General features: G+C 40.5%; 1 protein-coding gene across 3 annotated transcripts; it reads left to right on the top strand.

Annotated features, from left to right (window-relative positions):
* The first annotated feature begins 18,732 nt into the window (after positions 1–18,732).
* On the top strand, positions 18,733–58,822 carry ADA2 (adenosine deaminase 2). Of its 3 annotated transcripts, none has more exons than XM_070756483.1 (12): positions 18,733–18,885; positions 28,382–28,461; positions 31,712–32,040; positions 36,416–36,635; positions 43,146–43,356; positions 44,151–44,278; positions 47,020–47,110; positions 49,798–49,906; positions 52,497–52,654; positions 53,359–53,561; positions 55,392–55,542; positions 58,073–58,822. In XM_070756483.1, the coding sequence occupies exons 3-11, from the start codon at positions 31,728–31,730 to the stop codon at positions 55,501–55,503; spliced, it is 1,545 nt and encodes a 514-aa protein (XP_070612584.1). In that variant the 5' UTR covers positions 18,733–18,885; positions 28,382–28,461; positions 31,712–31,727; the 3' UTR covers positions 55,504–55,542; positions 58,073–58,822. The 3 variants fall into 3 exon arrangements, with proteins under 3 accessions (XP_070612584.1, XP_070612582.1, XP_070612585.1); XM_070756481.1 differs by lacking the exon at positions 18,733–18,885 and adding an exon at positions 21,771–21,892; XM_070756484.1 differs by lacking the exons at positions 18,733–18,885; positions 28,382–28,461 and adding an exon at positions 21,822–21,892.
* Positions 58,823–60,948: the final 2,126 nt, after the last annotated feature.

The following is a 60,948-nucleotide window of genomic DNA, read 5'->3' as shown; positions in this document are numbered from 1 at the left end:
ATTCTGCCACTGTTTCTCACTGATTATGTACATGGCGTATGTTTGTGTGTGTGTTTGTGTGTCTGTTCTATCCCAGAACAATCCAGCCTGAGACGAGTGATTTGTTGGTCACATGCACACAAAATGACAGGCTGAAGTGATCATGTCCCTATTTCAGGAAACAGTGACTGGCATTCAACCATAGTCTGGAAGGCAGTTGCTCTCTTGAGTATTTGTATTTGCCTGTTCTGAATTAAGCCAGCTGTGACTATAGTAAGTAAAGTATACATACACACACTGTCCATTACAATATGGGGGGGAAACTACTGCCTAAGAAAAATAAGGTCTGCAAAAAACCTAAAAGAAGAAAATAAGATGGAGGCAAAGAAGAAATTCAGAGATCTCTCTTCTCTCTTACTAATTTGAATTTTCTTTATGTCTGCCTTTATTGTTTTTAGAAATAGATCAAGGTGGTGAATATATACAATATACCTTCCTCCTCCCATTTTAATATATTGTATGCATATATTCAATTCTGGACTTGTGACCATAATGGAACCCAACCAACATTCATTCATTCATTCATTCATTCATTCATTCATTCATTCATTCATTCATTCATTCTTTTCTTTATTTATATTATTACATATCTATTCTCTTCAATGTGTATTATGTATTGGACAAAATAAATAAATAAATAAATAAATAAAATTTCACTCTAGCTTAGATTCTTTGCAGTTTGGAGAACCCTCAAATCTCACTCCTGGCTGGCCCCATTCACCCCATCCCTTCCAGGAGTTTCCATATAAGCCATGTTGGATACAGGTAAGTGTGGTGCAGAGGCTCAGAAAGGGCGGGAAACAAGCCTACTGGAAGATTGGAAAAGGCCAGAAAAGGAGACACCATTTTCACCCTCCCGGAAGAAAGCCTCTGGAGCCCGGGGAGGGCAAAAAGCCCCCCCCCCCCTCACCATGGTGCAGAAGGCTGACTAGGTCATGGCCACTATGCCTCCACCCACCCAGCAACCAGGCAGAGAAACCTTGCTAAAATTTTTGAAGCCCACCCATGGTTACACTTACACTTAAAGACCAATAAGGCAGATTTCTACAGGTTGATTTTGGTTGTAACTTCATCTACCCTTTTATCTTTCATTAAAATGAATAGCTCATTTTTCCTCTGCAGAGGACATATAACTTTTTATATGGATGGCTCTTATAAGGATAAAGTTAAACCTGAAGACAAATGCATTAGCGAGGGAGAAACTAAAGACGTGCAATTTCGTAACTGCTTTATGCTGCAAGCAATTCTGAAGTTGCAAGTGTATTATCTCTGGGGAAAATAAGAGTATTAAACATAAGAGCTTCTGCCATTGAGGTTTTGTGTTGAGTAGCAAATACCAGATAGGAAATGTGTCCCACTGTAACTACTACAAATTGATCTCCAGAGTGAAAAATAGTTCATGTAAGCAATGGTAAAACTATAAATTAAGAGTGAGAAGCTTAGGGGGATTTGGGACTGACTCTGTTTGTCTGATTCTTGGTGAAAAGGGATTTAAGTCTAGTTCCACAGGGAAGGGTAGTGACTAATCTGTTTAATCATCTACAGATTCTTCCTGGAATGAACTATCTTGTAGAGATGGGACTACAGAACATGATGGCCTTGTTCCCCAACCAAATAATATACCAGGATTGATGTTTCTAGTTTGTGATTGGGATTTATGAGAAACTTTCCATGTTGCCAAAATTGAAGAATGCATTTGCCTTTCTAATATTCCCATAAAGCATTAGACTCATTCTATTAAAACAATTGCATAGGTTTTAAGCTTTAAGTAGTTTAAAGCCCTACATGGCATTGGACCAGAGTACCTCCGGAACCGCCTGCTACCGCACGAATCCCAGCGACCGATAAGGTCCCACAGGGTTGGCCTTCTCCGCATCCCGTTGACTAAACAATGTCGTTTGGCAGGCCCTAGGGGAAGAGCCTTCTCTGTGGCGGTCCCGGCCCTCTGGAACCAACTCCCCCCGGAGATTAGAACTTCCCCCACCCTCCCTGTCTTTCGTAAACTACTCAAGACTCACTTATACCGCCAGGCATGGGGGAGTTGAGACACCTTTCCCCCAGGCTTTTTTTTATACTTTGTTTTATGTTTGGTATGAATGTGCTGTTTGGTTTTTTTAAAATAATGATAGGATTTTATGTTTTTTAATATTAGATTTGTTCCACTACTATATTGTTTTTATTACTGTTGTGAGCCGCCCCAAGTCTTCGGAGAGGGGCGGCATACAAATCTAATTAATAATAATAATAATAATAATAATAATAATAATAATAATAGTTTGACGAGGTGTGTATTCTTTTCTGCTTCTGCTTTCTGTTACTGTGGATAACTGCTTTAAATTCAGTTATCCACAGTAACCGAATTTAAACATGCCTGGGATAAAGGTATATCCGTCCACTCCTGGGGAGGAAGGATACTGCAAAATCTCCATTCCCTCCCCACTCATGGGGGAAGGATATTGCAAAATCTCCATTCCCACCCCACTTTGAGGCCAGCCAGAGGTGGTATTTGCCAGCTGTCTAAACTCAAAATTTCCGCTACCAGTTCTCCAGAACCTGTTGAACTTTACCCCTAGTTAGAGTGTCCTGCTGGCTTAATCACCCTGAAATTGTGTTTCCCTGAAAATAAGCCCTAAGTGCTTACTTTGGGGCCCAAAAGAAAATAAGACCTGGAAACACAGTACATTTTCCTGTAGAGATTGGATCCCCCAACCTAAAATCCCCAGCCTTTATTGTTAGGCATCATGAGAACTATATGCCATCTCATCTATAGTATCAGATTGGGGAAGGTAGATGAAATTCTGATACAGTGGTACCTCTACTTAAGAATGCCACTACTTAAGAATTTTCTAGATAAGAACCGGACGTTCAATATTTTTTTGCTTTTTCTTAAGAACCATTTTCTACTTAACAACCTGAGCCTGGAAAAAGTTCCCAGGAAATTTGAGAGCGGCATGAAGGCTCGGCCAGTTTCCTGCCATTCCCCCTTTAATCTTGGCCATTTTAGGCTTTTCTGGGCTGCCAGAGGGGCCTTTCAGGGGCACTTAAGGAGGCTTTGGCAGTCCAGAGCAAACAAAGCATTTTCCTTTCTCTGGCGCTTGGAGAATTAAACCTCTGCCAGCGCCCAGAGAAAAGAAACGCTCCCTTTGCTCTGGGCAGTGACTGTCCTCCTCTTCTTCCTCCTCCTCCTCCCACCCAAATTCCAAGCTTTTATTTCTTTCCTAATGGGTTTGCACGCATTATTTGCTTTTACATTGATTCCTATGGGAAAAATTGCTTCTACTTACAAACTTTTCTACTTAAGAACCTGATGACGGAACAAATTAAGTTCTTAAGTAGAGGTACCACTGTATTTGATAATTATAAAGCAATGATGTTGATCTCACCTAGATCACCCTTCCTTAAAGCCGGTGACACCAGGTGTTTTGAATCTGAAGGGACATATTTTATATAAAAATCCATGCTCTTTGTTATTAGCCTTTCAATACACGAAGGTATGGTTTCTGTTATAGTTACCAGATGGAATAAGGCATGGGGATGTAAGCTGAAGTGTCTCAAGAATTACCCTTCTAATTTTAAAAAATAATAGCTACTAAATTATGGCCCATGTACTTCTTTCTGCTTTGTAGACTGGCCCTTTGAAGATGATACTGGCTTGTTACATGAAAAAGCAATATGTCATTATCCTTCCTCTGAAAAAAAAAACAAAGTTTGCCTAAAGGGAGACAATGGGGTGACACAGGATGGAACTTATAAAACATCAGAAGGAATTAATTTCCAAGCCTTTCATTCATTCCTTTTTGGTATTTATAGTTACAGAGTTACAGTTAGTTATACAGTGATACCTTGTCTTACGAACTTAATTGGTTCCGGGACGAGGTTCGTAAGGTGAAAAGTTTGTAAGACGAAACAATGTTTCCCATAGGAATCAATGGAAAAGCGATTAATGGGTGCAAGCCCAAAATTCACCCCTTTTGCCAGCTGAAGCGCCCGTTTTTGCACTGCTGGGATTCCCCTGGGGCTCCCCTCCATGGGAAATCCCACCTCCGAACTTTGGTGTTTTTGTGATGCTGCGATTTGGCTGAGGCTCCCCTTGCTGGGAAACCCCATCTCTGGACTTCCGTTGCCAGCAAAGCGCCCGTTTTTGCGATGCTGGGATTTCCCCTGCTCAGATTCCCCTGCAGCATCGCAAAAACACGGAAGTCCGGAGGTGGGGTTTCCCATAGAGGGGAACCTCAGGGGAATCCCAGCAGCGCAAAAACAGGCACTTCGCTGGCAATGGAAGTCCGGATGTGGGGTTTCCCAACAAGGGGAGCCTTCGCCTGGCAAGGGGTTCGTAAGACGAGGTATCACTGTATACTGCTTGTACCTGAAACACTAGGAAACAGTATACTGTATAAGCCTAAATCAGTGGTTCCCAACATGGGGGCCATGCCCCATAGGGAGGCAATTTTATTTTTATTTTTTTAAATAAGCTTTTATTCACAAATAGAAAAACAATACAATTCAAAAAGAATAGTAAACGACTGTTACAAACCTGTAATTAAGAGAAAGAAAAGAAAGGGTAGGGAGAAGAGGAAAAAAAGGAAAAACCTAGCAAAAGAGAAGAAAGAGAAACAAGAAAGATGGACAGAGAGAAAAAGAGAAAAGAAAATAGAAGAAAAAGAAAATAGAAAAAGAAAGGAAAATGGTTACATAGTACTGTACATCATTTACATTTTGTTTGCATTCTTGGTGAATCAAAAAGCAAACTCTATATCTCCTTATTGCTTTATCTAATCCATATATCAATTGTTTACATTTTATTGTGTTGTTTATAGTTATCAATTATATCCATATATTATTTACTTGTTTATTAGTTATTTCTTCTGGTTTCAAGTCATTCATAAAGATTTTCCCAAATTGTGTAAAAGTCTTTCTCTTGTTTATTTTGTAGTTCAAAAGTGAGCCTGGACATTTCAGCGCAATTCATAAGTTTCTATATTATCATATTATTTGTTGGGAGGTTATTATCTTTCCCCATTTGCACATAGGCTAATCTCGCTACAGTTATTATATGGATGATCAGGTAGTATTTTGATTTTACGTATTGCCCTCTAACAAGCCCTAGAAGATAGGTCTCTGGTTTTAATTCTAAATCGAATTGCAGCATATCTTTTATCCATCGTTTAATTTTCAGCCAATAATTACGTGCCTGGGGGCATAGCCACCACAAGTGATAGTAAGTTCCAAAATCTTTTTTACATTTCCAGCATAGGGGATCTATATTAGGATAGATCTTAGCCAACATGGGGGGCAATTAAAACCTTGTTTAAACCACGTTAATGGCCTTTTAGGCTTCCTCCTTGTGAGTAGGTGTGCACTTTTTGAATAGTAAGAATTATATGTCACGGGGGGGGGCATTATATGTCAGGATTTTAGAGAGGTGGCATGTGGCCTAAAAAAGGTTGGGAACTACTGGTCTAAATTATTTATTATTATTTATTATTATTTATTAGATTTGTATGCCGCCCTTCTCTGTAGACTCGGGGCGACTCACAACAGTGATAAAAACAATACATGGTAACAATCTAAAATAACAGTTTTACATTGTGGTCCCCTTATATAGAGCGCTGGTGAGACCACATTTGGAATCCTGTGTTCAGTTCTGGAGACCTCACCTACAAAAAGATATTGACAAAATTGAACGGGTCCAAAAACGGGCTACAAGAATGGTAGAAGGTCTTAAGCATAAAACTTTATCAGTAAAGACTTCATGAACTCAATCTGTATAGTCTGGAGGATAGAAGGGAAAGAGGGGACATGATTGAAACATTTAAATATGTTAAAGGTTTAAATAAGATTCAGGGGGGAAGTGTTTTTAATAGGAAAGTGAACACAAGAACAAGGGGACACAATCTGAGGTTAATTGGAGGAAAGATCAAAAGCAAAATGAGAAAATATTTTTTTTAATTTATTTATTTATTGGATTTGTATGCCGCCCCTCTCCGTGGAATCGGGGCGGCTAACAACAGTGATAAAAACAGCATGTAATAATCCAATACTAAAACAACTAAAAAACCCTTATTATAAAACCAAACATACATACAGACATACCATGCATAAATTGTAGAGGCCTAGGGGGAAAGAATATCTCAGTTCCCCCATGCCTGAAGGCAGAGGGGGGTTTTAAGGAGCTTACGAAAAGCAAGGAGGGTGGGGGTAATTCTAATCTCTGGGGGGAGTTGGTTCCAGAGGGCCGGGGCCGCCACAGAGAAGGCTCTTCCCCTGGGTCCCGCCAAACGATATTGTTTAGTTGACGGGACTCGGAGAAGGCCCACTCTGTGGGACCTAACTGGTCGCTGGGATTCGTGTGGCAGAAGGTGGTCCCGGAGATAATCTGGTCCGGTCAGTGTTCCCTCTAATTTTTTTTTGGGGGGGGGGCGGAAAAGTATAGTGTCTGAGCGGCAGTCCCTTCGGGACTGGGCGGCACAGAAATAATAAATAAACAAACAAACAAATAAAAACCCCACCCTGTTTTGCCTCAGAGAATTTCAAAATAAAATACTGTACTGTGTGTCTATAACAGTGAGCTCATAATAGGGCAACTCTATCAATATCAAAATGCCACTTAAGTAGTTGAGCTAGTTTCAAACTAGATTTTGATTTTCTTTCTCTCTTCCTTACTCCCATTCTTTTTCTTTCTCTTTTCCTTCCTCTCTTCTTTCTATCTGTTTCTCTCTCTTCCTCTCTTCCTCTCTCTCTCCTTCCCTCTCATTCTTTCCCTCTCGGCTTCTGGGCAGGTTTGAAAAACTCTGAGTTGATGATGATTTTTAAGTGAGCGATTGCTCACTGCTCAGCTTAGAGGGAACTATGGGTCCGGTGCCATATTATTTTACTGAAAGAGTAGTAGATCCTTGCAACAAACTTCCAGCAGACGTGGTTGGTAAATCCACAGTAACTGAATGTAAACATGCCTGGGATAAACATAGATCCATTCTGAAATACTGTACAGAAAATAGTATAAGGGCAGACTAGATGGACCATGAAGTCTTTTTCTGCCATCAATCGTCTGTGCTTCTATGTGCCATCGGGGCTTTCTAGCATTTGGCTGGCTGTACTTTTATGGCTGAAAGTTGCCAGCCTCCTTCTTGGAATACGATGCTGGCATAGCCGTCCGCGCTCTTATTCCCAAATGGCCTTCTGCATTCCGCCTACATGGGTACAATAATTGCTGGCCATAACTAGCCTCTGTAACAGGCTCCTGCTTAGCATATCTTTTATTCGGAAGCCTGGCCCCCAGAAAAGTTGGGGATTTAAGCCTCCCTTTTCTCCGGCTGCTTGTCCATCCCTTATTAATTAACTCTTCTGTCTGCAGGATTTCCCAGCATGCTGGACTAGCCTCCCCCTTAAGCCAGAGGGACAAAACCAGCTGCTGCCCCAAGGTGGTCCCTCTTACAATCTGTGCTTCTTTCTAGCAGTTATTTAGCGCCTCCCTTGGGTTTTGCCCACTCTCCACCACTTCCCCCCCACGGCCTTTTTTCTCCTTTGTCTCTTCTTTCTAAAAGGGGGGGGGGGAAGCCACAGAGTCCCTCCCCCTGTATGAGGATCTGCCCAGGATCCTTGTTGGTCCATCTTGAGATTCACCATGGGGGCAGGGAGAAGGGAGGAGCTAATCAATTCAAACCATCATTTGGATGGCAACTTGGCAACTCCAAATCTCAACTAGCAAATGCTCTGTCCTACACATTGGGAAAAAGGATCTGAACTCCAAATACGAACCGAATAATCAAATTATCACAGATAATCCCCACTCGGTTAAAGACCTCGGTATACTAATGACAAAAGATTTAAGTGCCAAAGCCCACTGCAACAACATAGCCAAGAAGCCTTCAAGAGTTGTAAACCTACGTAGCTTCTGCTCTGGCAATCTCACACTGCTTACAAGAGCTTACAAAACTTTTGCCAGACCCATCCTTGAACACAGCTCATCTGTTTGGAACCCATATCGCATCTCAGACATTAACACCCTTGAAAATGTCCAAAGATACAAAGAAACAGAGATAACCTTATTTTTACACTATTTTAAATATATTTTGTACATAGTAGTTATATTGTATTAGATAGTGATTATTAACAATATAAAGATAAACTCCTTCTCTCCTCTTCTACCATTTCTCTTTTTTTTTCTTCATAGTTCATTTCAAGTTATAATTTTAAAATTTCTATATATATTTTTTAATGTTTTAGATGTGTTTTTACTTATTATCTTACAATTGATATATCTAAGTATTTTATAAATAATGATAAAGTTAGTTTATTTATTTTTTTATTTTTTACTTATTATAAATATAAAGATGACTTCTACTTTGAGAGGAGCGATTGTTGCTCTACTAAATGTTACATGTAATGTATGTTTTGTCTGTCTTTGCAATTTAATAAAAAATATTTAAAAAGAAAATGTCCAAGGATACTTCACCAGAAGAGCCCTTCACTCCTCTACTCGAAACAAAATACCCTACGAAACTAGACTCACTATCTTGGGTCTAGAAAGCTTAGAACTATGTCGCCTAAAACACGATCTAAGTATTGCCCACAAGATCATATGCTGTAACGTTCTACCTGTCAATGATTACTTCAGCTTCAATCGTAACAACATAAAAGCGACGCAACAGATTCAAACTTAATATTAACCGCTCCAAACTTGACTGTAAAAAATATGACTTCAGCAATTGAGTTGTCGAAGCGTGGAACTCATTACCGGACTCAGTAGTGTCAACCCCTAACCCCCAACATTTTTCCCTTAGACTATCCACGATTGACCTCTCCAGGTTCCTAAAAGGTCAGTAAGGGGCGAGCATAAGTGCACTAGTGTGCCTTCCGTCCCCTGTCCAATTGTCTCTCCTTTATCTCATATATCTTTTCTTCCTTTCATATATCTTCTCTATTTTTATATCTTTTCTTCTATCCTTTTATTTATATATATTACCACTTGCCTATTCTCTTCAATGTATAATAATAAATAAATAAAAATAAATAAAATAAATTTGGATGGCAACTTCACACACAATCTATTTTCTTCTGTTCCACTGATATCCAACTGGCTGAGCAAAGCTCCGGGGAAGAGGGGCCAGCCGCTCTCCTGTAACCACAACTGGATCTTTCATCAGCTGGGCTTAGGGAATAACTGCTAGCTGGAGAGAGGAAGAGCTTTGAGAGGGGATTGGCTCCTGCTATTCCCTCTTTCACATCTGATTAATGCCTGCCTAGCACTAGGGAACGCTTTCCCCGAGATTCTTCTGTTGAGATGGAGAAACCTTGAAAGGCAAAGCAGACAAAAAACACAACCAGATGAGCTAATTCTACTTAATTATCAACGACATTTTTAGAAATCCTGCAAGTCCTTCCTGTCAACGACTATTTCAGCTTCAACCACAACAATATACTGAGCACACAACAGATACAAACTCAAAGTAAACTGCTCCAAACTCGACGGCTCATCTGTTTGGAACCCATATCACATCTCAGACATTAACACCCTTGAAAATGTCCAAAGATACTTCACCAGAAGAGCCCTTCACTCCTCCTCTCGAAATAGAATACCCTACGAGACTCGACTTTCAATCCTGGGCCTAGAAAGTTTAGAACTAAGACGCCTTAAACAAGATCTAAGTATTGCCCACAAGATCATATGCTGCAACGTCCTGCCTGTCGGCGACTACTTCAGCTTCAACCACAACAACACAAGAGCACACAACAGATTTAAACTTAATATTAACCACTCCAAACTTGACTTTAAAAAATATGACTTCAGTAACCGAGTTGTCGAAGCGTGGAACTCATTACCGGACTCCATAGTGTCATCCCCAAACCCACAGCACTTTGACCTATCCAGATTCCTAAGAGGTCAGTAAGAGGCGAGTACAAGTGCACTAGAGTGCCTTCCGTCCCCTGTCCTATTGCTCTCCTATATCTCCTATATCTCTTCTTCTATTCTTTCATTGATATGTTCTATTACTATATCTTCTTTTCTATTATTTCTTAGATATATTTTACTATGAGTATCTCCTCTATAACCTTCATCATGTATTTTACTATGTGTATATAGATATATACCCACTAAAACCCTCATTGTGTATTGGACAAAATAAATAAATAAATAAAATAAAAAATAAATAAACCGAGTAGTTAATGCATGGAACTCACTACCTGACTCTGTAATATCATCACCTAACCCCCAAAACTTTACCCTTAGACTATCCACCTTTGACCTCTCCCGATTCCTAAGAGGTCAGTAAGGGGCGTGCATAAGTGTACCAGAGTGCCTACTGTCCCTGTCTTAATGTATCTCTATTATTAGTACCAATATCATGTATATAAACATTGCTATATCTTTGTATACTACCAATATGTATTTGACAAAAGAAATAAATAAAAATAAATAAATAAGTCTCGCTGTGTCACTACACTCTGCACCTCTTTCTCTGCCTATTATCTAATTTTGGCTATTTCTTATCTGACTATTCCCTAGACCAGGGGTGTTAAACTCATGGCTCAAAGGCCAGATGTGTCATGCAATGGCCATGCCCAACCCTGTTTTAGCAAAGGGGGGAGGGAATTGTGATATGTCACGTGATGACAACATGTCATGAGTTTGACACCCCTGCCCTAGGCACTGTTTCTTTGTCCCAACTTTCCAGTTTTGGTCACCACAATATAAAAAAGATGTTTGTTTGTTTGTTCGTTTGTTTGTTTGTTCGTTTGTTCGTTCAATTTTTATGCCACCCTTCTCCTTAGACTCAGGGCGGCTTACAACATGTTAGCAATAGCACTTTTTAACAAAGCCAGCATATTGCCCCCACAATCCAGGTCCTCATTTTACCCACCTCGGAAGGATGGAAGGCTGAGTCAACCTTGAGCCGGTGATGAGATTTGAACCGCTGACCTTCAGATCTACAGTCAGCTTCAGTGGCCTGCAGTACAGCACTCTACCTGCTGCGCCACCCCGGCTCTTCTCTTTGGGTCTCTAGAAAAGGTGCAGAGAAAAGCTGCAAAGATATGTTGGGTTATGTCTACCGTTGGTTGGTTAGAAAGAAGGATAAAGTGATTAATGTACATCCAATTAATAATTAATTAATACAAATTACTCCTGGTGATAGATTATATAGTAGAAAATAGAGATATAAGATTATTTGTATGATTTAGGACTTTTGTTCTCTTTAACACTGGTTTATATGACTATTTGAAAATGAGCTGTAATAGAAAGTTGATGTCGTTAGAATTGTTAAGATTTGCTACACTTTCATCCAATTTTCTTTTTAAATGTCTTTGTGTTGTCTTGTATATTGTGTCTATATATGCATTTAAATAAAAGTTATTTAATGTTTTTTAAAAAGAGCTGCAAAGGAGATTAGGGGACTGGAGGCTAAAGCACATGAAGAATGGTTGCAGAAATTTATTTATTTATTCATTCATTCATTCATTTGTGTGTGTATGTATATATATATGTATGTAGATTGTTCTGAGTTTGGGTTTTGCCCTGTGTAAAATTTACGAATATATATATATATATATATATATATATATATATATATATATATATACTGTTTATTTATTAAAGTTTATTTTTAAAAATGTTTATTAAAGGCGGATGAAAGTTTGGCAATGACATATGACGTCATCAGGTGGGAAAAACCATGGCATAGGGAAAAAAAACTGCGAAGTATTTTTTAATTAATATTTTTGAAAAACCGTGGTATAGACTTTTTGTGAAGTTTGAACCTGCGAAAATCGAGGGAACACTGTACAAAGAACAGTAGTAAATCAATCCAATCCAATTAGTATACATAAAAAAACCCCAGTCCTTAAAAATTCTAATTTTAAAAACTTCCTTTCAGCAATCATACTAAACACATTTGCTGGTCAGGGGGAAGATCTAGCAACCTGAGATCTGGTGACCTGGTGACAAAGATGAGTTTTTAAACTCTTTCGGAAGGCAAAGAGGGTGAGGGCAGTGCGAATCTCCAGGGGGAGCTGATTCCAGAGGGCCGGGGCCGCCACAAAGAAGGCTCTTCTCCAGCCAACATTGTTTGGTGATTTCTTTTGGGTGATTTTTTGCAAAAACACGCTGGGATGTGCACACAGGAGATAAGAAGCTATATGCGCACTATGTTGGGCCTCTATGTTGGTTGAGGCAGGCAGGATTCCCTTGAGTACCATTGGTTGGGGATCGAGGGAAAGGGAGGGTTTTGCCTTCTCCTTCTGCTCAAGATCCCCATGGACAATTGGTGGGCCACTGTGTGATACAGAATGCTGGACTCGATGGGCTTTGGCCCGATTCAACATGGCTCTTCTTAGGTTCTTATGCACAGCGCACCAGTAGCAGCAGTAATGGGGATCGGCTCCTGTAACTCAAGGTAACCCAGGCAGCTTTCATGTCCAAAATTTCCTGCTTTGTAGGCCCCGAGTCTTCGGAGAGGGGCGGCATAAAAATCTAAATAATAAAATAAATAAATAAATAAACCCCCTCAACTGCCTTGCCAAATTCCATATGCCACATTTCCCTAGAAAACAATTAGGGACAGCTTATTACATATAGCCCAACTAAAAGTAATTTCATCCTTGTGATGTTGCCCCGAGGCCTTTGGTTCCAACCCACAGGAAAATCTGTCCCATTGCCAAGTTAGAAATTGTCTTTTCTTGATAAGCATGATTACTCGATAGGAGGGGGGAGCTTCATGCTTGAATTCCAAATGACAATTCTAAGCAGAAAACCAGCTCACATTAATGTGAATTTAGAAATTTTTTTCCCTGGGCCTAAATGCTCCATCAAGGGTGAATTGTAGGGCTCTTCTCTTATAGCTCCACCTACCCCCCCACCTCTGCCCATCACCATAATCCCTGTAGGCCAATTTGCCTGAATGGTAGGGCATGTGGTTTGAAGGATGGGAGAAGGTGACAGCTTGGAAAGGATTTCTTCTTACAAATTCCCTAAGGGCAAGAAAGAAATGCCCATTCAGCCTCTTTTAAGGTGACTTCCTCAGTGTGGACTCACAGTCAGAATATTCTCAAATAATTATCTGTTACCATCTTGTATTTGTTATCATTGAAACAAAGGGACGACTGAAAAATCCTGGATTTCTCTCTTTTTTTCTCTAGGTAAAGGATTAAAAAGAATAAAGACTGTAATGTTGAGCCCATGTATTGGAGAATAAGCTTCACAAAAGTCCGAGATAACAGCTATTATTTATCAATAATGGGCCAAATAAGAATAAAAATTTTTTTCACCAAGCCCAATAGGTAAATCAGCATGGTTTTTAATGCAACAAATTTTTGATGTACTGTACAACTCTGGATGACCTCTAAATAGTAGCACACATACCAAAATAAAAACTTTCCTAAGTCTTTGCTACCATCTGGTGATTGTTCTCAGTTTGCAGACCAGTTTTAACAAACCCTAGTTAGTAACAATGCAGGTGGCTTTGTTTCCTTTTAGAAATTGATCACTCATTTCATCCTGTGAAACCAAGTCATCTTGTGTTTATTTGCCTTTGGCATCCATGAACAACAACTAGCAGTCAGAAGATATGATGAAAACATCTTAATTTAAGAACATGAGAAGAGCCATGCTGAATCAGGCCAAGCCCATCGAGTCCAGCATTCTGTTTCACACAGTGGCCCACCAATTGTACACGGGGATCTTGAGCAGAAAAAGAAGGCAGAACCCTCCCTTTCCCTTGACCCCCCAACAAATGGCACCCAAGGGAATCCTGCCTGCCTCAACCAACATAGAGGCGGCACATGGACATCCATTTCAATAACCACCGATACACTTGGCATCCATGAATCTGTCTAATCCTGCCTTGAAGCTATCCAGGCTCACAGCTGTCACGACCTCTTCTGAAAGTGAATTCCATAAACCAAAGACCCTCTGGGTGAAGCAATATTTCCCTTGATTTGTCCTCACTTTCTTACCTATGAGCTTTAGGGAGTGCCCCCTCATCTTAGTATTGTTTGATAAAGAAACATAGAAACATAGAAGTCTGATGGCAGAAAAAGACCTCATGGTCCATCTAGTCTGCCCTTATACTATTTTCTGTATTTCTTAGGATGGATATATGTTTATCCCAGGCATGTTTAAATTCAGTTACTGTGGATTTATCTACCATGTCTGCTGGAAGTTTGTTCCAAGGATCTACTACACTTTCAGTAAAATAATATTTTCTCATGTTGGTTTTGATCTTTCCCCCAACTAACTTCAGATTGTGTCCCCTTGTTCTTGTGTTCACTTTCCTATTAAAAACACTTCCCTCCTGAACCTTATTTAACCCTTTAACATATTTAAATGTTTCAATCATGTCCCCCCTTTTCCTTCTGTCTTCCAGACTATACAGATTGAGTTCATGAAGTTTTTCCTGATACATTTTATGCTTAAGACCTTCCACCATTCTTGTAGCCCGTCTTTGGACCCGTTCAATTTTGTCAATATATTTTTGTACGTGAGGTCTCCAGAACTGAACACAGTATTCCAAATGTGGTCTCACTAGCACTCTGTATAGTGGGATCATAATCTCCCTCTTCCTGCTTGTTATACCTCTAGCTATGCAGCCAAGCATCCTACTTGCTTTCCCTACCGCTTGGATAGAGCAAAATCATGCATGAGATAGAAAAGGTGGATAGAGATCTCTATCCACCTTTCCTATCCCATGCATGATTTTATACACTTCGATCAAGTCACCCCTTAAACGCCGTCTTTCAAGGCTGAAGAGACCAAGGCATTGCAACCTGGTTTCATAAGGGAGGTGCTCCATTTCCTTGATCATACTGATTGCCCTTTTTTTTGCACCTTTTCCAGTTCCATTATATCCTTCTTCAGGTGCGTTGACCAGAATTGTACACAGTACTCCAAGTGTGATCTCGCCATCGATTTGTACAGAAGCAATGCAACACAGCAATTTCACAAAGCATGGACAGATTTGACTATTTTAATTGGGAAACTGAGCATCTTAGATCAAGCCAAGTCTCCAAAATCACCAAGGAATTCCTAGACGCCTGGCACTCAGACAAATCAGCCAACAACAGGCACATAGAGATAAATGATACTTACATACCACTCAAAAGAGACACTCAAAAAGTCAAAAGGCTAAAATGTCTTCCCAACTAGCAATCAACACCCATATGAAAAGAGATTAATACTAGACCAACAATCCAGAAGTAAACACTGCTCCAATTAAGGAACCACCAATATATGTAAACAAACTAACAAGAAACAATCTAATCAACTTAACCCCGTCACCCTGAACAGGCAAGCCATTAGTATATAACATAAGAACAAACACCACTTCTTCCTAGCACTAATGATGTTACCTACTGTTGTGGTTAGCTCTGGCCCAGCTCCTGCCCCAAGGACTGTGGATGTGGGGGAGACATCCACATGCCGCAGGCCTGTTTTGCTCCCGGTGGAATCTGCTGATGAAGGTTCCTCTGACCAAGGAGACATGAGTGACAGGGAGGAGGAGAGTGTGGCAGACAGCTCAGAAGGAGATCAATTATCTAGCTCCTCCTTGGATTCAGAACAAGAGTTAATAATACAGCCACGCATGCGGAGAGCGTTGCAAAGGCAGCAACAACTGAGAGATTATTATCAAAGAAAATGAGGCCACCTGTGGTTGGGTGGGGCTGTGGTAATTAGTGAGGCTGCTATAAATAGCAGCCTGTGGGTTTGGCCATTGTGGAGGATTATCTGATCCTTGTGTTTCCTGCCTGCTTTGCTGACTTTGACCTTTGTGTGCTGATTTTCCCCCGCTTTGAAACTAAACCAGAGCAAAGTGTGTTTCACTTTGTGAAAGAAGAAGGACTGTGAATTGCCTCACAGCTGCAAGCTAAGTATCACAGAACTGATAAGGGACTTGTACCAATTACCAGTTTGTTTGGAGACGAGTGCTCTTTGCTATACAAAAAGAGTGCTTCGTTTATTTGCATTTTCGGTATAAAGAACATTGTTTTGAATTTTCAAACGTGTGTGTGTCTGAAATTGTATCTGTGCATTTTTGGAAGGATTCTACCAGAGAGCTCGACAGAACACCTACTTGGCAATGAAACATCTGCAAGAAAGCCATCAGCCTGAGAGAGCACCAAAGACCCCAAAGAAGTGACTATGAAAATCCAATTCCTATTAGAGCAACTCAAAGCAATTGAATGTTTCACTGCTTGCAGCCCACGGGAACAAGCCGTCTTGTCACATTCGGAGAGGCTGGTGCATCACGCTAATTGCTCCCTTTGGAGGCCAGGAGCCCCTATCCATGCAAGGTCATCATTTGGCTGACTGACAGGGAAGTGTCAAGTTTATGTGGGCTAATCCCTTTTAGCCTGCTGCAGATGAGACGATGAAGGCGCCATTTCAAAGATGTTACCAAGTGCAAAAGCCATTTGCTTCCATGCAACCGCTACTCAAAAGATCTGCCCCACATGTAAAAAATAACCATGCGCTCTGAAATCGGGCCACGGGAAGAAAGGCTGTGCTGTGCACTTCCTCAATTAGCTTTATTTTTATTTTCAAACTTTCATTGGAATTTTAAGGCGCGCCAATCTGCAGATAGTCCCCAACTTACAACCACAGTTGAGGCCAAAATTTTGGTTGCTAAGTGAGGCATTCGTTCAGCAAGATTTGCCTCATTTGACAAGCTGGCTTGCCACAGTTGTTAAGTGAATTTTTGCAGTTGTTAGTAATTGTTCTGTCGGGCTCTCTGGTAGAATCCTCCCAAAAATTCACAGGTACAAATTTCAGACACACACACGTTTGAAAATTCAAAACAATGTTCTTTATAATGAAAATTCACTTAAACTAAGCCCTCTTTTGGTATAGCAAAGAGCACTTGTCTCCAAACGAACTGGTAATTTGTACAAGTCCCTTATCAGTTCTGAGATACTTAGCTTGCAGCTGTGAGGCAATTCACAGTCCTTCTTCTTTCACAAAGTGAAACACACTTTGCTCTGGTTTAGTTTCAAAGCGGGGGGAAATCAGCACACAAAATATCAAAGTCAGTAAAGCAGTCACGAAACACAATGATCAGATAATCCTCCACAATGGCCAAACCCACAGGCTGCTATTTATAGCAGCCTCACTAATTACCACAGCCCCACCCAACCACAGGTGGCCTCATTTTCTTTGATAATAATCTCTCAGTTGTTGTTGCCTATGCATCGCTCTCCCCATGCGTGGCTGTATCATTAACTCTTGTTCTGAATCCAAGGAGGAGCTAGATAATTGATCTCCTTCTCAGCTGTCTGCCACACTCTCCTCCTCCCTGTCACTCATGTCTTCTTGGCCAGAGGAGTCTTCATCAGCAGATTCCAGGGATGGGCAAAACAGGCCTGCAGCATGTGGATGTCTCCCCCACATCCACAGTCCTTGGGGCAGGAGCTGGGCCAGAGCTAACCACAACAGTAATGCAGTCTCAAAATGGGTGAACAGTGCAGTCAGGTGGTAGGGAAAGCAAATAGAATGCTTGGCTGCATAGCTAGATGTATAACAAACAGGAAGAGGGAGATTGTGATCCCGCTGTATAGAGCGCTGGTGAGGCCACATTTGGAATACTGTGTTCAGTTCTGGAGACCTCACCTACAAAAAGATATTGAGGAAATTGAACGGGTCCAAAGACGGGCTAAAAAAAATGGTGGAAGGTCTTAAGCATAAAACTTATCAGGAAAGACTTAAGGAACTCAATCTGTATAGTCTGGAGGACAGAAGGCAAAGGGGGGACATGATCGAAACATTTAAATATGTTAGAGGGTTAAATAAGGTTCAGGAGGGAAGTGTTTTTAATAGGAAAGTGAACACAAGAACAAGGGGGCAAAATCTGAAGTTAGTTGGAGGAAAGATCAAAAGCAACTTTTCTACTTTTCTAGATAAGAACCGGGTGTTCAAGATTTTTTTGCCTCTTCTCAAGAACCATTTTCCACTTACAAACCCAAGCCTACAAAACTGTAACCAGAAAAGGCAGGCTTCCTCCATGGGGTCTCTCTAGGAATCTCCTGGGAGGAAACAGGGCTGGAAAAGGCGGGGAGAAGCCTCTGTGGGGCCTCTGTAGGAATCTCTTGGAGGAAATAGAACCGGAAAAGGCAGGGAGAAGCCTCTGTGGGGCCTCTCTAGGAATCTCCTGGGAGGAAACAGGGCCGGAAAAGGCAGGAAGAAGCCTCTGTGGGGCCTCTCTAGGAATCTCTTGGAGGAAATAGAATCGGAAAAGGCAGGGAGAAGCTTCTGTGGGACCTCTCTAGGAATCTCCTGGGAGGAAACAGGGCCGGAAAAGGCAGGGAGAATCCTCTGTGGGGCCTCTCTAGGAATCACCTGGGAGGAAACAGGGCCTCCACTCTCCCTGTGGTTTCCCCAATCACACACATTATTTGCTTTTACATTGATTGCTATGGGAAAAATTGCTTCTTCTTACAAACCTTTCTACACAATAACCTGGTCATGGAACAAATTAAGTTCATAAGTAGAGGTATCACTTTATTTTGTTTTTGTGATGGCTTCTTTTCAAATAAGGCTGCGAAAATCAGTCAAGTGGACACTTGGTCCACTTGACAAAGAATAACTCCAAAGGCAAGCCCATAAAATACACATTACCTTTCTGTTTCAACACCAAAGTAACTATGCAAAGAAAAGGGCTCCTTTCCTAACAGTAACAACATTCTAAACAAGTGGACACCTAATGCGCCATTGCGTGTATGCAGTAAGAAAGAGAAGAGAGGGGGGAAGTGAAGACAACAAACTGAACTTAAATAAGGTAATCAAAGGTGAGAGGGATTAGCTAGAAAGGGCAACCATTCAAACAGACATAACACCTTTTCCCAAAGCCCAGACATAGAGAGGTGAGTATTTCCAAATTTCTCTTTTTTTTTTGAAAATTGATCTTTATTGAGTTTTACAAAAATAGAAATAGAAAAGTAAAGGGAGGGAGTATAGGAAATAGGCAAGAAGGACCAGCAACTTGGCTGGTGCTACGGCTCAATACGACATAAAATTTGAGAATGTAGTTGGTGTATTAAATCCCGTCTTACTACTTTGAGGGTATATACTAGTTTTGTTTGGGAGTACGTAATTTTGATCTTCCAATGCTGCATGTAAGGTATACAGTGTTCCCTCGATTTTCGCAGGTTCGAACTTCGCTGAAAGTCTATACCACGGTTTTTCAAATATATTAATTAAAAAATTCTTCGCGGGTATTTTCCCTATACCATGGTTTTTCCCGCCCGATGACGTCATATGTCATAGTCAAACTTTCGTCCGCCTTTAATAAATATTTTTTAAATAAACTTTGATAAATGATCATGGTGAGTAATGATCTAAATGGTTGCTAGGGGAATGGGAAATAGCAATTTAGGGGTTTAAAGTGTTACGGGAAAGCTTGGGATGCTGTTCATAGCCAAAAATGGTGTATTTACTTCCGCATCTCTACTGCGCGGAAATTCGACATTCGCGGGCGGTCTCGGAACGCATCCCCTGCGAAAATCGAGGGAACACTGTAGACGATATTTATGAAAAATAAAGTAATTGTTGAAATTTATCATTCATTAAAAAGTTAATTTGTTGTATTGTTTTCTTTTTGTAAAATTTGCAAGTATTTTCTTCTCCTTAACCAATTGTATCACTTGTCCAGGCTTGGTAGAAATCTGTATCTTCCCGATTTTGTAATTCCATGGTCAATTTGGACATTTTTGCATAGTCCATAACTTTAATTAAAAGATTTAACACGGTAGGCGTTCTTTCTTGTTTCCAATACTGCGCATACAAAACTCTTGCAGTGGTTAGAATGTGAACCATAATATAACTTATATTATATTATTATATATATAATATATATTATATATTATATATATACAGTATATATATATATATGTATCAAATGTTTTTAGCTGGAATTTTAAAATTAAGGGAGACTAGGATGGTCCCATTTCGGCCTTGTTCTGGCCTCATCAGCTAGCCACACCCTTCCTTATTGGGATTCGATCTGGCAGCCTCTGCCTTGTAAGGCAGAGAATTAGCAGTTGAGCCACCAGACCTGATCCCTCCAGCTCTGTACCAGGGAGGGGCTATATGTTTGGGGCTTTTTTATGTCGGATCACCCTGGTATATTGAAGGAATGTCACAGCTCCTTTTTGCCTCTAGGCCCAACCCAGGACCATTTCAAGGCAGTTAATTTATTCATAGCCGACAACTATATTCTGTATCTATCAAATGTTTTTAGCTGGAATTTTAAAATTAAGGGAGACTAGAATGGTCCCATTTCGGCCTTGTTCTGGCCTCATCAGCTAGCCACACCCTTCCTTACTGGGATTCGATCTGGCAGCCTCTGCCTTGTAATATATATATATTATATAGCTCATCTGTTTGGAACCCATATCGCATCTCAGACATTAACACCCTTGAAAATGTCCAAAGATACTTCACCAGAAGAGCCCTTCACTCCTCCACTTGAAATAGAATACCCTATGAGACTAGACTTTCAATCTTGGGCTTAGAAAGCTTAGAACTAAGACGCCTTAAACAAGATCTTAGTATTGCCCACAAGATCATATGCTGCAACGTCCTGCCTGTCGGCGACTACTTCACCTTCAACCACAACAACACAAGAGCACACAACAGATTTAAACTTAATATTAACCGTTCCAAACTTGACTGTAAAAAATATGACTTCAGTAACCAAGTTGTCGAAGCGTGGAACTCATTACCGGACTTCATAGTGTCATCCCCAAACCCCCAACACTTTACCCTTAGATTATCTATGGTTGACCTATCCAGATTCCTAAGAGGTCAGTAAGGGGCAAGTACAAGTGCACTAGAGTGCCTTCCGTCCCCTGTCCTATTGCTCTCCTATATCTCCTATACCTTTCTTCTATTCCTATATCTCTTCTATTCTTTCATTGATATGTTCTATTACTATACCTTCTTTTCTATTATTTCTTAGATATATTTTACTATGAGTATCTCCTCTATAATCTTCACCATGTATTTTACTATGTGTATGTATATGTGTGTGTATATATATATATATATCACATGTTTTTTGCTGAATTTGAAAATTAAGGGAGACTAGGATAGATCTATTTTGGCCTTATTTTGGCCTCATCAGCTAGCCATACCCACTGGGACTTGAACCTGCAACCTTTGCCTTATAAGGCAGAGAATTATCCTCTAGGCTACAGTATCCAATCCCTTCAGCTATGCACCAGGGAAGGGTTACATATTTTTGTGTCAAATCACCCTGGTGTATTGAAGGAACATCACAGCTCCTTATTTGCCTCTCGGCCCAACCCAGGGCCATTTCCAAGGCAGTTAATTTTATTGATAGCCGACAATTCTATCTGTATGTGTCACATGTTTTTTTGGCTGAATTTGAAAATTAAGGGAGACTAGGATAGATCTATTTTGGCTTTATTTTGGCCTCATCAGCTAGCCATACCCACTGGGACTATATATATATATACAGTACTCACTAAAACCCTCATTGTGTATTGGACAAAATAAATAAATACATAAAATAAATAAATAATAGTCTTCCTTGTTAATATTTTGTCTGGATAATTCCTAATAGGAATAGTTCTGGTTTTAGAGGGATAGTTAAAGAAGTAATTATTTCCAACATTCTCGTGGCTGTTCTTGCCAGTTTGAAATAAGGAAACTGCAGCAGGGGGAAATGACTGGCAGGGGCACCTTTGAAGAAATGCAGCTGATGCGTAGAGGAGGAGGCGGGGTTGTAAGTGGGAGCAGGTGGAAGTTGTTTACAGTAGCTGCTCTGCTGTTAAGGGTGGCCCAACAGATTGGAAAAAGCAGCTGGGGCAAGGAGGTCCAGAAGCTTTCTTAGGCCGTACCATTCAGGTTTGTAACCATAGAACAGCCAGGCAACTGGAGAATGCAGTCTTCACTTGGGGAATAATATTAGGGGGTGTTTGTGTGGGGGTGTGGGGGGCTTTTGACTCTGGTAGGGCTTACTAAGTATCTCTAGGTCAGTGTTTCCCAACCTTAGCAACTTGAAGATATTTGGAATTCAAGTTGCTAAGGTTGGAAAACACTGCTCTTGCTCTAGGTTGACCCAGCACATACACACACGTATTTTTCTGAGTTTAAGATGCACCTTTTTCCTCCCTAAAACAGGTTGAAAATTCAGGTGTGTCTTATACTCTGAGTGCAGCTTTTTATCCCGAAACGTTTTCCCCCAGCCCTAACTAGGTGCTAGCGATCTTCCCAGCTCTTATCTTGCAGGCTCTTTCATTGTTACTGTCTGCAAAGAATGTTTTCCAAGCTCTAAGCCTTTGCCTCCCTGCCTCTTGTGCATGTATGTGTGATTCCTCCGCCCCCCATGCCACCCTCCCCTCCAGAGGTTTTCTTAGCGCCTAAGAAGGTCTAAATTACAGATTACCTCCGGAACCGCCTGCTACCGCACAAATCCCAGCGACCGAGGCTCTCAATTTGTATCCCTATTCTTTCACCCCAAATGTTCATAAATTACAACTGCAAACAGACAAAAAAATCCCGTGTCTCTTTCCCTGAGTATCCATTTTCTTTTATGTGCTACTAGTGGGCAGTGGTGGGCAGGTAGGATATCTCTGGGACTGCCTTCTGCCGCACGAATCCCAGCAACCGATTAGGTCCCGCAGAGTTGACCTTCTCTGGGTCCCGTCGACGAAACAATGTCGTTTGGCGGGACCCAGGGGAAGAGCCTTCTCTGTGGCAGCCCCGACCCTCTGGAATCAACTCCCCCCGAATATCAGAATTGTCCCCACCCTCCTTGTCTTTCGCAAACTCCTTAAAACCCACCTCTGCCGTCAGGCATGGGGAAATTGATTCCCCTGGGCCGTTCCGTTTTATGCATGGTTTGTCTGGGATGTATGATTGTTTTGTATTAAGGGTTTTAAATTGTTTTTAACTACAGGTAGTCCTCGGGTTACATCGTCCTTGACGTATGACGTTTCGTCGTTATGGCGACCCAGGGACAGCTTCGAAGCCAGCGTTCCGCCACTGCCTCCATTCAGGTGAAGGGATCTCCGCGGTGGGCGGTGGCTTCGGAGACCCCGCAGAGACCCTCTCGTCCGAACGGAGGCGGTGACGGCTTCAAGGGACCAAGCAGCCTCTGAGGCCACCGCCTCTGAGGCCACCGCCGCCGCCTCTGTTCGGGCAAGGGGATCTCCATGGTGGGCGGCCTCGGAGCCACCACCACCACTCACCGTGAAGATCCCTTCACCCAAACGGATGCGGCAGTGGCAGCAGCAGCTTCAAGGGACCAACAGCCGGTCCTTCTCAGTGCTGCATTGCCACGTCCATTCGGGCGAGGGGATCTCCGCGGTGGACAGCCTCGGAGGCTGAAGCAATGCAGTGCCGAAAAGGACCGGCTGTTGGTCCCTTGAAGACGCTGACGCCACCTATGTTCGTGTAAATCGGCGGCGGCAGCAGCTTGAAGGGACCAACAGCCGGTCCTTCTCAGCGCTGCATTGCCGCCTCCGGGCGAGGAGATCTCCACGGTGAGCGACCTCAGAGGCTGCAGCAACGCAGCACCGAAAAGGACCGGCTGTTGGTCCCTTGAAAATGCCGACACTGCCGACGCCTCCGTTTGTGTAAATCGGAATACAGTATTCTGACTTACAAGGAAATTCAGCTTACGACGCCCCGTAGGAACGGATCGACGTCGTAAGTTGGGGACTACCTGTATTGGATTTGTACTGTGTTCTGTTGTTGTGAGCCACTCCCAGTCTCCGGAGAGGGGCGGCATAAAAATCTAATTAATAATAATAATAATAATAATAATAATAATAATAATAATCCCCACAATGCCAAGAGCAGCAGAGAATGAGGATTGCAAAGTGATTGCTGCCTTTGATTGAAATGCAAAGTGGTTGGGTAGAGTTGCTTGGAGGGAGGGAGGGGAGGAAAACTCAGCCTCCTCCAAGCCTGGATGCTTTAGGGTAAAGCCCTCAACTGAAAGGGGCCTTTGTGCCCAAACCCCTGGCCCTCTTGTGTTGCATGCCAGCAGGTAGCAATTGTTAAGATCAACAGAGCAGGGTCAGAGTAGGAGGAGGCCAAAAAATGACTTCTGTTGTCATACAGAAGAAGAATCTTCAGAGATCTCCTCTATGGCAACTGGGTAGAAATTTCCCAGCTTCAAAGGGGACTCCTTCTGCTCATTGTTCGTTCCTTTGGGTGGAGTTATGATGCCTGTATCAGCAGAGAAGGGGGAATGCAGAATAAGAAAAGGAAATAGGCTTATCTAGTCCTATTTGCTATCCTTCCTGCCGTGGCTTTGATCTTGCTGAGTTTTACTACATCTCTCTGGTCTATTTGGATACTTAGGTTAGAGCTTCTAAGTCTCTTTGGTACTCATAATCTCTGCATAGGTGAACATATTGTCAGTACTATACAGTATACTGCACCAGTTTGTCAATATATGAACTAACCAGCAATGAATGTTTGGAGGAAATAGTATAATGTTATTTTAAGAGCTAGGGCTGCAATTAGCCATAAAAGGGAGACAGATGTGTTGCACTCTGTTGGATTGTAATGTATTGTTGGTGGCTATTGCATTTATTGATTGATTGATTGATTGATTGATTGATTGATTGATTGTTAGAGTTGAAAGGGACCATGAAGGCCATCGAGTTCAACCCCCTGCCCAAGCAGGAACCCTATAGTACACCAGTCAAGTGGCAGTTCAATCTTCTCATAAAAATGTCCAGAGTGTTGGAGTTCACAATGTCCGCTGGTAGGTTGTTCCATTGGTTGATCGCTCTGACCATCAGGAAGTTCCTCCTTATCTCCATGTTGAATCTCTCCTTGGTCAGCTTCCAGCCGTTGTTCCTCATCCGGCCCTCTGGTGCCCTGAAGAATAAAGTGATCCCTTCCTCTCTGACATCCCCTCGTATACTTGTAGACTGCTATCATGTCCGCTCTGGCCCTCCTTTTCTCTAGGCTATCCATGCCCAGTTCCCTCAGTCTCTCTTCATAAGTCTTGGTTTCCAATCCCTTAATCATCTTGGTTGCTCTTTTTTGCACCTTCTCCAGAGTTTCAATGTCTCTTTTGAAGTGTGGTGACCAGAACTGAATACAGTACTCCAGGTGTGGTCGGACCAGGGCATAGTACAGTGGCATTAAGACTTCCCTGGTCTTGGAGTGTATTCCCTTGTTGATGCAGCTTAGGATTGTGTTGGCTTTTTTAGCTGCTGCTGCACATTGTTGGCTCATGTTTAGTTGATTGTCCACCAAGACTCCGAGGTCTCTTTCGCAGTCGCTACTGCTAAGAGGGGTTTCTCCCAGGTTGTATGTGTGTCCAGGGTTTTTTCTGCCTAGGTGAAGGACTTTGCTCTTGTCAATGTTAAACATCATTTTGTTGGTGTGGGCCCACTGTGTTAGTCTGGTTAGTCTTGCTAAAGCTTGCTATTGCTGTGTGCTAAGATATTACTGTGTGTTTAATACTGCTGTGTGCTAATATATTGGTCTATGTACTTGCTTTGTGCTTAATATTGCTCCATGTATTATATTATGGTATTCAATACCTTGATTACTATTTATTTAATTTGACTTGACTTGCATGGCTGGTTCATGCTTAAGTAGTGATCTGATAGAACACCCAGTTCTCTTTCTCATAGTTATTAATGTTGAGTCCAGTACAGTCCATTCTCTACTCTACATCCCCCCCCCCCCGAAACTGGCTTAAGTACAGGACCTTCCTTTCCTCACCACTGAACTGCATCTTTCTGAATAGGGCCAAATCTTATCAAGATCCTTCTGAATCTTGAGTCTATATTCCAAAGTCTTAATAGTTCCGCCCTCTGCTTGGTGTCACCTGCAAATTTGTTGAGTTCCCCTTGAAAATAGCTTTTTAATTCTACTAGATTTTTTGCCTCTGAGACTAGATTAGATTAGATGATTAGAGTTGGAAGGGACCTTGTAGGTCATCTAGTCCAACCCGCCCTGCTGATGATTGTAATTGTGAAGGCATCAGGGCTTCCTGTTATCTGATGCCTATGATAACTCTGCTGATGTAAGGAATGTGACTGTCCTCCATTCCCCTCAATGTACTGTTTCCCCCATTAAGGGCCTACATCAGCCTTTCCTACTTTCTTAAATATAATAAATTGACCGATTAGGTCCCACAGAGTTGGCCTTCTCCATGTCCTGTCGAGTAAACAATGTCGTTTGGCGGGTCCCAGGGGAAGAGCCTTCTCTGTGGTGGTCCCGACCCTCTGGAACCAGCTCCCCCCGGAGATTATAACTGCCCCCATCCTCCTTGCCTTTCATAAACTCCTTAAAACCCACCTCTGCCGTCAGGCATGGGGGAACTGAGATAACTTCCCCAGGCCTATATTGTTTATGTATGGTATATTGTGTGCATGTTTTTTAAACTATGGGTTTTTAGTTTTAATTATTAGATTTGTATTGTACATTGTTTTTTCTATTACTGTTGTGAGCCACCCTGAGTCTATGGAGAGGGGCAGCATACAAATTTAATAAATAAATCAGTAGCATGCATCTGAATATAATATGAGTCTTTAAATTACAACATTAATTTAGTGACCATTTGATGTTACAACAGCAGTGAAAAAATAATAATTTAATAATTTATTAGATTTTTATGCCGCCCCTCTCCGGAGACTCGGACCGGCTCACAACAAAAACAACAATGTGACAAATCCAATATATTAAAAGGCATCTAAAAATAGTTTATTTATTAATACAAAAAGGAGGGGGGAAGGGAAGTATAAACAGAAAGAAAAAAAGGGTAAGGGGAAAGGATACAAAATCAAGGAGTTTGGGAAAGTGGTAGTATTATACATAGTAATACATAAAGTTCTTTGTATCAATGTTGTAATTCTCAAACTATGTAAATGAAAAGTATCCTTATTGTTACCATTTATAACGTATGTTATATTTGTAAATCTTAGATTTAATTTCCAATTAAATTCCAATTTCTAATACATATATATATATATATATATATATATATATATATATATATTAATATTGATAAAAGATAAATAAAGATAATTTATGAAAGAGGAAAATGAAAGCAAAGGAGTTATAAAGATTTGAAATTTATTTAAATAAGTGGTATAATTAAAGAAGTTTGGAGGTTGCAGAAAGGGAAAAAAGGCATCTAAAAACCCATTATTAAAACCATGCAACACAATCATACCATAAATAAACAATGTAAGCCCAGGGGTATCTTAATTTCCATTTTTCATGCTTATCACAGATGTGGCGCCCCCTTGGTCACACGATCTACATTCGGATGCTTGACAGCTGCTTCATGTGTCAACTGCACCGTCCCAGGTTCACCTTTTGCGACCTGCAAAGGGGAAAGCCAGATTCACTTAACGACCGTGTTATTAACTTAACAGTTGCATTGGTTCACTTAACAAATGTGGCAAGAAAACTCATAAAATGGGGCAAAACCCACTTAACAAATTTATGAGTTAGTAATGCAAAGTTTGGGCTCCATTGTGGTTGTAAGTTAAGGACTACCTGTAAGCAGCCCATTCGACACGGTTCATTCAAAACGTTATTTTTACAACCACATCCTTTATAACACTGAACTTTTGGATGTCCATTGTAGAAACATACAAACATAGAAGACTGACGGCAGAAAAAGACCTCATGGTCCATCTAGTCTGCCCTTATACTATTTCCTGTATTTTATCTTACAATGGATATATGTTTATCCCAGGCACATTTAAATTCAGTTACTGTGGATTTACCAACCACGTCTGCTGGACGTTTGTTCCAAGCATCTACTACTCTTTCAGTAAAATAATATTTTCTCATGTTGCTTTTGATCTTTCCCCCAACTAACTTCAGATTGTGTCCCCTTGTTCTTGTGTTCACTTTCCTATTAAAAACACTTCCCTCCTGAACCTTATTTAACCCTTTAACATATTTAAATGTTTCGATCGTGTCCCCCCTTTCCCTTCTGTCCTCCAGACTATACAGATGGAGTTCACTAAGTCTTTCCTGATACGTTTTATGCTTAAGACCTTCCACCATTCTTGTAGCCCGTCTTTGGACCCGTTCAACGACTCCTTGTTCTGAATTGGGTCCAAGGCCCGAAAGCACTCGTGCTAACATAGCTGAGAAGCAGAGAGGTGATGTTGTATAAAATCCTATGTGATCCAGCTCTGTGCATGTATACTTCCCGTTGTGAATAGTAATAATTTTTGCTTAAGTGAGTGTGACAATTGTACTTTTTCTGTAATTCATTACCATTTTCTGTAATTCATTACCTCCATTATTTAAAGAGTGACGAGGAATTCTATGGTCTGGCTGAAACAAATAAAGGCATTGCAACTGCTAGTGTATCTACTACTTCATTCTATGTTTCAGGATTAGTTTACACAGCTATATGTTCCTGAGACGCTCTGGCTTTTGGCTTGTGAAAGAGCCCAACGAAGGAAAACTCATCAGTAAGTACCACATTTTTCGGAGTATAAGACACACCTTAAATTTGGGGAAGCAAAAACAAAAAAAACCCCAAAATTTCTGGGCATTTAACTAGAATGGGTGGGGTGGGGTAAGATGATGATGATGATGATGATGATTATTATTATTATTATTACTACTACTACTACTACTACTACTACTACTACTACTACTATCTATTAGATTTGTATACCACCCCTCTCCAAAGACTCGGAGCGGCTCACAACAAGAATACAAAATTATAAAGCCCTTCATGGCATCAGACCAGAATATCTCTGACACTGCCTTCTGCCACACGAATCCCAGTGACCAGTTAAGTCCCACAGAGTTGGCCTTCTCCAGGTCCTGTCGACTAAACAATGTTGTCTGGCGGTACTCAGGGGAAGAGCCTTCTCTGTGGCGGCCCTGACCCTCTGAAACCAGCTCCCCCGGAGATTAGGATTGCCCCCACCCTCCTTGTCTTTCGCCAACTCCTTAAAATCCACCTCTGCCGTCAGGCATGGGGGAATTGAGATATCTCCCCCAGGCCAGGCCTATATAGTTTTATGTATGGTATGCTTGTGTTGTATTTTTTTAAAATAATGGGTTTTTAGATATTTTTTAAATATTAGATTTGTTCTTTGTACATTGTTTTATTATTGTTGTGAGCCGCCCCGAGTCTGCGGAGAGGGGCGGCATTCAAATCAAATCAAATCAAATCAAATAATAAATAACAAATCCAATGATTAAAACAGGAAAACGGTTAAAAACCCTTGATTTAAAAAACACTCATACAACCCAAACAAACCATACATAAAACGGAGCGGCCGAGGGGAATCAATTTCCCCATGCCTAGTGGCAAAGGTGGGTTTTTAGGAGTTTACGAAAGTCAAGCAGGGTGGGGGCAGTCCTAATCTCCGGGGGGAGTTGATTCCAGTTGATTCCAGTGGATTTATGGGGGCAGAAGTGGGACTTGGCACCGAAGACTCCACTCCCAAGGCACCCCCCCCCCCCAATCTTCCTACCTAAAGTCCTAGGCCAGTGATAGAGAACCTTTTTTCCCCTCAGGTGATGAAAGAGTATGTGTGGGCCCTCACGTGTACGCTATTGCATGTGCGCAAGGGCCCACACCCATAATTAAGTGCCTGGGGAGAGTGAAAACAGACCTTCCCCGGAGGCTCTCTGGAGGCCGGAAATGGCCTGTCTCTCAACTTCTGCTGGGCCCAGTAGGCTCTTGCTTTGCCCTCCCCAGGCTCCAAAGGCTTCCCTGGAGCCGGGAGAGGGTAAAAACGCCCTCCCTCACCTCCCCGGAGGCTTTCTATAAGCCAAGAACGGCCTCCTAGAGCCTCTGTATGAACCAAAAAGCAGCTGGCTGGCACATACAGGGGGTGGACAAAAAACCGGAAACACCTTGAAAAGCAGCTCTTCTGTGGAATCTAGATTTGTGAAGCTCCCTCCGAACAGTTTTTGTGGAAACTGGGTTCCGTACGTGTCTATTGAGCTCTGCAGTGATTTTAGGAGCTGCGGTCTTGCGATCCGCTCTAACAATTCGCTTTAGCGTCCGACGGTCTCTCTCAGACAACTTCGACTTTCGACCAGACCTGTGCTTGGCTGAGGACGTTTTCCCTTCTCTTTCAAAAGCAGTCATTACTTTTGAGACATTACCTCTTGAAACGCCAAACATTCGGGCACTTTCTGTTACACTAGCGCCTGCCATTCGAGCACCAACAATTTGGCCTCTTTGAAAGTCTGAGAGGTCTGCCATTTCTAGAAGGTTATAACCAATTTCCTTAAATTTCTGTTAAAAAAAGGTAGTTTAAAAAAACATCAAATAAAAGAACTTTTTTAAAAAAATCCATTAAAATATGTCAAGTTTTGATTGATTTGAACATGTTCAAACATTATGATACCAAAAAGTCAAGTGTTTCCATTTTTTTGTCTACCCCCTGTACATGCATGTTGCAGCTGAATTAGGGCAATGGCTCGCATGCCAGCAGGTATGACGCCTTCCTCTAGCCACAAGTGGAAGTGAGGATCCCTGCCGCCTGGCACCACCCAAAAATGCAATGGGCGGAGACCGAAAACCTGCAATGGGTGGGGGTTGGCGGATGGGTGGGGCTACATTCAGAATATAAACAATCCCCTTTTTTGGGAGTAAAAAGGCACATCTTATATTCTGAAAAATACGGTACATTGTGGTGGTGTCTCCAAGTGAGTCTTTGTAAGAAAGGGGCAAACTATTATTGTGGGCTGGAAAATACAATAAGACAATTCATAACAAACCTAATAAATTTAAAAAACATTTAAAAACATTTAAAAACCCCATTATTAAACCAGACATACACACAGACACACCATACATGGGGAGGGAGGGGGAATGCCTCAATTCCCCCATGCCTGACAGCAAAGGTGAGTTTTAAGGAGTTTACGGAAGGCAAGAAGGGTGGGGGCAGTTCTAATCTCCAGGGGGGAGCTGGTTCCAGAGAGTCGGGGCCGCCACAGAGAAGGCTCTTCCTCTGGGACTCGCCAGATGACATTGTTTAGTCGACGGGACCCGGAGAGGGCCAACTCTGTGGGACCTAATCGGTCGCTGGGATTCGTGCGACAGAAGGCGGTCCCGGAGATTGCTATAATTGCTATAAAGATCAGCTTTGGTAGGACAAGAGAAAGTAGAGAGAAGTTACAATTGTTTTAAATATATGTAAAACTGTTACAGTTTCCATTGAATAATGAAATAATAGCATTAGGATGGACCTTGGAGGTCTTTTATTCCAAACCCCTACTCAAGCAGAAAATCTTATACTGTTTTAGACAAATTATTGTCTAATCTCTTCTAAAAAGCCTCCAGTATTGGAGCACTCAAAACTTCTGGAAGGAAGAAATTTCACTGGTTACATGTTCCGTTAGAAAATTTCCTCTTAGTTCTAGATTGGTTCTAGATCAGTTTGATTAGTTTCCATTCACTGATTCTTGTCGTGCCATCAGGTGCTTTGGAGAATAGATTGACTCCATCTATTTTGTGGCAGTCCCTCAATTGGTGGAACACTAGTATCATGTCTCCCCAAGTCCTTTTCATTAAACTAGACATACCCAATTCCTGCAATCATTCTTCATAAGTTTTAGCGTTCAGTCCCCTTGAACTCTTAAATTAATATTTGAATCTCTAAAACAGGTCTCTTGGACTTTTCCAGTTGTTTCCTACACAGGAAAAAAAATAGATTTTTTATTATTATTATTTGTGCCCATATTTTCTAGGTGTGCCCCTGTAGAAATGAAGGTGGTTGTTCAGAGTTTCGGAGGTTGGCTGATCCTCTTTCTCAGTTATGTTTCCATAACTGCCACCCCCTTATTGACGAGTAAGCGGTCGAAGCTACTTGAGAAAGAAGACAGGCGGCGTACAGGTGGCAACCTTATCCTAGGACCCAAGGAAAAAATATTCAACCAAAGGCTCATGCAACTGAAAGAAGCAGAAATAAAGACAGCTATGGAAACTGGGCTATTTCCACCAGCTATGCATTTCTTCAAGGCTAAAAATTTAATTGAACAAAGTGCTGTCTTCGACATCTTGAAAAAAATGCCCAAAGGTAAACCATTCCTGATTTCCTCAACATCTCCATGAATTTCATGCTAAATAGATAATTTGGTGGGTTATATTGTTGACTGTGGACTAAAATAAATAGATAGCTATTTATTTATTTAGTTAGTTAGTTTATTTGTTTATTTGTTTGTTTATTTATTTATTTGTTTGTTTGTTTGTTTGTTTATTAGATTTGTATGCCACCCCTCTCCGAAGACTCGGGGCGGCTAACAACAATAAAGAAGACAATGTAAACAAATCTAATATTAAAAATAATCTAAAAAACCCCAATTTAAGAAACCAATCATACAAACAAGCATACCATGTATGCATTCTATAAGCCTAGGGGGAAGGGAAAAAAATTCAATTCCCCCATGCCTGACGACAGAGGTGGGTTTTAAGGAGCTTGCGAAAGGCAAGGAGGGTGGGGGAAACTCTGATATCTGGGGGGGAGTTGATTCCAAAGGGTCGGGGCCGCCACAGAGAAGGGTCTTCTCCTGGGTCCCGCCAAATGACATTGTTTAGTCGACAGGACCCGGAGAAGGCGAACTCTGTGGGACCTAACCGGTTGCTGGGATTCGTGCGGCAGAAGGCGGTCCCGGAGATATTCTGGTCCGATGCCATGAAGGGCTTTATAGGTCATAACCAACACTTTGAATTGTGACCGGAAACTGATCGGCAACCAATGCAGACTGCGGAGTGTTGGTGTAACATGGGCATACCTTGGGAAGCCCATGATTGCTCTCGCAGCTGCATTCTGCACGATCTGAAGTTTCCGAACACTCTTCAAAGGTAACCCCATGTAGAGAGCATTACAGTAGTCAAACCTCGAGGTGATGAGGGCATGAGTGACTGTGAGCAGTGAGCAGTGAGCATTTAAACATATATATACTGCTCCATAGTGCTTTTACAGCCCTCTCTAAGCGGTTTACAGAATCAGCCTATTGCCCCCAACAATCTGGGTCCTCATTTTACCCACCTCAGAAAGATGGAAGGTTGAGTCAACCTTGAGCCGGTGGTGAGATTTAAACTGCTGAACTACAGGTAGTAGTTAGCTGAAGTAGCCTGCAGTGCTGCACTCTAACCACTGTGATACCCCAGCTCTTAAACTCTACACAGGGGTCCCCAAACTAGGCAACTTTAAGATTTGTGGACTTCATCTCCCAGAATTCTCCAGCCAGCTGAGAATTTGGGGAGTTGAAGTCCACAAGTCTTAAAGTTGCCAAGTTTGAAGACCTCTGCTCTACAAAGTAAAGGAGTGGTGGCTATTATAGACAATTAGCTCCTTTCCAACTATAAAGCTTTTGCTTAAAAAGAAAAGTCTTATCAAAATTAGTTGCAGAGGGTTTTTTATTTGTTTATTTATTTATTTTACAATTTTAGGTAAAATTATTTTCCCAGTTTGTTTGAGTGTTCCACTTAAAGTACAAACCACGGACTCAAATGCTAAATGTTTTCTTTCAATATTTACGTGATGTTAGTTTATTATGCAAAACAAATAATAGAGAATTAATCTACTTCTCTGTGCCTAATTATATTCATAAACGATTATGGCATAGTGATAAGTGAAATATTTAACAGTTATAGATATACTTTCCCTTCCCTGTGTTTATTTATTTTATTCGTTTGGCGGGACCCAGGGGAAGAGCCTTCTCTGTGGCGGCCCCGACCCTTTGGAACCAACTCCCCCCAGATATCAGAGTTGCCCCCACCCTCCTAGCCTTTCGTAAGTTCCTTAAAACCCACCTCTGTTGTCAGGCATGGGGGAATTGACATTTTCCCTCCCCCTAGGCTTATAAAAATTTATGTATGGTATGCTAGTATGTATGATTGGTTTCTAAATTGGGGTTTTATAAATTAATTAAATATTAGATTTGTTACATTGTATCATTATTGCTGTGAGTCGCCCCGAGTCTGTGGAGAGGGGCAGCATACAAATCTGATAAATAAATAAATTTAACCACCCACCATTTACAGCAGTGAAGAAGACTATTGATTGATTGATTGATTGATTGATTGATTGATTGATTGAATGAATGAATGAATGAATGAATGCCATACATCATGCCTGTCAAACTGGCGGCCAGCAAGATGGATGCGTCACACACAGACCACGCCCACCCAACTCTACAAAGGCAAAAAAACCCCACATCATGTGATGCAATCAAGTATGACGCTGGTGCTGTACATGGATTACAAAAAAAAAACAATATTCCCACATCTTTTCCTAGGCTTGTAATTAACCTCTTTTATTGCTTCTTTTGCTTTCAGTCTTCATCAGTTCATACTGTGGTTATTAAATACAGTTACTTTTCGATAGCTGACTGTAGCTGTTACCTTGGACAATGGTGCAATCTAAGCAGTGTAGCCTTTTTGCACAGTATTAATGGCTAGGGTTTGTGTTGGCCATTTGTATCTAATCTTGTACAGGGCCAATTTATCTTTAAGCAGTATTATTATTATTATTATTATTATTATTATTATTATTATTATTATTATTATTTATTAGATTTGTATGCCGCCCCTCTCCGTAGACTCGGGGCGGCTTACAGCAATGATAAAAACAATATATAATGACAAATCTAATAGTTAGAATCTAAAATAACAATAATACATTTAAAAAGTCTAAATAACAAGAAACCCCAATATACATTAAAAAACATACATACAGTCATATCATACACAGAAAACTACATAGGCAGGGGGAGATGTTTCAGTTCCCCCACGCTTGACGACAGAGGTGGGTTTTAAGGAGTTTACGAAAGGCAAGGAGGGTGGGGGCTATTCTAATCTCTGGGGGGAGTTGGTTCCAGAGGGCCGGGGCCGCCACAGAGAAGGCTCTTCCCCTGGGCCCCGCCAACCGACATTGTTTAGTTGATGGGACCTGGAGAAGACCCACTCTGTGGGACCTAACTGGTCGCTGGGATTCGTGCGGCAGAAGGCGGTCTCGTAGATACCCTGGTCCGGTACCATGAAGGGCTTTATAGGTGATGACCAACACTTTGAATTGTGACCGGAAACTGATCGGCAACCAATGCAGACTACGGAGTGTTGGAGTAACATAGGCATATTTGGGAAAGCCCATGATTGTCTCGCAGCTGCATTCTGCACGATCCCCTTCCTAGCTTTCTACTGTCTGAGACCATTCAGCTAGTCCAGAGGTGAGCTGCTAAGATGGAACGGTAACATATGCTCGCCCCCATGGCTCTGAGTGTTACTGGAGTTCAGCGCAATTCTGCTACTGCACCTATGCCAGTAGCAGAATCGCATGCGGAGACGCAGGTGCGCCTGTGTTTTGGCGGAAGCAAAAGACCGCACCAAAAAACAGTGCACCTGCGTCTCCGCGCATGGTTCTGCTACTGGCACAGGTGCAGTAGCAGAATTGCTCTGGACTCCGCTAGCACTCAGAGCCACAGGAGCAAGCACATGTCACAGTTCCACTTTAGCAGCCAATCTCTGAGCTAGTCCCTTATAGCAGTGTTTTTCAACCAGTGTGCCGTGAGACATGGTCAGGTGTGCCATGGGGAAATGAAACATGGGTACCCAAACTATCATCCCTGCCAGAATATCCCTTTTGTGTTCATTGAAACAGAACCAGGTTTCACACTAAGTGAGTATAAATACATTTAGAAACTATATTATTAACTATGTGTATAATGTGTACTGCGTTAGAGTGTCATTTTGGTTGGTAGTGTGCCTCAGGATTTTGTAAATGTAAAAAATGTGCCGCGGCTTAAAAAATGTTGAAAATCACTGCCTTATAGGGTCATTCTTTGTCAAGTGGACCAGGTGTCCACTTGACTGATTTTTGCAGCCTTATTTGAAAAGAAACCATCACAAAACCAACATATATGATAGAAAAAAATGTGCTTTTTCTAATGAAATAAAAATGAAGATGATTGAAGGTGAGAAAACCGAGCTCTGTTTCATCACCTTCATTAGAAAGAACACGTTTTCTATCGCTCTCTGTTTTCTCACCTTCAATCACCTTCATTTTTATTTCATTAGAAAAAGCACATTTTTTTCTATCATATATGTTGGTTTTGTGATGGTTTCTTTTCAAATAAGGCTTCAATTTCACCTGGTCCACTTGTGAAAGAATGACCCTATAGGTTTCCTCACCCTCATTGGTCAGATGGCTATATTGCCCTGGGTATGTATATATATATATGTATGTATGTATGTATGTATGTATGTATGTATGTATGTATGTATGTATGTATGTAGATTGTTCTGAGTTCGGGTTTTGCCCCGTGTAATATTTTGAGTGTCTATGCGACATCATGATAAAGGTTATAGAGGAGATACTCATAGTATTCAATCCATGAATTCAATCCATGATCTTGTTTTCCTGCATCCACTTGCTTCTTCCTTGTCGACAGGGGGCCTTTTACATATTCATGACTATGCTATCCTGAGTCCTGGCTGGCTGATATACAATGCGAGTTACCTGCCTGACTGTTACATCTGCTTTGGCCAGCAGTCGACTGTTCGATTCATGTTTTCAAAGCCTTCTCCAGAAAGAGTGCCTTCGTGCTCCAAGTGGACTTTGCTCGAGACATACCGCAAGAATCTGAAGGATCCGGGTGGATTTGATAAGAGGTGGGCGAAAATATTTCTGATTGATTGCAAGCATATTTTACACTATGATGTTGCTTCTTCCATCTCCAAGTTGCCTCTCGTCCAGATGTGCTGGGTCTCCAACTCCCTGAATGTGCAGCTAGTATTCCGCACAAATCCCAGCGACCGGTTAGGTCCCACAGAGTCGGTCTTCTTCGGGTCCTGTCAACTAAACAATGTCGTATGGCAGGACCCAGGAGAAAAGCCTTCTCTGTGGTGGCCCGACCCTCTGGAACCAGCTCCCCCTGGAGATCAGAATTGCCCCCACCCTCCTTGCCTTTCGTAAGCTCCTCAAAACCCATCTCTGTCCTCAGGCATGGGGGAACTGAACTACCCTTTTCCCCCTAGGCCTATACAATTTATGCATGGTATGTTTGTGTGTGTGTATGTTTGGTTTTAATAAGGGTTTTTAAATTATTTTAAACATTAGATTTGTTACATGCTGTTTATTACTGTTGTTAGCTGCCCCGAGTCTACGGAGAGGGGTGGCATACAAATCTAATAAATAAATAAATAAATAGTATGCGTTCAATTTGAAATACAAGAGATTGAAGAAAGCTGGTTTGGAGCACTAACTGCATAATTTTAAAGAAGGCATACTTGTTCTGCGTGTTTATTCCATCAGGGCCTCTTCTTTTAATGTAGAAGCCATCATAGTGCTTCAATGGAGCAAACATTATGTTGAAGTTGTCCCTAATTACTCAGGGTGCTTTCCATTATCCTTACTATGACCCTACAATTAAAAAAAATGTGAGGTTGGGTTGGCTGATAAGACCATCCATCTAAAACTTTTTAGTGAATTATTATTTTTTAATTATTTTTTATTTTGATAATGAACAAACAAAACAAAATGTACATACAAAAAACACAAAATGAATTTAGCTTAATACTTTACAATTCTGTTTCCATTGATTCATTCTTTTCCTTAAACGTTAGTTCAACTTTTTTCTTTTCTATCCAGCTATATAATTTCTCCCAAACTGTATAGTCATCTTTATTTTGTTTATTCTGTAACTCATATGTTAATTTGCTTAGTTTAGCACAATCTAGCATTTTCCTAATCACCATTTCTTCATTTGGTATATTTTCCTTTTTCCAAGTTTGTGCAAACACCAACCTTGCTGATATTAATATATGTGTTATCAATTAGTAGAGTCTTCTTTACTATGCTGTCCTCTAATTATTCCCCAAAGATAAATTTCCGGTTTCATTTCCGATTGATAGTTTAACATTTCTTTCAACCAGTTTTTAATCCTAGACCAACATTTTTCTGCTTCCAGACATAACCACCAAATATGATAGTAAGTACCTATGGCAGATTCGCATTTCCAGCAGTTATTACTTATGTTTGGATAGATTTTGGCTAAACGTGCCGGAGCACAATGCCACCGATAAAACATCTTGTGTAAATTTTCTTTATACGATACCGACAATGTCATCTTATAATTAATTTTCCATTATTTTTCCCAACCATCTAATTGAATAGAATAACCAAAATTTGTCATCCGTGCTATCATATTATGTTTAACTACTTCCTCTGTATTTTCATAATTTAGTAAATAATTATACATTTTGGAAATGAATTAATGAGTGAAGACAGATAATTCAACAAGCATCTCTTTGTAAATATGTATCTAGCACCTCAAGCATGGTTCAGATCTCACAATTGAGCCCAAAAGTTGAAACAGTTGTTAAGTCAAGTTTGCCAATATTATGACCATTCTCGTTAAGAAAGTTGGTTAAAGACCTTGGTATACTAATAACAAAAGATTTAAATGCCAAAGCCCACTGCAACAATATAGCCAAGAAGGCTTCAAGAGTTGTAAACCTAATCCTACATTGCTTCTGCACTGGCAATCTCACACTACTTACCAGAGCTTACAAAACTTTTGCCAGACCCATCCTCGAATACAGCTCATCTGTTTGGAACCCATATCGCATCTCAGACATTAACACCCTTGAAAATGTCCAAAGATACTTCACCAAAAGAGCCCTTCACTCCTCCACTCGAAATAGAATACCCTACGAGACTAGACTTTCAATCCTGGGCCTAGAAAGTTTAGAACTAAGACGCCTTAAACAAGATCTAAGTATTGCCCACAAGATCATATGCTGCAACATCCTGCCTGTCGGCGACTATTTCACCTTCACCTTCAACCACAACAACACAAGAGCACACAACAGATTTAAACTTAATATTAACCGCTCCAAACTTGACTGTAAAAAATATGACTTCAGTAACCGAGTTGTCGAAGCGTGGAACTCATTACCGGACTCCATAGTGTCATCCCCAAACCCCCAACACTTTACCCTTAGATTATCTACGGTTGACCTATCCAGATTCCTAAGAGGTCAGTAAGGGGCGAGTACAAGTGCACTAGAGTGCCTTCCGTCCCCTGTCCTATTGCTCTCCTATATCTCCTATACTTTTCTTCTATTCCTATATCTCTTCTTCTATTCTTTCATTGGTATGTTCTATTACTATATCTTGTTTTCTATTATTTCTTAGATATATTTTACTATGAGTATCTCCTCTATAACCTTCATCATGTATTTTACTATGTGTATATATACCCACTAAAACCATCATTGTGCATTGGACAAAATAAATAAATAAAATAAATAAAAATAAAAATTGTATCACTGCAGTGGTTGAGTTAGTAACATGGCTGTTAAATGAATCTGGCTTTCCCTTTGACTTTGTCAGAAGTTTGCAAAAGGATGTTGCATGACCCTGGGACATTGCAGCGGTCATTCATGTGAGTCAGTTGCTTAGCATCTGAATTTTGATGAAGTGACCATGGAGATGCTGCAACAGTTGTAAGTGTGAAAAAGGGGGCATAAATTACTTTTTCCAATGCTATTGTAATTTTGAACAGTCACTAAATGAACTGTTGTAAGTTGAGGACTACCTGTACTATCATACTGAGCACATATCGGTCTCTAAAATGCAATTCTATACTATTTTAGTAGGAAATAGAATAGAATAATTCTTTTATTGGCCAAGTGTGATTGGACACACAATGAATTTGTCTTTGGTGCAGATGCTATCAATGTACATAAAAGGAAAAGATACATTTGTCAAGAATCATGACAACTTAATTGTTGTCATAGGGGTCAAATAAGCAATGAGGAAACAATCAATATTAATAAAAATCTTAAGAATACAAGCAACAAGTTACAGTCGTACAGTCATAAGTGGGAGGAAAGGGGTGATAGGAATGATGAGGAAAAAACTAGTAGAAATAGTAGTGCAGACTTAGTAAAATAGTTTGACAGTGTTGAAGGAATTATTTGCTTAATCACTTGTATTTAGCTACAATACCAGATGACTTGTGGACTTCAAGGGTATAATATGACTTATTTTGAATAAATACTATCAAGTTGGCCAAAATTGTGTTCATTTAAAAAAAAAGCCCTGTAGTTTTAAGATTACTGTATATCTGATTTTTTAAAAATTATTATTATTATTTGGCCAAATCTTTGTGATATCTTCCTGCTGGGCTGAAGGAGTTCTGTCTTTCAAAACTATCCTTCTTGGCCATTCCTTGTATCTTATTTTTCAGATAACTTTGCCTTCATTCATTCCTGGTTTCTGGGGTGATGCTTGCTACCTCCACCACATAAGCAGTTCTTCTCAGAATAGACCTGAAATGGCAGTTACTACCAGATATAAACTAGTAGAAAATGCTGCTGTGCTTGCTATGGTTCATTTCCTTTCTATTATGTTGCATTGTTTATGGAGTAGTTTCTTGCATTGCCCAATCTTTTGTCTGCTAGTGTAAGGAAAGACCCCCATTGTCATGCACAAGAGGGCAGAGTTAAGGTTGCTGTGGAAACCTTAACTTTGAATTCCTTGACTGGTGGACACTTTAAAAAAAAAAGAAAGAAAGGAAGAAAACACCCTGAGCAAATTAGGGCTATTGGGTTTTTAGCTTCCTTCCCCTTTTAATCTAGTCCTCCCATCCCACTTAATAAGGGAATGAAACATTACCTGCACTTGAAAGCCTAGGGAGGACTTCTTGGGCAGGGAAACACAGCTGACCCTGTGTGGCAAAGAGAATTCATTTTGTTCTGTCCCATCGTGACTGTTTGACCAGACCCATTGCTACCTCGGTTTATTTTATTTATTTATTTATTTATTTATTTATTTATTTATTTATTTATTTATTTATTGGATTTGTATGCCGCCCCTCTCCATAGACTCGGGGCGGCTAACAACAACAATAAAAACAGCATGTAAATCCAATACTACAACAACTAAAAAAAACCCTTATTTTAAAACCAATCATACCTACAAGCAAACATACCATGTATAAATTGTAAAGGCCTAGGGGGAAAGAGTATCTCAGCTCCCCCATGCCTGACGGCAGAGGTGGGTTTTAAAGAGCTTACAAAAGGCGAAGAGGGTGGGGGCAATTCTAATCTCCGTGGGAAGTTGGTTCCAGAGGGCCGGGGCCGTCACAGAGAAGGCTCTTCCCCTGGGGCCCGCCAAACGACATTGTTTAGTTGACAGGACCCGGAGAAGGCCCACTCTGTGGGACCTAACTGGTCGCTGGGATTCGTGCAGCAGAAGACGGTCCCTTATGATACACTGGGGAATAATTTGTAACATAATTTCTGTTGAGTTTGATTTTTGAGCTTTTTAATAGTTAATTAGGCATGCTGGTTTCAAAACTGCAGTTAGTTTTCTTCTACCACATCAAGTTGTTTCTCTGCACCTTACACACTGCTAAAAAAAAAATAAAGGGAACACTTAAACAACAGAATATAACTCCAAGTAAATCAAACTTCTGTGAAATCAAACCGTCCACTTAGGAAGCAACACTGATTGACAATCAATTTCACTTGCTGCTGTGCAAATGGAATAGTTGTGCAAATGAAATATTCAATGAGAATATTTCATTCATTCAGGTCTAGGATGTGTTAATTCATTTAAAAAAATGTTAAGCAACCTGAAATAGCGAATGAATGAATTTATTATTTAGACCATCTTAGGCATTACATCTGAAGCAAACAAACGAAATACTACTGTAATGCTCTCTACATGGGGCTACCTTTGAAAAGTGTTTGGAAACTTCAGATCGTGCAGAATGCAGCTGCGAGATCAATCATGGGCTTCCCAAGGTATGCCCATGTTACACCAACACTCCGCAGTCTGCATTGGTTGCCGATCAATTTCCGGTCACAATTCAAAGTGTTGGTTATGACCTATAAAGCCCTTCATGGCATCGGACCAGAATATCTCCGGGACCGCCTTCTGCCGCACAAATCCCAGCGACCGGTTAGGTCCCACAGAGTTGGCTTTCTCGGGGTCCCGTCGACTAAACAATGTTGTTTGGCGGGACCCAGGAGAAGAGCCTTCTCTGTGGCGGCCCCGACCCTCTGGAACCAGCTCCCCCCAGATATTAGAGTTGCCCCAACCATCCTTGCCTTTCGCAAGCTCCTTAAAACCCACCTCTGTCGTCAGGCATGGGGGAATTGAAATTTCCCTTCCCCCTAGGTTTATAGAATTTATACATGGTATGCTTGTATGTATGAGTGGTTCTTTAAATTGGGGTTTTTTTAAGATTGTTTTTAATATTAGATTTGTTTACATTGTCTTTTTATATTGTTGTTAGCCGCCCCGAATCTTCGGAGAGGGGCGGCATACAAATCTAATAAAAAAGAAAGAAAAGAAAAGAAATATCCACCTGAATTTTTGGCAGGGAGTGAAAAGGGTGTTTAAGAAATATAAAACATACATACATACATACATACATACATATATACATACATACATACACAAACACACACACACACACACACACATCTAATAAAGAATAAAAAATACACATGCTTACAAATGCTGGTGCAAGAAAGAGAGCTACAAGGGTTCTATTGAGAAAATGGAAATTTGTTATTATTCCAAACTTCAAAGAATGGCTGTTGGAAAGGTGTTATTTATTTCATTGGGAAATTATTAACAGATTATTTATTGGATTAGTTTCTACCATCAAAAGATGCAGATGTATGTCCTACTATGGCAGAGATGTAATATTTTACAATAATATTTTCTACTGAATGTATTAGGTAGCATATTCATTAGTAAATCAGCGACTATTGATAAGTATAATACTAGATTTCCCCCTCTTCGTTTTACTTTTCCATATTAGTATATGTTGTCTTCAATATTTGCTTCTTCTAGATTTGAAGTTTATTAATTGTGTCTGCATAAAATAAATATTGTTTTTTAAAAAACACGGAGAGGGGTGGCATACAAATCCAATAAACAAATAAACAAATAACAAATAAACAAATAAACAAACAAACAAATAAATAAATAAATAGTGATTGCACACACAAAAAAGATCTTTGGAGTATCTAAAAGGTTACTTGATCTTGAGCTTGTGTCCAGGAATAAGAGATTTTGTGATGATTCTTCAAGTCGGAAGTCATGCTTCTTCTGCCCATTGTTAAATTGCCATTATGTCTTTCTTTCTCCCTCTCCAGTTTACTGAGGAACCTAACACTAGTAACAGATGCTCCAGAGACCACCTACCCAACTCAGGCTTTCATCTGGAAAAAATTTGAAAATATCTTCCAGACTGCTTCTGGCCTTATTAATTATGCACCTGTGTTTAAATCCTATTTTTATGAAGGGTTGCTGGAGCTCTATGAAGATAACGTGCAGTATGTTGAAATCAGAGTTATCCTGCCACCGGTAATATAATTTTCTTACTGCTACTACTACTCCCCCTCCCTTTCTCCTTCTCCTTCTTTTCTTCCCAGCCACCTTTCCTTCCCTTCTCCTTCCCCTTTCTCATCCTCCTTTGATCATCTTTGAAAAAGTAGTTTGTTTGTTTGTTTGTCAATCAAGTATAGCATAGTTCTTTATATAAACATAACATAGAAAGTAATGATAAAAGAAGACAGTAGGACAGTAGGACTGGGATGGTAGGCACAATGGTGCGCTTATGCACACCCCTTACAGACCTCTTAGAAAAAGGGAGAGGTCAACTGTAGACAATCTAAGGTTGAAGATTTTGGGGTTTGGGGAAGAAACCACAGAGTCAGGTAGTGAATTCCAGGCATTGGTCACTCTGTTGCTGAAGTCCTATATTGCGTGGGTGTCCCTGACAGAATGGACAGGTATCTTCAAGCTGCCAAGGTTGGGAAACACTGAGCTATGGTATCTGATTCTCCTATAAGAGCTTTTTTCACATGGTTTAAACTTTTTTAAAAAAATTGGCTTTTTAAAGACAAAAACAAAACACAATGACAAAAAACAAAAAAGAATATGCAACAAGAACATTATGTTTGAAAACATATTTACAGTTAGATTTCTGTTTCTTCATTTTCCCCATTTTTGGGTTTATTTACATTTATCTTATTTCTCACTTTCCATCGATCCAATCATAAAATTTATCCAACACAGTGTAATATTCTTCTTCCTGTTCGTTCTGTAACTCTAGAGTAAGTGGTTGGTTTAAATTTTTGTTCTTCTTTTGCCCACAGATATATGAGCTGGATGGAAAACTTCATGATAAATTTTGGTCTGTGACAACTTTGGAAGAAGTGGTTAAGGAATTTGTAAAAAATCATCCTGATTTTTTGGGTGCAAAACTTATATATACAACCCTCCGGTAAGGGATGTCTAGGTGACTTTGCAACTGGGGCAGGTCCATACATTTGAATTTAAGTAACTAATATTAATCAGTAAGGTGGAAGAGCACAATTATACTGGCACCGAAAGGCCTGAAGGACCAGGCTGGAATTAGATCCTTTTGAAAAAAAAACAAAACCCACCTGTATGGCTGACTCCAGCATGATAGCACATAATCAATGAAACAAACAAACACACAAACCATCTTTTTAAAAAAAAAAAAACCCCTACCTTTGGGTAATGACTAAAAATCCCATCACACTCTTTATAGTTATCTATCCAATGGGTATCTAGAGATATGTTTCTTCCTGATGCTCACTGACTTTTATTGACAATTCATAAAAACAAACAATAGTACCTACAGAAAATAGAGAGATATCTTAGTTTCTCTTTCCTGGCTTATTTTACTTTATATACAATTTTACATCTTACACGGTTTTCCATATCAATATATTTCTTGCTTTTCTAACCTAATTCTATGTTCGTATATAAATAAAAAAAGGTCGAACAATAAACCAGCAAAACACACATATACACATAAGAGGGGCTAAAAATACACAATTTATATCAAGAAAAGGAAGGAAGAAAAATTATCTTAGCTCTTTTCTGTATGAATTTTTAAGGCCTACCAGTCTCCTGCCTTTCTTTCCTCCAACTTACGTCTTATTTCTCTAGAATAGAAACTAGATTAATTGATACAAACAAGGCTACCATATTTTGGGGACATTAAAATGTACCTGAATATAAGATGCACCAAGATTTCAAAGGTTGCTGTGAGTTAAGTATTTTGTTCCAAACGTTTCATTACAAAGGGAGTCTGATTAAATATACCGTCACATCTTAGTTCGTAACTCTAGAAGTTGAAGTCTAAAAGTCTTAAAGTTGCCAGGTTTGGAAATCCCTAAGTCAGAGATGGTGAACCTTTTTTTCCATGGGTGCCGAAAGTGTATGTGCGTGCACTGTTGTTTATGTGTTACTGCCCACACCCATAATTCAATGCCTGGGGAGGCTGAAAATGGCCTCCCCCTCCCTCTGGAGGCCAGAAATGGCCCGTTTCCCAAATTCTGGTGGGCCCATATGCCTGTTTTTTGCCCTCCCCAGGCTCTAGAGCAGTGATTTTCAACCTTTTTTGGGCCACGGCACATTTTTTACATTTACAAAATCCTGGGGCAAACCACCAACCAAAATGACACAAAATGACACTCTAACACAGTATGTATTATACATATAGTTAATAACCTATATACACCATCAGTATAGATATAACCAGCTGAGGCTGAAGCTTCATCTAGTGGTGGCAACATTTACCTCCAGTCCTGACCAGGATTAGAAATCAGAACCACGGGGAGGAGTAGCAGCTTCAACTACTCGCTGCAGTCACACAATGAGAAGTGCGCGGCAGCCTGAGTGGGGACCTTCCTGGGTGTGGATGAGAGGCGGCCTGCTATTGGTTCATCGCTAGTGTTTGGGATGAATCCTAGAAGGTGATTGGTCAGTGAGTGTTCCCTGTGCCTGCACTCTTCCTGTTGCTGATAGCTGGAGGGATTGTGAGGGGAATGTTTATGTTTGGATGGAGGCGGCTGGTGGCGGGCCGGATAAATGGCTTCTGCGAACTGTATCCGGCACACGGGCCGTAGTTTGGGGACCTGTGTTTAATTTCCCCACGGCACACCTGACCATGTCTCACGGCACACTAGTGTTCCGAGGTACACTGGTTGAAAAAAACTGCTCTAGAGGCTTTCCTGGAGCCTGGAGAGTGCAAACATGTCCTTACCCATTCCCCCGGAGGCCCTCTGTAAGCCAAAAATGCCCTCCCATAGCCTCTGTGTGAGCCGAAAACTGGCTGGCAAGCACATGTACATTGGAGCTGAACTAGGGCAATGGATTGAGTGTCAGCTGATATGGCTCCATGTGCCCCCTGTGGCACCCATGCCATAGGTTTGCCATCACTTCCCTAAGTTAAACCGCTCCTAGAGTAAACACATTAGCATTGCAAGTATTGCCTGAAGAAAATTAATAATTAATAATAATAATAATAATAGCCCCATGTAGAGAGCATTGCAGTAATCGAACCTCAAGGTGATGAGGGCATGAGTGACTGTGAGCAGTGAGTCCCTGTCCAAATAGGGCCGCAACTGGTGCACCAGGCGAACCTGGGCAAACGCCCCCCTCGCCACAGCCGAAAGATGATGTTCCAATGTCAGCTGTGGATCGAGGAGGACGCCCAAGTTGCGAACCCTCTCTGAGGGGGTCAGTAGTTCCCCCCCAGGGTAATGGATGGACAGATGGAATTGTCCTTGGGAGGCAAGACCCACAGCCACTCCGTCTTGTCTGGGTTGAGTTTTAGTTTGTTGACACTCATCCAGGACCCAACAGCTTCCAGGCACCGGCACATCACTTCCACTGCTTCGTTGACTGGACATGGGGTGGAGATGTATAGCTGGGTATCATCGGCATATTGATGATACCTCACCCCATGCCCTTGGATGATCTCACGGATGAGTTATCCGTGAGTATATACCCCATAAATGTAACTAAATAAATAAAAAATCCTCGTCTCATGACTTTTTTCTCCACTGTTGTTGGTCAGCTGGTTAGGTATTCTGTTTTTTCAGGCGTCATACAAGTTTAGCCAAATATTTGCTCAGCACTTTTTAATCAAAGCAACAGCATCCACAAGCATTTTTCCCCTTGATATTTTCTCCTGCTTTTGCCTTGCAGAAAGCAAAATATTTCCCAGATCAAAGAAGCTCTTCTTACAGCCGTGGACCTCAGGACTAAGTTCCCAAACACTGTGGCAGGGTTTGACCTGGTAATTCCTGATATTCCTCGTGGGTTTTTCGCTTTATTTCAGAAGTACTGCAAGGGGGTGAAATAAGGGGCAGATAAAGTAGTTAAGCTGCATCACACAAATACCTTAACACCTTGCACTGAAGCCCAGTCCAGAAGCTCAAATGGGAAATCCATTTGTTCTTTATTGTTAAGAGTACAGTGATACCTCGTCTTACAAACCCCTCGTCATACAAACTTTTTGAGATACAAACCCGGGGTTTAAGATTTTTTTGCCTCTTCTTACAAACTATTTTCACCTTACAAACCCACCGCCACCACTGGGATGCCCCGCCTCCAGACTTCCGTTGCCAGTGAAGCACCGTTTTTGTGCTGCTGGGATTCCCCTGAGGCTCCCCTCCATGGGAAACCCCACCTCCGGACTTCCATGTTTTTGTGATGCTGCAGGGAAATCCCAGCAGGGAAATCCCAGCAGCGCAAAAACAGGCACTTCACTGGCAACGGAAGTCCGGAGGTGGGGTTTCGCAGCGAAGGGAGCATCAGTGAAATCGCAGCATCGCAAAAACACAGAGGTCCGGTGGTGGGGTTTCGAGGACTTCAGTGTTTTTGCGATGCTGCGATTTCACTGATGCTCCCTTCGCTGCGAAACCTCACCTCCGGACTTCCATTGCCAGCGAAGTGCTCATTTTTGCGATGTTGGGATTCCCCTGCAGCATTGCAAAAACACAGAAGTCCGGAGGTGGGTTTCCCATGGAGGGGAGTTTCAGGGAAATCCCAGCAGCGCAAAAAACGGGCGCTTTGGCTGGCAAAAGGGGTGAATTTTGGGCTTGCACGCATTAATTGCTTTTCCATTGATTCCTATGGAAAACATTGTTTCATCTTACAAACTTTTCACCTTAAGAACCTCGTCCCAGAACCAATTAAGTTTGTAAGACAAGGTATCACTATACATCAACAGAACTTTACAAGACTGAAAGTATTTCTCCCCTTTTATATGTATCGCTTGACCAGTGAAGGGCTACAAATTTTTTTACTACCACACTGTGGCTTGTTTTGTGGGTGTGGCTTGCCAGCCATGTAAGCGGGTGGGAATGGCTTGACAATCATGTGACCGGGGTTGGCTTAAAGTTCATGTGACTGGTTTAAAGGTGGCCAACTCGACGTCACTCATGTCAAAGGTTTGGGTTAGGGTGCCTGGCCTCCCCTCCCCTCAAAAAGATACAATTTCCCTATCTATTTACTATTACTGAACATCCAAAATATACTATTTAATTCTATGTACATATGCCATGTGTGTACATATATATACACAAGCACACAAAAATATACATTATCTGCTATATAAACTGTATATAAACACACGCATCCACAGCTCTTCTAAAATTAGGTATAATCAACCACATTGACTGCAATAGCTAAAACATACCCAGAGCCCAGTAGGGAAAAAAAGAAAAAATATCAAAATCTTTCACCTCACAAAGGTGGCAAGAGAAGTTATAGAATGGAGCAAAGCTCACTTGACACATTTCTCACTTAGTAACATAAATTCTGGGCTCGATTGTGGTCATAATAGCAATAGCACTTAAACTTCTATACCGCTTCACAGTGCTTTACAGATCTCTCTAAATGATTCACAGAGTCAGCCTATCGGCCCCCAACAATCATTTTACCCACCTTGGAAGGATGGAAGGCTGAGTCAACCTTGAGCTGGTTAGATATAAACTTTGTTTGTTTGTTGATTTGATTTGATTTGATTTGATTTGATTTGATTTGATTTGATTTGATTTGATTTGATTTGATTTGATTTGATTTGATTTGATTTGATTTGATTTGATTTGTATGCCGCCCCTCTCCGTAGACTCGGGACGGCTAACAACAATAATAAAACAGCATATGACAAATCTAATATTTAAAATAACTAAAAACCCTTATTAAAAATCAAACATACACACAAACATACCATGCATAAATTGTATAGGCCTGGGGGGGAAAGGAATATCTCAATTCCCCCATGCCTGAAGACAGAGGTGGGTTTTAAGGAGCTTACGAAAGGTGAGGAGGGTGGGGTCAATTCTGTTTTTTGGGGGGAGCTGGTTTCAGAGGGTCGGGGCCGCCACAGAGAATGCTCTTCCCCTGGGTCCCGCCAGATGACATTGTTTAGTCAACGGGACCAGAGAAGGCCAACCTAACTGGTCGCTGCGATTCGTGCGGCAGAAGGCGGTCCCGGAGGTATTCTGGTCCGATGCCATGAAGGACTTTATAGGTCAAAACCAACACTTTGAATTGTGATCGGAAACTGATCGGCAACCAATGCAGACTGCGGAGCGTTGGTGTAACATGGGCATACTTAGCTGCATTCTGCACGATCTGGAGTTTCCGAACACTCTTCAAAGGTAGCCCCATGTAGAGAGCATTACAGTAGGGCATGAGTGACTGTGAGCAGTGACTCCCGGTCCAAATAGAGCCGCAACTGGTGCACCAGGCGAAGCTGGGCAAAGCCCCCCTCGCCACCGCCGAAATTGCAGTCAGATAGCAGTCAGCAGAAGTAGCCTGCAGTACTGCATGCGAACCACTGCACCACCGCAGCTCTTAAATTGAAGACTATCTGCATTAAGAGAGTAAACCTGTTTGTTTTTTCAATGAAAGTTATTGATATATTAAATAATATCTAAATACCGAACGCTGATCCAGAGCAATGCTCTTTTTCAGGTTGGTTGGGAAGATGCTGGAAAGTCTCTCTTGGAGCTGAAAGACGTTTTAAGTTTGCCAGAAACTAAACGAATTAAGTTGCCATATTTCTTTCATGCCGGTGAGACAGGTAAACACAAATACATCACAGCGCACCTTTGAAGTGCAATCAATAACTAGCAGGGGTGGGCTACTGCCAGGACAGGGGGGATTCCCATGCAGTGGGGTAGCGAAAATGGAGCCTCAATCCAGAGCCCCCTATTTGCACTGAAAGATGATGAAAGAAATTGCATAAGCCATGCCCACAGAGTGTGGTAGTAAAAGTTTTGGGAGCCCTTCACCGATAACTAGGAAATGGATTCTGCAAACATCTTTGCAATTATCTCTGAGGTGACCTTTTTGAACACAACGGAAGGCAATTGTAAGTAAATATACATAAATATTTGACAGTGGTTCCCATCCTGTGATCTTTGGGCCCAAGATGTTGTCACAAGGGGTCCATGAAGGCTTGAAGTAATGTAGGTATGTATTTTTGTTTGTTTGTTTTATGTATGTATATATGTATGTATGTATGTATGTATGTATGTATGTATGTATGCATTTATGTATTTATATATGGATTTATTTATTTATTTATGTATTTATTTATTCATGTATGTATGTATGTATGTATGTATGTATTTATTTATTTATTTATTTATTTATTTATTTATTTACTTTGTATTTATATGCCGCTCAATCCAAAGCGGACTCAGTGGCTAAAGTGGAATAAATACAGTAGCATTAAAATACAATCAAAATTGTATAATAATAATAATTATTATTATTATTATTTTATTATTTTATTATTTTATTATTTTATTATTTTATTATTTTATTATTTTATTATTTATTTTATTATTTATTTTATTATTTATTTTATTATTTTATTATTTTATTATTTTATTATTTTATTATTTTATTATTTTATTATTTTATTATTATTATTTATTAGATTTGTATGCTGCCCCTCTCCGAAGACTCAGTATACAATAAAATCAGTAATATAATAATAAAATAATATCTTTAAAAGAACCATGCACACACAGCAGTCAAATCTATTTCCAGGCCTGCTGGAAAAGCCAGGTCTTAACGGTTTTCTGGAAGACCGGTAGGGAGCCACCCCAGAGAAGGCTCTTCCCCTAGGTCCTGCCAACTGGCATTGCTTGGCGGACGGGACCTGGAGAAGGCCGACTATTAAATCTTGGGAGTCCAGGGCTATGGTTCATGGCCACAAAATATATTTAAAAGGTGTCCGTGGTAAACTCACCAATGCTAAGGATCAGATTACTGTTCCCAGAAAAATAGAGAAGGACTTAAGAAACCGGGGTGACAAAGAAGACAGGACAAGTATGGGAATCCTAAAGGTTTATCTTAGAAAAATTAAAATGGAGATTGAGGGAAATCCTGGATGTTAGGATTAAAAATTAGATCTGATGGCAGAAAACCATAGGGAAAACATGGAGTTAGCCCTGGTTGGCAACCTTACTAAGCAGACTATGTATGTGAATTATCCCATTGTAGCAGTCCTCAATTTATGACCTTAACGGAGCCTGGAATTTTCAAAGTAAGTCATGATGGAATTACAGCCCATTCATTACAGGGTGCTAAGATGTCCCACTGCCTTCTCAGTATTTATTGTTTTTTTATACAGTTTTCCAAGCAGCAAAAGATAGCAATAACATTTTTATTGGAAAACTGTCCTCACCAATCCTTAAGAATATCCTATTGATACAATCTAGATGAGATCACATACCAGCCAGGGATACTGCCCTACATCATCCTGGCTATATGAGCTGAGTGAGACCATGTTGGTATGAGAGACTCGTTTGAGACAGGCAGTTTGCTACACACAGTCTCCTCATGGCCTCTATCTCTACAGGTCATAAGTTGAGACTTGACTGTCATTAATTGTTTAATGCTTAATGTTGGGCAACTTGGAGCATGTGACTTCAGTTGAGTTTCATGAAAAGTTTTGCTCCACGGATAAAAAAGGAATACAGTGTCCCCTCGATTTTCGCGGGTTCACACTTCACGAATAGCCTATACCACGGTTTTTTTAAAAAAAATTAATTAAAAAATACTTCGCGGGTTTTTTCCTATACCACGGTTTTTCCCACCCAATGACGTCATATGTCATCGCCAAACTAATAATTTTTGCAAATAAATAACAAAAAAAATAATTATTGTTAATAAATAATTATATTTATAAATATCAGGATCACTAAGTGTCTTATTCAATGGTGAGTACCAGTAATAATGGTGAGTAAATGGTTGTTAAGGGAAGGGGAAATGGTAATTTAAGGGTTTAAAGTGTTAAGAGATGGCTTGTGATACTGTCCATAGCCAAAAATAGTGTATTTACTTCCACATCTCTACTTCGCGGAAATTCGTCTTTCGTGGGCGGTCTCGGAACACATCCCCCACGGAAATTGAGGGAACACTGTATGATACCATTGTGATTTAGTTTGAATTCTAGAGACTCTAAATAACACACCCCTTGTGAGAATTCTTCATGCTCCTCTGAAGAGGATGCCACATTGTGTATTTATGTACCGTATGTGTTTTCCACATTGTGTATTTTTTTTCCTTTCAGAATAAAAATTTAAGAAAGTTCTACCATGATGGTCATCCTTTTGTAAAGTAATATAATCACTCTTTTCCCCCCCTATGTTGCTCAGACTGGGAAGGCACTTCGATAGACAACAATTTGTTGGATGCTCTGCTGTTGAGCACCAAACGGATTGGCCACGGATTTGCCCTTGCCAAGCACTCAGAAGCTAGGAGATTGGCATTGAAGGAGAATATTGCGATAGAAGTCTGTCCTGTTTCTAATCAGGTATTGTTCAAGAAAAAGATGAGCTTTGCTCTAGAATATTCTGGGATAGGTAGAAACAGAGAAATGACTTAATGTATTATTTCCAATCTTTTTACAGATCTCATAGGGTTCCGTAGAAAATGAAAAATGCTAGGATTATTTGGGAATATTTCTGTCCGTCCAGAAAAATAAAAAGGAAAGATAAAAGATGGAAATTCAGGAACATTTTAGATCAGAGGTCTTCAAACTTGTCAACTTTAAGATTTGTGGACTTTGACTTCCAGAATTCAGAATTCTGGGAGTTGAAGTCCGCAAGTCTTAAAGTTGCTAAGTTTGAAGACCTCTGAGCTAGACATACCTAGCTCCCTCAAATGTACTTACAAAAGTAAGTATTTTTGTTGCTGACCATATCCAAATAGCAGCTCTTTTGTGCAGAGACAAGCCCTCCTTGTGACAGTGATTTTGTGTAGATCTAGATCAGTGTTTCCCAACCTTGGCAACTTGAAGGTATCTGGACTTCAATTCCCAGAATTCCCCAGCCAGCATTCACTGGCTGGGGAATTCTGGGAGTTGAAGTCCAAATATCTTCAAGTTGCCAAGGTTGGGAAACACTGATCTAGATAAAAGTTCTCAGAATTCTGAATGGTCCACTGTACTCATGGCCCCATAACCAAATGTGGGCTTCAATAAAATTACTCTTGGCTTATGTGTTCTTCCTCTTCAAGGTCCTGAAGCTAGTATCAGATCTGAGAAACCATCCTGCTGCTTTTCTGTTGTCAGAGGGTTATCCATTAGTGGTCGCCTCTGATGATCCGCCCATCTTTGGGTCAAAGGGATTATCCTACGACTTCTATGAGATGTTTATGGGCATAGGAGGGATGAGTGCCGATCTGAAAACTCTCAAGCAACTGGTGCTCAACTCTTTCAAGTAAGTGCATCTTTTTTGTATGTTGACATTTATGGACAGCCCCCCACCCCCATCATCTATGTACAAACATATATGCAAATAGGGCAATAAATAGGGGGCATCCTTTAGAGCCAACTGGACTTTTTACGTACGAGGATTGCCCAGAAAATAATGCACCACATTTTTTTCTTCAACAATTATTCATTAAACACAATGAAACTTACACACAAGAAAGAATGATGTTTCTTCTACACTCCTTATTTTTCCACGTAATCTTCGTCCTGTTCTATGGCCTTCCTCCAGCGAGACACAAGGGCATATATGCCCTGTCGGTACCACTCCTTGTTCTGGTTACTAAGCCATTTCTGCACTGTGTGAATCACCTCTTCACCCTCACCTGCTGCAGATTTTCCATAAACTGTACACAAATGTTTGTGAATGTTCCCAACAGTTTCTTTCTCCACAGTAAGAAATTAAATGCCGACACGCTGCTTGTAAGGTACATCACTTACAGATACCATTTCAAAACATTGCTGCAGCTACACTATCTGTCTGAAGAAATGCAAAATGTACACACGCACTCCTGACAATTCAAATAATGTATATCTAAAGTTTCGCATTTGTACCATTACTGTAGGCAATGTGGTACATTGCTTTCTGGGTGACCCTCGTAAGTATCCTTAAGTTAAGGATAGCTTCAGTTTTCCTCATTCACATGAGTGGGCAGAAAAAAATGTTGGCGGCATGCTGGCATCACCATTAGGTGCAAATGACAATTGGCTTTAATGTGTTGAATTGGAAAGCATACCATATAATATTTATTCTTATTTATTATCTTATTTATTAGATTTGTATGCCGCCCCTCTCCGTGGACTCGGGGCGGCTAACAACAGTGGTAAAAACAGCATGTGACAATCCAATACTAAAACAGCTAAAAAACCTTGTTATAAAACCAATCATACATACAAACATACCATGCATCAATTGTAGAAGCCTAGGGGGAAGGAATATCTTAGTTCCCCCATGCCTGACAGCAGAGGTGGGTTTTGAGGAGCTTACAAAAGGCAAGGAGGGTGGGGGCTATTCTAATCTCTGGGGGGAGTTGGTTCCAGAGGGCCGGGGCCGCCACAGAGAAGGCTCTTCCCCTGGGTCCCGCCAAATGACATTGTTTAGTCGACGGGACCCAGAGAAGGCCCACTCTGTGGGACCTAACTGGTCGCTGGGATTTGTGCGGCAGAAGGCGGTCCCGGAGATAATCTGGTCCAGTGCCATGAAGGGCTTTATAGGTCATAACCAACACTTTGAATTGTGACCGGAAACTGATCGGCAACCAATGCAGACTGCAGAGTGTTGGTGTGACATGGGCATATTTAGGGAAGCCCATGATTGCTCTCGCAGCTGCATTCTGCACGATCTGAAGTTTCCGAACACTTTTCAAAGGTAGCCCCATGTAGAGAGCATTACTGTAGTCGAGCCTTGAGGTGATGAGGGCATGAGTGACTGTGAGCAGTGGTTCCCGATCCAGATAGGGCCACAACTGGTGCACCAGGCGAACCTGGGCAAACGCCCCCCTCGCCACAGCTGAAAAGTGTTTCTCTAATGTGAGCTGTGGATTGAGGAGGACGCCCAAGTTGCAGACCCTCTCTGAGGGGGTCAATGATTCTCCCCCCAGGGTAATGGATGGACAGATGTCCTTGGGAGGCAAAACCCACAGTTTTATTTAGTATCTTGTTTAAATACAGATGTTTTGAGTTTTAAGATTATGACTTTTGGGGCAGCGGGGGAGGACGGGCTGTCTGTATTTGGTTCTTCAAGTGTATCTTGCTATCTTTGTATCTTTTCTCTTTGTAGATACAGTAGCATGAATGATGGTGAGATGAAAAGGGCAATAGCCATTTGGCAAAAAAAGTGGGATGCCTTCATAGCCAATTCTATAGCTTTGCCCAAGATGGCTACAGAATAAAAGGCCACAGTAGAGTTGCTATACAAAATCTTCTCCCAGGTAATTTGATCAGATCATTGCTCATTTAACATTCTAGCCAAAATATTTAAATGAAAGTGTACAGTGTCCCCTCGATTTTCGCGGGTTCGAACTTCACGAATAGCCTATACCACGGTTTTTCAAAAAATATTAATTAAAAAATACTTCGCGGTTTTTTTCCTATACCATGGTTTTTCCCACCCAATGACGTCATATGTCATCGCCAAACTAATAATTTTTGCAAATAAATAACAAAAAAAATAATTATTGTTAATAAATAATTATGTTTATAAATATCAGAATCACTAAGTGTCTTATTCAATGGTGAGTACCAGTAATAATGGTGAGTAAATGGTTGTTAAGGGAATGGGAAATGGTAATTTAGGGGTTTAAAGTGTTAAGGGAAGACTTGTGATACTGTCCATAGCCAAAAATGGTGTATTTGCTTCCGCATCTCTACTTTGCGGAAATTCGACTTTCGCGGGCGGTCTCAGAATGCATCCCCCGCAGAAATCGAGGGAACACTGTACTTGCATAAAAGTGGAATTTATTGTACTGAGATTGAAAAGAATAAATGTTCCTTTCGCCACTATCAGTCGAAAGTTCTCTAATTTTTAGTTATATTGGTAAATGTTGTTGTATAATTGTTGTGGGTAAAAAGGAGGCCGGAGTATTACTTGTAGTCCTCATATTACAACCATTCTTTTAGTGATCATTCAAAAGTTACAACAGCACTGAAAATTGTGACTTACAACCAGTCCTCACACCACCAGCAGAACATCTCCACAATCCCATGATCATAACTTGGTTGCTTGGCATCCAGTACATATTGCGGCTTGTCCTGGGGGTCACGTGATCAGCATTAGGGACCTTCCCAGGTGGCTACTGGCAAACAAAGCCAATGGGAAAAAGCAGGATTTGCTTAAAGACTGCATGATTCACTTAACAACTATAGCAAAAAATGTACAGTAGAGTTTCGATTATCTGACATAAACAGGCAGCCTTAGAGTCGGATAGCTGAAAATGTCAGATAATCCAGACTCTACTGTGTGTAGCCTTGATCTGACTCAAAATCAAGGCAGGAGAACTACTGAAAGCCAATGGGTATTCTCTCCTCCCCTTGAAGGCTTTTTCCTTCCATCCTCCGTTTGACCCAAGCTGCTGCCGGTGCAAATATTTCCTGCTGGCGGGGCCTTCGCTGTCCTCCGCTTCGCTCCTTCCAGCTCGCTCACCCACCTGCCCGCCCACCTGGGGACCACACAGCCTGCGGCTTCCCTGCCCCGGCTCCTCTCGGCGTCACCCTCCTTCTTGGAAGATGGTGCTGGGCGGCCAGGTTGGTGTGCTCCACCCCAGAGCACCGAATTTGCACTGAAAGATGTTGAAAGAAAATGCAGGGCATCCTGCACAAACCATGCCCACCATGTGGTAGTAAACATTTCACTGCTTGTGGACTTCAACTCCCAGAATTCTCCAGCCAGCATAGTTGCATAGCTGGCTGGAGAATTCTGGGAGTTGAAGTCCACAAGTCTTAAAAGTTGTCAAGTTTGAAGACCTCTGACATTTATTATTATACTAGGCTCTAATTGTAACAATTGCTCATTACTACTTTTGTTTATCAAGCATGTATCAAATGAACTATCAGAAGAGAAATAATTACCTGCACTTTTAGGTTAGAAAAATGCAGAAATACAATTAAATACTTACACATATGCTTCATTTCATTTTAAAAAGCCAATGTTTAAAAAATTTACAGAATAGAAAAGGTAAGAACCTTGTCTTTTCGACAATTGGTGATTTTTGCAGTTTAATTCAGATATATCTAAATGATCACACATTTCTCCCAACAATTATACAGGTGTAATATCATTTATTGAATATATCTATTTCATTTTATATGTAACCCAGGTGGTTTACAAAAGTTTAATAGAGTGCAGTATAGTAATAGAAGTACTGTCTAGCAATATTTCTATCAGGACACAATACTATCAAGATAAAGAAAAACCTTGGTATATTGTCTACTCAAGTCAATCAGAGAGAATAGTAGCTATTAGAAACTTAAAACTGAATATGAACTATATTTCTTTTTCCCTTTAGCAGCAATCTATTTTTTTAAAAAATATTTTCTTAATTTATCAATTACAAAATCCAGAATTTATATGTATGAGGACTTGATCTATAATTAATATTCCTTTTCAATTCTTCATTTGAATTCTGATTAACTAACAGTATAGAATTTTATTGGTCAAGTGTGATTGGGCACATAAGGAATTTGTCTTGGTGCAAATAATCATATTTGATTTCATTATAAGTACATAAATAAAGCACATATTTTTCTGGAGAAAAAATATTGGAAAAATAGTAATAGCAAAATATTTGAGGCATTCTTTTTTGTATGTATCAGAGATCAATGCTATTTATGTGTCTGTTATATAATCTTATATATATAATCTTCCTTTGTTAAAATTCTGGTAATCAATTACTGTATTATTATGTATTATGAATATATCATCAAAAAAGCACAACAAAGAATGTTCTTTCTGTGTAAATTCAGGAAGGTCAAATTGCCTAAGGAGCTGCTGATATAGTTCTACAGAGGAATAATTGAGTCTGTCATCTGCACCTCCATAACTGTCTGGTTTGGTTCTGCAACCCAACAAGACCGACACAGACTTCAGAGGATAATCAGAACTGCAGAAAAAATAATTACTGCCAACCTGCCTTCCATTGAGCAACTATATACTGCACGAGTCAAAAAGAGAGTGGTGAAAATATTTACTGACCCCTCGTATCCTGGACATAAATTGTTTCAACTCCTTCACTGAAAAACATCACTATAGAGCACTGCACACCAAGACAATTAGACACAAGAACAGTTTTCCCCCGAACGCCATCACTCTACTAAATAAATAATACTATTGAACTATTCACTAAGGCTGCATTACTATTATTATTAGTCTTCTCATCGTTCTATCACCTATCTCCTCCCACTTATGACTGTAACTTGTTGCTTGCATCCTTATGATTTATATTAATATTGTTTCCTGATTGCTTATTTGTACCCTCTGACAATCATTAAGTATTGTACCTCATGATTCTCAACAAATGTATCTTTTCTTTTATGTACACTGAGAGCATATGCACCAAAGACAAATTCCTTCTGTGTCCAATTACACTTGGCCGATAAAGAATTATGTTCTATTAATCATGTAATGGAGCATGAATGAATCTAATACTTCTATCATATACTGTGCTGAAATGAACTTCCTTCATGCAAGCAATAAAATTGGATTTTCAGAACAAATTGAATCATTAAACTAATACTGTTTTCTGGATTTGCATAAAATAAATGTATGCAAAAACTAGGAATTTATAATTTAGGTTAATTAATATTGCTGTGTAAATCCAGCTTTTATATCTTGCAACAAAATGGGATTTTCCTATTATAAACATGTTAAGCCATGAATTATATAATGATAGTTTATTAAATAGATCACCTTTGATTAGATTAATAGAACATGTCAAACAATAAACATGATTTTACCTACTCTAATGCTCAGATTTTTCCAAGAAGAGCCAAAAACCATGGTGGCATAGATTTATTTATTTATTTATTACTTAGATTTGTATGCCGCCCCTCTCCGAATACTTCCAAGTTTTTAGTACTACAGTGTTCCCTCGATTTTCGCGGGTTCGAACTTCGCGAAACGTCTATACCACGGTTTTTCAAAAATATTAATTATAAATACTTCGTGGTTTTTCCCCCTATACCACAGTTTTTCCCGCCCAATGACGTTATATGTCATTGTCAAACTTTCGTCTGCCTTTAAAAAACCTTTTTTAAAAATAAACTTTAATAAAGAAACATGGTGAGTAATAATCTAAATGTTTGCTAAGGGAATGGGAAATGGTAATTTAGGGGTTTAAAGTGTTATGGGAAGGCTTGGGATACTGTTCATAGCCAAAAATAGTGTATTTACTTCCGCATCTCTACTTCGCGGAAATTCGACTTTCGCGGGCAGTCTCGGAACTCATCCCCCGTGAAAATCGAGGGAACACTGTAATTAAAATCAGGTAATTACAAACTTTTGCTTCTTTAATCTATTATTACAAAATTACATCTGAGAATCATGCTTCACTCTGAAATTTTAATGTGTCAGAATTGGAATGCATTTTTGATGAGGCTTCCCTGAAAACAGAGCAATTCAGTATGCATCATAGTGATAACTATGATGTGCACTGATTATTACACATATTCCATTTCAAAACATTGTTCATTACAACCAATCACAGCCCAGTATGCAAATAAGCCAGATAGGTCAGCAAAAGGAACAACTATTTCATGTCTTAAGGTAGCATGGAAGACAAAACCGCATTAGATCGAAAGGTAAGTTGGAATCATAGTTTCACTATGAGTAAAGGAAAGACTTGGAATTTTAGGGGGAAATGGCTGAAAATTAGAATGAGTCAATTAGATAAACCATAGTAAGACACTTTTAAGAATGCTTTTTAGATCTGATCAGATTTTAATCCCAACCTCCTTGCTGTTTTGTACCCCCCAATTTCCTTGAACTGTAACTGATGAAAATTGCTGATGTAATAATTTCGTATTTTAATTGATGTTACAAAGATCTAATAATTCATAATGGGTGTATGCTCAAGTTCCTTAGGACAAGAAATATTTATTTATTTATTCATTCATTCATACATTCATACATTCACTCATTCATTCATTCATACATTCATTCACTCACTCACTCACTCACTCACTCACTCACTTACTTACTTACTTACTTACTTATTTACTTACTTACTTACTGGATTTATATGCCACCCCTCTCCAAGGACTATGATTATCATTACTGCCAGATTTTTTCAAAATTTTATCTTGGATAATGTTCTGCCGGCGTGTTTCAACTGCCCGTAATTACAGGGTAATTAGTCCAGGAAGACACACACCACACAATAAAAGGAAAACCCAAAAGTTTTTATAAACAAAAAAACAGAAACAAGATAAATCAGATAAACTGCCATGAGGCTAAAACACCAAGTTGTACTTTTATCTGTAGCACTAATTACAGCAGCCCCCCCAACCACAGGTGGCCTCATTTTCTCTTGTAATAATCCTTCAGTTGTTGTCTCCTATGCATCACTCTACACATGCATGGATGTGTCATTAATTCTTGTTCAGAATCCAGGGATGATACAGATGATTGATCTCCTCCTGGGCTGTCTGCCAAACTCCCCTCTTCCCTGTCACTCATGCTTCCTTGGTCAGAGGAGGCTTCATCAGCAGATTCCATCGGGAGCAAAACAGGCCTGCGGCATGTGGATGTCTCCCCCACATCCACCTGCACATTCCTTGGGGCAGGAGCTGGGCCAGAGCTAACCACAACAGATAAGGAAACAACATTTTGTTAAGAAAAACAC

Source organism: Erythrolamprus reginae, chromosome 6 (assembly GCF_031021105.1).
Source record: "Erythrolamprus reginae isolate rEryReg1 chromosome 6, rEryReg1.hap1, whole genome shotgun sequence".
In the NCBI taxonomy this organism is placed as follows: domain Eukaryota; kingdom Metazoa; phylum Chordata; class Lepidosauria; order Squamata; family Dipsadidae; genus Erythrolamprus; species Erythrolamprus reginae.
Note: the sequence above shows the minus strand (reverse complement) of the source record. Positions and strands in the feature narration are given on the sequence as shown.

What these genes read in the sequence shown, in the direction of transcription:
- ADA2 (XM_070756483.1), top strand. Translation starts at nt 31,728, where the DNA reads ATGAAGGTGGTTGTTCAGAGTTTCGGAGGTTGGCTGATCCTCTTTCTC. An exon ending in TCTGTCCTGTTTCTAATCAG is followed by an intron (nt 52,655 to 53,358) that starts GTATTGTTCAAG and finishes TTCCTCTTCAAG; the next exon opens with GTCCTGAAGCTAGTATCAGA. An exon ending in CTGGTGCTCAACTCTTTCAA is followed by an intron (nt 53,562 to 55,391) that starts GTAAGTGCATCT and finishes TTCTCTTTGTAG; the next exon opens with ATACAGTAGCATGAATGATG.